General features: G+C 38.5%; 1 protein-coding gene and 2 pseudogenes across 9 annotated transcripts; 1 reads left to right on the forward strand and 2 right to left on the reverse strand.

Annotated features, from left to right (window-relative positions):
• Nucleotides 1-11886: 11886 nt before the first annotated feature.
• On the reverse strand, nt 11887-13600 carry LOC126606668 (transcription factor MUTE-like; annotated as a pseudogene).
• Nucleotides 13601-29265: 15665 nt separating this feature from the next.
• On the reverse strand, nt 29266-50886 carry LOC126608128 (dual specificity protein phosphatase 1-like). Of its 9 annotated transcripts, none has more exons than XM_050275921.1 (6): nt 50521-50886; nt 49403-49554; nt 49172-49307; nt 48603-48723; nt 30351-30496; nt 29266-29584 (listed from the first exon to the last, which is right to left on the reverse strand). In XM_050275921.1, the coding sequence occupies exons 2-6, from the start codon at nt 49508-49510 to the stop codon at nt 29562-29564; spliced, it is 534 nt and encodes a 177-aa protein (XP_050131878.1). In that variant the 5' UTR covers nt 49511-49554; nt 50521-50886; the 3' UTR covers nt 29266-29561. The 9 variants fall into 9 exon arrangements, with proteins under 9 accessions (XP_050131878.1, XP_050131880.1, XP_050131877.1 ...); XM_050275923.1 differs by having other exon boundaries at nt 49403-49569; XM_050275920.1 differs by lacking the exon at nt 50521-50886 and adding an exon at nt 50182-50491 and having other exon boundaries at nt 49403-49569.
• A 14172-nt stretch (nt 50887-65058) lies between these two features.
• Nucleotides 65059-66566, forward strand: LOC126609143 (probable aspartic proteinase GIP2; annotated as a pseudogene).
• Nucleotides 66567-72089: the final 5523 nt, after the last annotated feature.

The raw sequence follows: 72089 nt of genomic DNA on the forward strand, positions 1-72089 counted from the left end.
TTTTTGGGTTTCGGAAGCCGGTTTGGCGTGGACGTGGAGGCCTTATGCCCCATATTCCTATGTATTATTTTAGGGTTTAGGAATATGCTTTCTCTATTTTGCTTGCTTGATTTCCCAATAAGTAGTAAACTAGGCTCTCTTCTACATTTGTGCCACTGTCTCTTTCTAATTTCCGTAGGCTATAAGAATTTTAGGCCAATGAGGAAGAATTTCATGTGGGAAAACAATTCATACTTCATAAAGTTGCTTGCCCTAGTCTCCATGTTATGACTCATGATAGTGTCTTTTTCACATGTTGAGATGCTCAATTACAATTAAATTATATCTTAAAAAATATTGTTATCAGCACTCGGTGTTAAAATTCAAAGCAACTCACTATTATTCTCACTAATCACACTAACATTATCATCTACTCAAAGGGTTTCAGTATAATGAGAAGTATAAACATTTAATAGAAGTTGCAATTTATTTTGCAAGATGACCGATATGCGATTTTTCACATTATTCAACATTTAGGACATTTTCACTTACAACAAATGTAGTGCAAGGAATACGTATAATATATATTCATTTGTTTACTAACAACCAAATTAACATAAAATTAGGTGAGTCCGATTGAGTTTTAAAAGTAACTAAACGAGATAGTTTATCATGTCCGCATTCATTTTCATCTTTATACTGTTAAAAAACTGGTCATCATGCACTCTTCTTTCTTTTATTTTTTATTTTTTTTTATGTATGATTTGAATAACTATTTCAAAATGTAATATCAACTTGATGTCATAGTATATACTTTGAATTAAGCTCGCTTGACAAGTTTGTACCCTTTCTTTTGCTTTACGTTGTGGGGCTTTAGCTACTCAAAGAAGGACAAAATTGGGCGAGAAGTCCACCGCACTCACATGCCAAATCTAGATTGCACACATTGCATCCTTCATTTTAGCAGTGACATTTATGCAATATATGGTATATGTACCATCACTTTCTTTTGAGTTGAGCCTCGTACATAGAAGAAAGGTTAGGACTGCTTGTCCACTAGTATTAAATTTAGGATAGTGATATTCACATGCATTTTTACTTTCCCACATAATTGTTAGTTTTGATCATTGATTTTTTTTAAAGGAAAACTAATGAAAATGAATTGAAAACTTTGAATTTTAATGATAAAGACAAAATAAAAGGTAAAATGAATAGTACCAGGTTTGACTTTTTAGTGTAAAAATATAATTTTTCGTTAAAGTAAATAGTATCACGAATTTTTCTTTAAAACTTTATTTTATTAATTCATTCGACCAGACAATAAAAAATTATAAAAAATATACGTGAAGTAAAAATAAATATGTAAACATCAATACTCTAAATTTATAAAGTCACCATGGAATCACCAGTACTAACTACTAACTTATATAATTAGCAATTAGCACACAACTGTCGTATCTTATCGGTTCCAACGCCAAACCCTACTGAAACAGCTTTTGACTAAGAACACTCCCTAAATCCCTAGGTTTGTAGTCTTATTTATTCAACCAAGAGTTTACCTAATCAATAACCAGCAGATGAGCACACACTCTCTATGTGAACAACTATCTCTCTCCTCTCACATTTTCTTCAAGCACTACCATTTAAGTTCATTCAAACTATCTAAAAAACATTATGATTTCACTTACGTATATGAAAAAATGATGGTGGAATAATTTCTCTTAATAAGTGCATATTTTTTATTCTATGTAAATATTTCAATATAAAATTACTATTTTGCCATTCTTATGTAAATATTATGTATCAAAAGTGAGGGCAAAATAGGAAAAAAGGGAAAAAGTTCAAAATATATAAAATTACTATTTTACCTTCCTCATGTCAACATTGTGTATTAAAAAATGGGGGCAAAATTGAAAGAAAAATGGGCAAAAAGTTAATAAGGCCTCTTCTCTTAATATAATAGATTATGGAACTATAGTCCTAAATTTTGTAGTCTATTCATTAGCAAACCGTTCCAGCACTGAATACTATACCTAAAGCTGGACGGAACCATATATGTTGATAATTTAAACAGACTTGTGCTATATGAGATTTGATCACGTTTAGTGTTACTTTCAATTCTTTAATTTCTGAAGATATTTTATTATTCTTATAGGTGTGTGCTATCCATACATCCCATTTTACTTCTCACGCACTCTTGATAATTTCTGTCCGTTGATCTTTTTCAATTCATTTGATCCGACGGCTAAAAATTAAAAATGTGTGTGAGAAGTAAAATGGGATGTGTGGATATCACACTCCTTATATATCTAATTTTTGTCCTTGTTGGTGTGGAAGGAGTCTGGACTGGGTTCAACTACACCTATTTGCCTTGAGTCTTGCTTTTGGTCTCGACACCACGAGATGACTGGAGGGAGAGAGAGAGAGAGAGAGAAAGGCGTGCCACTGTTAGAGGCATCTAAAAAACAGTGTTTGTGTTCGATTGTGTGTGAAAGTTGCGTGTAGATTTGACTTCTTAACCAAATGATTGTGCGCCGGGTGTGACATGACACTGGTTTGGTTAAGTTCTTTTAAGACTCGAGTGAATGAGGAATTAAAATTTAATGTAACTTCTTGTATGCTTGCATAAAAAGTGAATGAAAGTGAAACAGAAATTAAAGTGAGAAACAAAATATAATCTTTTTATGATTGAATTAGGATAACAAACGTTTGTAGAAAGTAAAATCTAAGCCGATGGGCTGAGCTACATGATTTGAAATGTAAAATGACTGAAAATGTAAGAAAGCGGTAAAATAAAGAAAATGTAAAAATAAATGTAAGGCCATCTCCAACCAAGGGTTGGTCAGAGGACTCGTTTTAGCCCTCTGGCCCTCCAAGATATTAATATTTTATTGAATAGTACATGACCATATTTGCCTCTGTCTCCAACCGAGTGCCAAAGGGCCAGAAGGCTCGTTTTAGCTCTGTCACAAAAAACTGTCTCCAATCGAGGGCCAAACATAATTTATTATTTAAAAACTACAACTTAAATGTTGTTTAAGTTTCATGTTGTTAAATGTTTTTTTTTATGTTGTATAATTTTTATGTTGGTTAATGTTATTTAATGTTTCTAATTTAATTTAATGTTGTATAATGGCTTAGGAAGTTATAGGAAAAAAATAGAATTAAAAAAAATATGAAACAAATTCTGTGAAATAGAAGTTATAGGAAAAAAAATAGAATTTAAAATAAAATGAAACAAATTTTGTGAAATAGAAGTTGCAGGAAAAAATGGAATTAAAAAAAAATGAAACAAATTTTGTAAAATAAAAGTTATAGGAAAAAAGAATTTAAAAAAATATATGAAAAATAGAAGTTATAGGAAAAATTTGGTAAAAAAAAAAAAAAATAATAAAATTGTAAAAAAAAAAAATTCAAAGCATTCCTGTCGGTTATAACCGACAGGATTTCCATTAGCCCTGGGCTGGCTGGCTGCATGTAGCCAGCCCTCTAGCCCTTCAGCCATTTCCAATTCCATGGGGCCCTCTCAGATTCCATAGTCCTCTGGCCTAGCCTTCGGTTGGATACGGTTTTCGGACAATTTTCGGTCCTCTGGACCCTTCGGTTGGAGATAGCATAAGAACTCAAGTTTTGCCCGAATAATACTGAGGGACTTAGTCTGTAGTTCACCCATTCAAATAATAACACACTGACAAACATGTCTCATGAGGTTTACAATAGAATTCATAAAATTAAGATTACCAACTATAACGTTATTCTAAACGAATAACATTAGTTTTCCTAATGCGTTAACGTCTTGCAGAAACCAAGCTGAAAACCTGGATAACTTCTCTGCCCGTCAAGTTGAAATCCAAAGAAAAGGACTGAAGGAGCAGCTGGACAAATCTAACATCTAGATTCTAAATCTCATTAAAACAAGAGAATCTAAGCATCTTTGCTTAAACTTGTTTGCTGCTGTGCTGCCTCTATCGCTTCTCTGCACTCATCAAGGACTGATGCCCTACATCCAGCTAGCCCTAACCCTAGCTCCTCATCAACAACAACGCCATTGTAATTCTAAATCCAGTACATTTCACAGCTAGGGTTCTTAACCCTACACCCAGCAACGAGCATGGCATTTCCAAGTGGGCCCAACAGATTTTTGAAACTTGCAACCCAATACAAATATTTCGTAAGCTTGTACTGTACTGGCTGGCGATGTCTGGGCTGTTTCTGGTCACATAGCTATTAGCAAGTGCTTATTCACGAGAATACCCCTGGAAAAGACAAGGAAGATGGGTGCAGAGTAGGGGTGAACGGGTCGATTTGCAACTTTGGCATTGCAATTTACAGAGACTTGTTCAGGTAAAATATCTTAGGAAAGATATTCCCGCGTAACACAATGTGTACTGACCCACGTTCTGAATCTGCGACACACCGCACAGTAACGTCGGCACTCTCTCACACAAAATACAATCTTCTTGTCTTTTGATCCACTGCCTCCTGATGGGACAAGAGAGAATAGTATAAGAGTACACCTATAGATTAAAAATATAATATAAATAAATAAATGTATTAAGTAAGAAGAAATTAATTGATTTTCAATTATGTGCAATAATTTTCGTATCATATGAAAAGTGATTTGAGTGGTTTTTACTTACCAAAAAAATATGATTAGGTTTTATCTCTCTTTTTTTTCTATTTTATTTATTACAATTTTATTTTATTTTTTGTAATTTTCTTATCAAGGTTTTTAAGTTTTAATGACCATCATTATGTCAATTATAATATTTACAATTAAATTTATTTTTAAAATATTTAATTGATGTTAGAAACATTACATTTAATATTTATATTTATGAGTAAACTTTATATTATATATTTCTACTTTTAGTTTGTACCCAGTTGTGATTTGCATCCCTTTTTTTCTATTTTTAGTTTTAATTTGTACTCATATATTAATTTCTTATTGTGCTCATATTTTCTAAAATTTCATTTGTACTCATAATTGTTTTAATATTTTATTTGTACCCGTAAATTATTTATAACGTACCATTATTCCTTATCAATTGTACCATTTTGTTATATATGTAAAGTGTACTAATTTTTTAACACTATAGATAGATTCTTTTGCCATTTGTTGTTTTATATTGTTACATTGTTTCTATCCATTTAGTCAATCAAAATGTTTGAATTTTCTTTATTGTAGCCGTTTCTAGGGATTTTATATTTGAGATTTATATAACATCTATATATATATATATTAACAGAATTGGGGATTATAAATCTCACAAAATGTCAAATATATAGATATATACATACTAGTAGTAATGTAATGAGGTGTACAAAGTCAAGGGACTTGATCAAAATTTGAATATCATTAAGGTTTTAGTCGAAAAGTATTAGTGACTAGGGACTGAATTTAAAGTTTCCCATAAATAAATAACTAAATTTCTTGAACATTTTGTACCACTATCTAGCCACCGGCAACTTTCTTCTTTGATGGTAAAAGGAATGTGGGTAAATTTTACGTAAGTGTAAAATCACTTGAGTATTCTTGCAACCAAAGGAGGAGTAGGATATGTTAGGCGTTGTAACATTGGTGCGGTGTGTTCAAAGGGCTCTCTGATGCCTAAATTAAGGTTGGAGAATGAATGAGGACTCAAAAGCTTGAGTTTCTTGGTAAATGACTAGTTACTTTCATGATTGAAGGCCATATGCATGTCCTCGTATATCGGTATGGTTAAGCTTGAAGTCTATTAATTACGGTACCGTTTGGTACGCAGACGAGATAAAATGGGACAAAGTGAAACGGAACGGAGGTTCCATACTACGTTTGGTGTACGCTTAGGCCGTAATGGAGCGAAAGATTAAATGACAATCATACCCTTCACAAATTACCCATTACCGGTTTCCACCTCTTCCTCTTATTCCTCCACTCCCTCTCATAACTCTTGTCCTTTCACCGGTTTCCCCAATACCCTTATGTTCTTCTTGTTTGTTTCCCCAGAAAATTTCCTCTCTTTGTCTTCTCAGGAACCCTTTATCCGATATGGGTTTTCTTCATTTTGATGTTTTTCTTCTTTGAATATAGAAATCAAACGCAAAGAAAATTGCTTTTTGTTGGGTTTTTGTCAATCAGTTTCTCGGAAAATTTGAAGTGCGATCAAAGAAGCTTGACATCGCGAAAAAACAAGAGAACTCAGTTTTGTAGTTTATTTGTTGAGGTAAATTTCATATTTTAATGAATATTTTATGCTAATTGTGCATAAACGGAGAGATCTCTGGATTGTTGATTAATTTTCGAAGTGAAAATTATAATTTTGATTAATTGTGCATAAAAAGAGTAGGGGTATTGTTGTCCAAAAAGTTATAATTTTATGTTCCATGGGCTGGAACAAGTCGTTCCAAGGGGGAGGGTGGCACAAAAAATTGACTAAAATATGTTCCACGGGACAGCGCGTCCCAAGTAAATGGGCGCACCAAACGTGGTATGAGTGCATCATGTCCCACTATGTTCTGTCCAATCACACGTACCAAACAATACCTAAGATAGATGCGGTGTATTGTGATTGGTTGTTTGAAATTCATTATCTGTCTCATCAAGTCAATTAGTCATTTAACTCTTTTAACTGTGGATTGGAGACATAATTGTAAATATATGTATCTTGTCACGGATTCTTCAAGATCATCTCGTATCCGGAATCGGATCCACTCCGGACTTTAGTGCCCAAAGCCTAGGGATCAAATCATTTGGGCTGTTGATTGGTGTGTAAAAGAAATTAGAGCAATTGGTTTTGAGTAGTGGGCAAAAAAAATAAGTTAATGGGGACCGTTGGATTGAATTTATGCGACCCAGATGAATTGATCCCTAGGCTCGGAACACTAAAGTCTAGAGTGAATCCAATTCCCTTGTATCCAACCATGCTAGGCTAATCCCCTTCCTTGCTAGGTCTGAAGAGTAATTTGAGCTTTGTTAAGCCCTGAACCAGGATTCTCTCCTGAGCATTCCCTAGGGATCCTAGAGATCCCGCAATCATGTCCGTTCATCGTGTATCGTGCGGTCAGAAATCATTTAAAATTTAAATTTTAAAATTCAAATATGAATAGTACCTAACGAAAACTAACCGTACGATATAAAATGAACGGACAAGATTGCGGGATCCCTAGGATCCCTATGAAAATGCTCAGGAGAGAATCCTGGTTCTTAAGCCCTTACGATAATATGTGGATAGTGGCTAGAAAAATAAGACAAAAGAGTGGGAATCCTAATTTTAGGTGATTTCTTGCACACTTTTTAAACTCTTTTTCACCACTTTTATTGTATTTGTTCACTGATTTTCAAATCTAAAGTAAGGAGAAAAATGAATATAGAGGAAAAAACTAGTGTGAAATATTTTTTTATTAAGAAATATTTTTTTTGAGGTCATTACTAAGAAATCAATGTTGAATAAGAATTAAGAAAATGAAAAGGGGTAAAAGGTAAAATAAGAAAAACAAAAGTAGACAAAAGTGAAAAGGGGAGAAAAGAAGCATACTCGTTCAGAACTGTTTTTAAATAATTAAAATCATATTTAGAGAAAATATTTTTAAAAACAAATTTTTAGTTAAAATACAAGTTAATTTTGGAAAGGATTCCTTTTGGAAAATAACTTGATGGGTTTTTTTGGCAAAAAGTACATAATAAATGTTTCTTCAAGAATGCACTTTAAGTATGTTTAGGACTCAAAAATATTTTATCTACAAATGTTTTCAGCAATTTAAAAACACTTTTCAAACTAATTAGTATATTAGCAGGCTTGGTGAGAGTTGGAAGCCGAGCCAATAAGTGGAACTAGAAAATAAATTAAAGAAAGAAAGAAGGCAACGTAAAGGGCGGAAGATGACGGAAGCCAATTAACGGCAAAAATTGTCTGTTAGCCTGCAAAACGTGAAGGCAGGTTGGTTTCTGTGGCCCGTCGTGCCCTCACTTCACCAGAGAGTAAGGTATAAAATATCGATGATATCGAAAATATCGATAGTTTAAAAATACGAAAATTTAGATGGAAATATCAGGATATTATCGATATTAATAAAAATTAAATAAAAACCACATAAATTGTAAGAAAAACTTAGAAATTTTTATTGAAACTTTGAATGATGTTTATTTAGTCAATTATCTATTAGTTTATCACAAAAAATTGGAAGGAAATGCATTGCATGATAGATATAACTGATTTAAGTTGATTATATAGAGAGCTGGCAAACATTGTGATTGTAGAAAATATGTATTAATTAATACAAGAAGTTTAAACACACCATAATCATTTATATATAATGAATTAGTACAATATTTTACACTTTATACTTTGCTTGGTAAGATACATGAGTGAATTAGTAAGGTCTAAAATATCGATCATATCAGAAATATCGGTAGTCTAAAAAAATATCGATAGTTCAAACACATGAAAATTTCAATAAAAATATCCGAATATTATGGATATTTTAGACTATACCAGAGAGAGAGTGAGGGGGTTCTTGAGCCCCCTCCTTCCGAAGAGCCGCGGAGCTCTGTACGGTCCGGTTATAGCCACCCCTCACTCGCGCGGGTCCCACCCCCAGACACACGACACAGTACACACCACGCCCTCATCATTATTACACACACACACTCTCTCCCCTCTCGTGTCACAGACTCGGTAGTAGCAATTGTTTCTGTCTTCCTTTCTCTCTCCTCGCCGCGTCCGACTCACTCTTAACATCTGCAGCTGCATATGGATGGATGGATGGTGGGGTGGCTGGTTGGTTGTTATTATGACCGATGATGGCAGAGAAGATTAGTGATTCTGTTTCTGGCCGTACACGTGGCTCTGTGTACTTGTACTGTGGTATCGTTTTCTGTCAGGTGGTCAATTTACAGGGATTAGGGTTTTAGGGTTGGTTGTTGGTTGCATCATTTGCATGAATTCATTAAGTCAGAGGTTCCTCCTTTGACTTTACTAACTCCCTTTCAAAGCTTTGATTAGAGGTTAACTAATCCAAATTAATCCTTGGGGTTTGATTTATTTATTTTTTGTTTTTATTGTCGAAACAAAGATGTCGAGTGTATGAGTAAATATTATCAGAAAATATTCAAAAATATGTTTCAGTTACAGGTATCTTGTTATTTAAGTTGAATCGAACAAATATATGTCTTCACATTCTATGAGTTCTTAAACCCAAAACCCTAAATCCTACAACTTAATATTAAGAACAACAGTTGGATTTTAGGGTTTACAGCTTCATTGGGTGAGGAATATATTAATATAATATAACCCTCTAGGGTAAAGTTACATGGAGTAGGCTTAAATTAATAAGGTTAGAACAGTAAATTTGACCAGAGTGAGACAATGGAGTACCAAATACAACTGGTATATGCATATGGGTTCAACAAATTTTGGCTGCTATCGCAATAATTTGAGTGCAAATTTCAGAGCAGTTGGACCACCCTGTCCTGGGTTTGTTCACGGTTCATATGCTTGTTTTTTTCCCTTAAAATGTTAGGCCAACAATTAGGGGTTATTTGCAACGAGAGATTTTTGGCCTTTACCAGTCAGTCATAATCTTTGGGCTCGCAGGTGAAACTGTGAAAACTGAAATAAAAAGTAAATTCAATCAAAATGCAGTTGAGTTTTAAAAGCACTTGATATCTGATATGATAGAAAAAATGCTGCCTCCTGCAAGCAATTGCATCAAATCATTAAAATTACAGTTGAAGCTTTTCCATGTGGGAATCATCAACATTCCTTAATTAATGGGAATGTTTCTGGCCAATTTATAATTAATAATGAACACTGTTTGGAGTTTTCCTTAATTATTTGAAAAACAATATTGTATTTAGAAAGATATTTGTAAAACTGGTTAACCCACTCGTGACAAAATTACAATCATTACAATCCGGTTGATTAGAACTAGACATCAAGCTTATGTCAAAATGTATGTCATTGCCTTCATCTGAGCCGAATATAAAGCTTTTTTTTTCAACCGGAAAGGAGAAGACAACTTTATCCAACTAGTGAACACATGCTACGACTAAATCAAAGATTAGTTGGTCTCTAAGTCAATATATATATTTATCCAATGAGAATTTGAAGGGACAAAGCAGATCATAAACCTAGATTTGCTTTATTTTGAAACTTTGCTTGAAATTAATTTGTTCTTTCACATGGAATCATACTCGATTACTGAGAGAGAGTGGATTCTTGAGAGCTAATTGTTTGTTCCAATCATTGTGCAACAAAATAACCAGGCAATACAGAACACAAGGCAGCAGTTCACATGCCACACAGTAAACTAAACAGCAGTTACTTGTGAATTAGCAATCATGAAGTTGAATGATGAAGATCTTGATGCAATGCATTTTCACTTTCTTTCAAAAGCAATGGACCCAATTAAGCAGCAGCCAGAGTCTTAAGATATCAAATTAATAATTGGGATTTGTGGGATGAGGGTCCAGGACTCCAGGTGATTGGAAGAAATTAAGAAAGACACAGGCAGGTAATTAATCACGGATTTGTGGCTTTTGTGTTGCTTTCTGCTGCTAGTCGAAGACTTTCTCTGCAGTTTAAGCTTAATTGATTTTAATTTAATCATTCACACAAGTAACAATGCAAGTTGTAACATCAATAGCAATCATAGTATGCGCCAAAAGGCTACAGCTTACTTTCACTAATCGTTCATCAAAAGTATTTGGATGAACATTGACAGATTTGTCAAATGGTTAAAGAGTTAAGCACATGAGGAGTGGTCAAGTTTGATTTGGTTTGGGTCTGATTCTTGTTGAGGATTGGGCTGACCCACTGAAGCATGTCTAATATGTAGCCCATTCTTATAAGTTATTTTTGAGAATTTCTATCTAAATAGTGTTCATAAGGAAAACAATCACATTAGGAAAGATATCATATTTAGAAAGGAAAACTTGGTCAATACTCGTTCAAATTGGTGTAAAGATGGTCACGCGTAAACGAGTTATAAAAACACTTCATTCGGGATCGCCTTAGTAAGTATATTATGCTCAATGACTTAAAATATAACCATTCCTTGACCCTTTATAAGTTCTTAAAGAGACTTATGGTAATGCGCTGATTCTGTGATAGAGTAGGTTCCCCTCTAAACTTTTTGAAACCTAAAATATCAATGTAAACTCATGGCTTTCTTTGAATTAAAACCAATATCTTTCACTAAACTTTTCAACCAAAGTAACTCTCACGCACCATGAGACTTAACTCGATATGGAGCTTCAACAATAGATTTCGCAACTACCTTTTCTTTTAACTAGCGATCATATATCTGTTTAATAACAATTATTGGCATATAAAAAAAATCACGATTTGCCTAATATATTACGTTTTGCAATGGTTTTGACGAAAAAACAAATATGTTTTTCATTTTAAGAACCATACACTCTTCTTCTTCTTCTGTTTTTTTTTCTGGTTTCATAATTTTATAAATACCCAACTATTTGTTCATCACTTTCCCACCCAATTTTTCAATTAAATATTTAAGATTTGTTATGTGCCAAAATGAGTTTGTGTTAGAAGAAAGATGAAGAAGGTAGTATATTTAGGAAATTGTACCCCAAAAGCTGTAGGATTTTCTTCCTCCTATTCTCCCATATGCTTACTCATTCATGTGTATTAAAATCATTCCAACTTCTTGACATTTACTAATACATATGAAACAAAAACAGAATGTGACTCTCATAGTAAACACGTCATGTACTTCTCTCACATATTTTATTCGATTCATGATTTCTTCTATATTAAATAAGTAAACATGTGATTAACTCCACGTCCTAATCATGAGTTAGGTCCGTACTAGTTAATTCATGGGTTAAGAATGATGATCTAACCAAACCCTGTCCAAGTTACAAAATTAAGAGCACTGGTCAATCACAATAACAATCATACATCTAGAAACATGCTAGTATGCTACACCTAAAACTTTGTTTAATAGAATTAGTCTACTCTATTATTGAGTGTAACTCACCCATGAATATGACATACCTACGTGGCGTATCATGTAATAGAGTAAAATAATATATCAAACTATTAAGTTTTAGGTATAAAGCATTACTTATTATATATATGATTTGACATCTCAGGTGTACATTTCAAGTGAAACAAACGTTTATATCCTTTCTCATATGCCTATTATATATGACAAAAACACGAACTTAACTTCAGCACATGATCCACACTAAAGAACGTTATTGAATTTGTACGTCGACGCCTGCTTAATTTGTATCTGAGCGCAAACTTTGTTGAACTTCAAGTACTAGTTCTTCTACACTCAACTGACACTCCAGTCCTATCTGTGTAACAAAGAAATTCATCATCAAATAATCGATCGGAGCAATAATTTAGTCCACTCTTTTTCTCATTTTATACATCTCTCTTTATATGAATAAATTAAACAGAAACAAAGAACATGATTAAATATAATCGTACTGGGAGAGAAAAGAGTATAGTTATCCTTTTCCTTGCCAATTTTGCAAAACAATATCCATTCATGAGAGTATGCCTTCATTTTAATAAATTAACTAATGACGTGCCACTCCTGGAAGCTAGTCCATATTTTATACGCATGTGATCACATATATTACTTCAGTTCATTCTTCTGGTTCTAGATAAACAAGTTAAACATCAGTACTGTTAATTTATAGCTAGCTACTATTAGATAAATTTGGTGATTTGATTATAATTAGAAACTTATTTGCCCTAAGCAGCTCTCGTTGTCATGATCTGTAGTGAGCGCTTGAGGGTAACTAAAACCCTAACTTCCCAACAAAGTTTTGGTCGTAAGTTTCAACTGAGCACAATTAGGGGTGTTCGAAGAATGGGTTTCAAGAACTACATAATTAAAGAGGTTTAATGATACAACGTACGTACCTTGATTACAAAAGAGTATAAAACAGTGTCTTCCATGCTGCTGATGTTGAGATGAAGGACATCAAATGAAAGCTTCTCGAGCATACCAATGATCTTGGCAATTTGGCCAGGTATTCGCCGAGATATTATCTTCATCACCACGTTAGATCCCGAGATCTTTGCCTCGACGTCAGCCACCGGAGAGTTGCAACTTGCTCCTATAGCTAGTTCCTTATTGATCACATGGTGACGGTTTTCAGTCCCCAAATTAAAATTAAAGTCAGGGTTTTGATGAGGTTGTGGAGCGGTTGGATATTTCTGAGGCAGTACGACTGCTGGTCTTGGGCTTGGATTAGGGCTAGGGCTTATGCTTTTTCTTCTTTTGTTAGATTCCAGAGTCTGTAAAACTCGATGCAATTCCTTGATGAATTCTATCACACCTCCGATGATTGATGCTTAGTCTCCCTAGTACATGTTAAATAACTAGTTAATGAGAAAATAATTAACACCGACTTAAGCTGATCATATTTAGTATACAAACATGAGAGAGATATGCATCGAGTAATATATATAAGGTACCCTTTTGATGTAGAAACAAGGGGTCAAAGAGCGTAAGACTTTGAGATGCTCATTCATCTGTTTTCTCCTGTTTCTCTCCACAACTATGTGAGACATGGTTTTGATCTTGAAGCTTATCTTCTGTGGACTGTTTCCTTTCTTTCAACCACTTTCTTTTTCTTCCACATATATTCAACTCAAAAGCTATGCTATTTATATGATATACATTGAAAGAAACCCACATATCCAAAACACCTGTTGGGTTGAAATTAAATGCTATAGGTCGCATTCTCGTGAAGTTGTAATTTCTACTCTCTCTCTCTCTCTCTCCCTCTCTCCGTGCGAGTTAAAGAAGGAAGAGTTAGAGTTAAGCTTTATTTTTCCATGCACACATGTATCTACTATACTCTTTAACTCTCTTCATGCGCTTGACTTACTTACCTCGTTCAGAAGCTTTCTTGGGACTTAAAGATTCACCTTTGGAGTTCTTTGTTGGAAATTGCGTACTTTAATTATTCGAAGAAGTATCCTAACTCTTAACTCAGTATTGGTGGTTTGTTTGTTACATAAGCTTTTAATTGAGTATATCATGTTGCAAATTCCTCTTATATGCATTTGTAATAGTTCTTGAGTGCACTTCTCATCCTCTTTATCTAACATCTTGTAGTTTATTCGTTAATAACTTGGTCTTAATCCTTTGAGACTTGAACATTGCTATTCTTGCAAGGGTTTCAATTATACGTCGATTCACAATTAATTAAGGAACCTATTTGAGTATAACAGTAATTAAAAATAATTGACTTTAAAACAAAGTTAAGATTCAGTTGCGCATATTACCGCTATTTTCTCTTTCTTTTTTTCTCCAACATTTTTCTTTCTCTCACTACTACAAAAAAAACTTTGCGCGATGAAATTTTGGTCACGCTTGGTTCGTCTCGCAAAGCTTGTGACGATAGGGTTTGTGCGACGAAAATTAATCTTCATCGCGCAAAGTAGCTTTGGGCGATGAAATATTTTAAATTGTTTTAATTAAAATAAATTAATTTAATATTTTGTGCGACGAAATATTTTGTCGCGCAAGGTTTTTGACCTTTTGTTTATTATTTCTCTTATATTAATTGTTTATGCAACGAAATATTTGGTAGTGCAAGATTTTTTGAATTTTTACTTTTTAAATTTAATTTAATTGTATGATTTCATTTTTTTAATTACTTTAATTTAAATTGACATATTCAAAATAAAATTACATATGAAAAATAGTGATCAGATTATCCAATATATAAAATATATTCAAAATGTACACATAAATTAACAAAGTACAATAATAAAATCCTAATACAAGTCTATTGTGGTGGTAGTGGTGGGGGATATGTTTCGATAGCGTCCTAATCCTCAACTTTAGTCATCAAAGTCTTGACAATTCCCTACAAAAAAATATATATGGTCAAATAACAAAAAATTGGCATAATCTCCCAAAAAATTGGTATACCCCAAATCCGACCCCAAACTCCACTCCTCATCCTATACTAGACCCCAAAAACACATACTAATGAAAAAAATTAAAATTTGGGGAGAATATACCTTTTGACAAGATTGAGAGTGAGTGAGAATGAGAGGGAGGAGTGAGTGTGAGAGAATTAGAGGAGATAGTGAGAGAGAGAGATGAGAGAGTGAGTGAGAGTGAGAGATAGTGAAGAGAGAGAAGAGAGATTAAGTCAGAGGAGTGAGTGTGAGAGAGAGGGTCAGATTTGGGGAGAGGGAAAGAGAGGAGAGGTAAGAGTAGAGAAATACATTGAGAAAATTGTGGAGGAGTTATTTTGGTTTTAAAAATCGTATCACCTTGCGCGACGAAGGATACGAGTTTGTGCAATGAAATATTGGTCGCGCAAAGTCTTAAAAAAAATTTCCACATCCCATTTTTTTGCCCGACGAAGTATTGGTTGCGCAAAGTTTTGAGTGACGAAAAAATGGTCGCACAAAGTTTTGTGCGACCACTAAAATTTTTTTTTTAAAAATTCTCACAGCCCATTTTTGGTGCCTGCCCAAAATTTTAGAACTTTGCGCGACGAAGTGTTAGTCGTGCAAAGTGTTGTGTAACCACTTGAATAAAATTTTAAAATAAAATTCCTGTGTCCCATTTTTGGTCACGCAAAGTCTTAAATTTTTTTTAAAAAAAAAATCCCGCGTCCCATTTTTGGCTCCCGTCCAAATTTAAGCATTTTGCACAACGAATTATTGGTTCTTCACACAAAATTTATAAAAATAATTTTTATAAATAATAAAAAAGAAAATAATAAAATTTACTGAAAATGTGACTTTACATAAACCTCACAATAATATATTTTTCTAACAAAAACCTGATCCGCACTACAATAATAAATTTAAAGCTACTTAATAAATATATATACCATTCAATTTCTTAAGTGTTATACGTACAAAATAAATAAATTTAAAGCTACTTAATATATACACACACACACACAGACACACCATTCAACGATCCAACCATCAAATTTGTTTGTATATACTTCGAGATCATATACGCCAAAAATTGCAAAAAAATAATATTCAGAGATAAAGTAACGGGATAAAATATTTTAATGGTTATAAACAAAAAATCACTATTTAACGGTTATTTTAATTCCGATTTTGATGATTTTTCACAACTACACTCCTTGATCTTATATGAATACAATAACTGAATTCGATCTTCAATTTAAAATATTTACACTAGTGGATACCATAAAATCTTATGTTATACTTAATGAAAGTATAAATAAACTATAAGTGTTAGTGAATCTATTGTTTTGATGGGATACGCATTCTACGAAACTGGTTTCAACGATCCAATCGTCAAACTTGTTTGTATATATTTTGAGATCTTATACGCCAAAAATCGTAAAAAACAAACATTCAGAGATCAAGTAATGAGACAAATTTTTTCGATGGTTATAAACGAAAAATCACGATTTAACAGTTATTTTAAATCCGATTTTGATGATTTTTTACAGTTACACTCCTTGACCCTATATGAACATTGAATACAATGACTAAATTCGATCTTTAATTTAAAATATTTACACTAGTGGATACCACAAAATCTTATGTTATACTTAATGAAAATATAAATAAACTCTAAGTATTAGTGAATCTATTGTTTTGATGGGATACACATTCTACGAAACTAGTTTCAACGATCCAACCGTCAAACTTGTTTGTATATACTTCGAGATCATATACACCAAAAATCACAAAAAAAAAACATTCAAAGATCAAGTAACGGGACAAAACTTTTCGACCGTTATAAACGAAAAATCACGATTTAACGGTTATTTCAACTCCGATTTTGATGATTTTTTACAGCTACACTCCTTGACCCTATACGATTACAATGAACTAATTCGATCGTCAATTTAAAATATAATTTTCTAACAAAAATTCGATCTGAACTACAATAATATATTTTTCTAACAAAAACCCGATCCGAATTACAATAATAAATTTAAAGCTACTTAATAAATATATATATTGTTCAATTTCTTAAGTGTTATGTGTACAAAATAAAAAATGAAAATAAATTGGTTTAGGCGACGAAATATTTGAATTACGTCGCGCAATGATTTAGAATTTTTTATTTTATTTTATTTATTTTTGTAAAGACTTTGCGCGACGAAGTTAAATTTTCGTTATGCAAGACTTTGTGAAACGAAGCTTAGAATTTCGTCGCGCAAAGCGTGACGTTGTGTTTTTTGTCACGCAAAGTTTCGTCGCTCAAGGAATTTTTGTTTTTTACTAGTGTCTTTTGCTCTTTCACTAGTACGTATGCTCCTATACAAGTTGTTCGTCGCAGGAATCTCCTGGCGGACGAGCACACAGCTCCCCTGGGAGAATGGCGTCGGTTGAGGGTATCTGTCGTACTTCTGCTTTCTTCTCGGGCTCGCTCGGGCAAGCCTTTGTCGGGCAGATCTTGGTCGGGCAAGACACACTTCGGGCAAGGCTCGTCGGGCAGTTCTGAAAGAGAAGGACAAAGTTAATTTGAAAGGGTGCCTTTGTGGGGCCTTAGGTGTAGGCCTTAAGGCTCACAATCAAGATTAACTTTGTCGTGCTCAGGCGTGCCACTGCCATTTTCAGTATGGCAGATGTTGAATGGGTGTTAAGCTTTGATTGAATATGTATACGCCCGAGAAACCAAGTTAGATATAACAGGTGCCTTTGTGGGGCCTTAGGTATAGGCCTTGAGGCTTCCTGTCAAACTAAACCAGCGCTTGGGTGTATCATATTTGGTCTTTTATGGTTGCCAGAGTTTTATCACTATTATACCTTTGATTATCTGAATCCAAGAGGTAGGACGAACCCAAATGAGTGCCTTTGTAGGGCCTTAGGTATAGGCCTTGAGGCTTCCCATCAGAGTTAATCCTTATACTCGGACCAACTAGACCGCAACATGAAATGAAGCTAAATAGATGCCTTCGTGGGGCCTTAGGTGTAGGCCTTGAGGCTTTCTATCAGAATTCACTCCATGCTTAAGCCTTTTCTACGAATCAAGATATAATAGCAACAAAACGGAGAAATAGATTGATTACTTGCGCCCCAAGTAACTTCGGACTTCTCGCTTATCAAGGATTGTCGTGGATGGGTTGAGTCCACATAGAGTTCTTTTTTATGCCTTGAGGCCAAGGACTTTTAAACTGATCTTTAAATTACATGCCCGCCGGGCTTGAGACTTAGATCTGATTTGAACTCTGACGTGATTCAGATCGGATTCAAGTGCTGAAGACTCATTTTCATTATGACTTTGCTAGAAATAACATGTATATAACTGGGAATATATAACATGTTATTGTGCTTTTAAAAGAAAGAAAAGACAAAGACAGAGCAAAGATAGTCGGGTAAGTTTGAACCTTATTGGCCAAGGCTGAACTTCTTACAAAATCTATCTTTGTGGCTCTGTCAGAAGTCTGAAAGCTTTTAGAGGGGTTGACGGGGGAGAAGAGGATACAAAATGAATCGATACCACCATGAACAAGGTAGCAGAGCTATTACAGGGGTTTGGGAAGGTTTATCCCGAATGGGATGAAGGCTTGTGCTGACTACAGCTTCGTTGAAGGCAAATCTGGCTTGAGCAGAGTTTTGGCTTTTGTTTGTTTGTTTGAGTGTCCCTAATTCTGTCTTCTCTTCCTCCTTTTATAGACGACTTCAGCTTGGGTTCCTGTAGTAATAGCGGTGCCCGAATGCGGTTTGGTGATGACTCACTAGCTTTTTTACATGAATGCCACCAATAAAGTACTTTATTGGGCTGTGTAGTGACTGAATAGCCTACCCTCTGTGGTCTTTGAGCAGGTAAGCAGGTGGCCTTTGTAACTTGTGCCCAGCCGAAAGCCTCTTTCCTGCCTCCTAAGTTTTCCTCTGGGCCTTGGGTTTGGGCCGACTTTCTCTCTGGCCCAAAGTTCAGATTTTATCCCAAACAGTGCCCCCTTCAATTGATGTTAAGGTTGGGATCCCAAGCGCCAACATTAAATGAATAACAGCATGCGTGCCCTTTGAGCTTCTTGCGACCTTAAAACTGCCTTCTGGTTCTCTATAAATTCTGGCTTTGGAAACCCTTTTCAAATCATCACCTCTTCTTCATTTTGGTCTTCACCCTTCATCCACCTTGAATCCTTCCGTCTCCCCACTGAGAAATGGGTTCCTCAGGTTTTGAGTGGAGTTTCCTGAAACTCCCCTTTCGTGAGAGAAAAAAAAAAAAAGTTTTCACCTGATGATTGCTACCTCCAACACCTTTGGTCGATCACCCCTCTACCTCCAACACCCTTGGTCATGTGGTCTCCTCTTGATGACTGATCTTCCCACAACTTGTGGTGATAAGTCGGGCTTCATCATCATACATGGTGAAGATCTTGTGGGAGGGTCCTCTACCAAGCTCATGTTGGCCGCACAACCCGATCACCTGATTGGGTTTCAACCAAGAAGATAGCGGGAAACCAGTTGAAGACACCAACACTTTCAGAGAGGATCAAATGTAATACATAAGATTTGGTATCTTGTAATCTCATCAATTTGTCGACATGAAATAAGTATTTTTATCTATTTCTGCATCTCTGCCTTCTTTAAATGTTTGGATGAACAAAATACCGTATGTGAATTTCTAAGGTCCGTCTCACTCTGCTCCCTCTTCGATATAGCAATCCCTAACATCCCATAATGTAGGACAATATTTCTTCAAGAATTTTGCATTAATAGGGTGTTTCTGCTCATTGCCTTCGAGGTCTGCTAGATAATATCCTCCTTTGTTCAAAACCCGACTAATAATAAAAGGACCTTCCCATGTCGGGCTCCATTTCCCGAAGCCACGCAGCTGAGCGCCTAGCGGGAGGACCGTTTTCCACGCTAAATCTCCTTCCTTGAAAGACTTTAACTTCACCCTTTTGTTATAAGCTCGGGCAACAGCAATCTTTCCTTCTTGAATCTGGTTCAAGGCTTCAATTCGGGCTGCATCCAGATCTTCAATACCTTGACACATGGCTTCGATATATTCTGCACTATGCAACCCAAATTGGTTTTGAATTCTTACGGAACTGACGTTGATTTCCATAGGAAGCACTGCATCTTGCCCGAAAGTCAAGGCATAAGGAGTCGTGCCTGTCCCCGCTCTTTTAGAAGTCCGGTATGCCCACAATGTGTTCCCTAGCATCTCATGCCACCTTTCTGGACTATCAATCACCATCCTTTTAATAATGTTGACCAAGATCTTGTTGCTAGCCTCTGCTTGCCCATTTGACTGAGGGTAGTATGGACTGGATTGGATCATCTTTATTTTGTACTTGCTTGCAAACTCTTCAACCTCATTTGAAATAAAAGATGGCCCACGATCCGTTACTATAGTTTCAGGCACCCCATACCTGTGCAGGATCTTGGTCTCAATAAAATTCTTGACCACGGCTGAAGTTATGGATTTTACTGCCGATGCTTCTACCCATTTGGTGAAGTAATCCGTTGCCACAATTATGAAAGTATGTCCCTTACTAGAGGCCGGATAAATCTGCCTGATGAAGTCCATTGCCCATCCTCGGAACGGCCAAGGCTTGACCACTGGATTGAGAGGTACTGATGGTACGTGCTGGAGGGGTCCATGTCTCTGACATTCTTCACATCCGCGGGCATAGGACTTACAATCTTTTTCCATGTCGGGCCAGAAATAACCATACCTTCTGAGTAGCCATCTCATCTTTGTTCCCGCTTGATGTGCTCCACATATTCCCTCATGTACTTCGGCCATTACTCTCATGGATTCCTCTAGGCCTAAGCATTTTAATAGCAACCCATCTGGGGTTTTTCTCAACAGATTTTTTTACCACAAGACATACTTGGTTGCTTGCTGCCTGTTTTTCTTACTTGTGGGTGAAGAAGGATCTTTCAGATACTGAGTAATAGGTGTCCTCCAATCTTCCACCTCGGTCACTAGAACCATTACATCCAGACTGAACCTCCGATCTAAGATAGAGGGAAGGTTTCTTGTTTGGATCTCAACATCAACACCATACTTCCTTTCTTGCATTGGCACTCCTGAAGCTAGTTGCGCCATTTCATTGGCTGCCAAGTTAGATCCCCTAGGAATGTGATTGACTGATATCTCAGACTCCCACAAACTCAGCAGTTGTGTTGCTGCCATATAGTACCCTGCCATAGTGATATGTCTGCATTTGAACTCGCCATTCAGTTGATTTATTACTAACTCTGAATCACCAAAGATCTCTACTTCAGTTGCCCCCAAGTCCATCAGGATTTCCAGGCCGATAATCAATGCCTCATACTCCGCCCGATTATTGGTATTTTCTTGATAATCAAGTAGGAAGGAATAGTAATGATAAACTCCTTGAGGGTTTATAATCACAATTCCAGCTCCTGCTGCCTTCTGAGTGTAGGATCCATCGAAATATAGCTTCCAAGGTGTAATCCAAAGACCTGCTACTCTCCTTATCTCTTGCTGGATCCAATCTTCTTTGCCCGAAACATCACTTCTTGGTGGGATCCATACATTAGCAACTTCTAAACTTCCCGGGATATTGATTTCCTCGCTTTGAGACTCCTGATGTTCGGTCAGGAAGTCAGCAATTGCCTGGCCTTTGACTGCCCTCTGGGGTATGTACTGAAAACTGAATTCTGATAATGCTAGAATCCACTTCCCAATCCTCCCTGCTAGCATAGGTCTTGACAACATATACTTTATCACATCTGTTTTGGCGATAATGTGCACATGACAAGGTAGCATGTAATGCCTTAGCTTGCTGGTAGTAAAATATAGAGCCAAACACAGTTTTTCCACCGGAGAATATCTTGTTTCTACCTCGGTCAGAATTCTGCTGAGGTAATACACAGCCTGCTCTTTTCCTCCTTCATTATTCTGGGCTAGTAGACTCCCAATTGATCTTTCCGATGCAGAAATATATAGTTTCAATGGCTTTCCCCTTTGAGGTGGCACCAGCACTGGTGGGGAAGTTAAGTAAGCCTTGATGCTATCAAATGCCTGCTGGTGGGTTGGCCCCCACTCAAAATTCTCCCTATCCTTCAATCTCAGTAGCGGAGTTAGTGGCTGGATTTTGCCCGCCAAATTGGCAATGAATCTCCTTAAGAAGTTGATTTTACCTAGCAATCTCTGAAGCTGTACTTTGTTGGTAGGTGGAAGTGACTCTAATATTGCTCGAGACTTATTTTTGTCCACCTCCACACCTCTCTGATGCACCAAGAATCCCAAAAAATTGCCCGCTCTTACTCCAAAAGCGCATTTCTTTGGATTCATCTTCAACTTGTGGATCCGCATCCTCATCAATGCTTGCTTGAGGTCCACGAGATGCTGCTCTTCTGTCTTAGATTTCACCACAATGTCATCGATATACACCTCCATGCTTTGGCCAATTAAATCATGAAAAATGGCATTCATTGCCCTTTGATACGTGGCGCCTGCATTTTTGAGCCCGAATGGCATGACCAGATATTCATATGCCCCCACATGACCAGGACATCTAAAAGCTGTCTTATGAATATCCTCTGGCGCCATCTTTATTTGATTGTAACCGGCATTTCCATCCATAAACGATAAAACTTTATGCTTTGCTACAGCATCTATGGATAAGTCAGCCATGGGCATGGGATATTCATCCTTTGGTGTGGCGCTATTAATATTCCTATAATCAACACAACACCGTACTGCTTTTGTTATAGCTTTTAAAACGGGTACAATGTTGGCTAGCCACTCTACATATTTGGCTGGTCTAATAAAGCCAGCTTTCACCAGCCTTTCAATTTCTTCTTTGACTTTTTCTTCTATCTCCTTTGACATCCTTCGTGGTGCCTGCTTGACAGGTTTATATCCTTCCTTGATGGGCATTCTATGTTCCACCAAGGCTGGGTCTAATCCTGGCATCTCGGTGTAATGCCAAGCAAAACAATCTTTGAATTCTTGCAAAAGAGAGATAATCTTGGCCCGATCCTCAATCCTTAATAAACCGCTGATTTGAATTGGTCTCGGATCCTCTTCTGTGCCTAGATCAATAACTTCCAATGGATCCTGGACTTCTGGAGGTGGCTTATCAGGTTCTGCACACAAAAATTCAACTAACTCCGGGTTCTCGGGCAGACCGTCTGGCTCGTCTATATCGTAGACGCATTCGGCCATTTGAATGGCCTTATCTAACTCCTCTGTGCAAGATTCTTCCTCATTTTCCTGCTGGCTGGTAGAAACTTTCCCCTGCCACTCCTGCTCTTCTTTATCCAAGAGCTTTTCTTCCTGTCTTCTTCCCTTTCCATACACCAACAGTCTTTTAATCAGGGATCTGACTGCCATGACCTGATCTTTCTTCTTTTGTTCGATCATTGATGGTATAGAGAGTTTGGTATAAGACAGGGTCTCTCCCACTCCTCCTTGGTAAGGAGCATCCCTTGTTCTAGAAGCTTTCGGGCCGTCACCTTGGTAGGGCGGCCGTTCTCATCAGCTCCTAAACATTTCAAAATTCCTACGTTGGGATTGTAGAAATTTGCTTCTGCAACATTAGCTGAGGGGAGGAACGACCGTGATTCGGCCTCTATCAACTCCCAAAAACTTGATCCTTCAGTACTTGCCTCGTGGTATACAGCCACTTGTTGATGAAGAGTAGAAGGTATGGCTAAACTTTGATGAATCCAATCTCTTCCAAGTAGGGCCCCGTAAGTGGAAGTGCAGTCTACTACAAAGAACGCCAACATTATTTTCTTGGACCCCAGATCTACCTCCAAAGGTAATATCCCATGAGTCCTGGTGATGGCACCTGAAAAGCTCGAGACTGTAAGGTTTGTGGGAATAAGATCTTCAGTGCTTCTCCCCATCCTCTTCATCTGCTTGGCTGGCAATATGTTAACAGCCGCTCCTCCATCAATCAAAATTCTTTTGAAAGGTACATCTTCCAGATGAGCTGAAACGTATATAGGCTTCAGGTGGTTGGCCAACGAAATACTTGGGCGGCTGAACACCATTTTATCTGTGTAAATCCGTAGGGGACCACCTTTAGGTACTTTTGAGGATTCAACCTTGCCTGAGTCTTCCTCTGTAACTACCTCCACATTGACGTGAGCCATCATCGGCTCAGTTGTTAAATAATCACCTTCCATGGTAGCGGGCTGGTCAGGCCTGGCGCCAAACATGGCGGATAATACATACGTCATGTTGATGTGGAAGTTGCTGGGTTCGAGCAAGTCCTCCTTCTTGCTCCCAATGTGATCCATGAACTCGTCTAACCAGGCCATTGCATCGGCTAGTAGTAAGGGCTCTGGTATCCCTTCCTGTTGTGGTTGATTCATGTCTCCGTACAGCGCTTGCTTTGGAACTTCACCAAACGGATCCAAAGGCAAAAAGGTTGGTCTCCTCTCAGATGCAACAGTTTCCTCATGGGTGGGCCCTGGCCTCCAACCAGGTGTTGGCATCATAGTCAAATCTTCCTGAGCCCTTCTTAAGATCCTATACTTGCCAGGATGTTGGCTTTGTGGCACATGATTCCCCATACCCTCCGTCTTGCCGTTGGCCCTTTCTACTTCCTTCTTACTTCGCCAACGAAGCTGACTACTACTTCCAGATGTTGCCCTCTCTGGCTTTTGATTTTTTGAGGCTTCAGAGGTGATGGGGGTCATCAGGGAATTCATGTAGGCTTTGTGCTGCCTTTGAACCCTTCTGACCATGGATGCTCCCATTGGTCTGGTGGGCTGCCCATCTTTTCCAACTACATACCATTTCCGCCCACGATATGCAGGAGTTGCTTTTTTAACAGGATTAGCTATCCCATCAATTCTTCTGACCTCCCTCCCCTTTTGGCCATTTTGAAGCTGCTCTGTACTTCTTTGGAGTTTGGCTTCCATGTCCTCTGCCTCGTCAGAAACTTCATAGTTTCGAAACTCGTCAGAAACTTCATAGTTTCGAAATACTTCTGACAACGCCTTGGGTTGGGAATCACCTCCTAAACGTTGAAAAACGCTTCGGGAAGTATTTTTTCTTGTTGCCTGCTTAAGCCTTTCGCGGGCTTCTCTTTTAATTAACTCGTGATCAATAAGGACTCCAGCTGGGGGAATCTCGAGTTCACATTCACACTGGCATTTACTACACATAACCAGCCCTTTGATTATGGCAGCCTTTGGGTACTCGGATGGTTTGCCTATCCCTTCCGTAGGTCGTTTGGCTAGTTTCCCTTCTTCTTCTTCCCTTATAATTTTCCCTTTTCCTTTCTCTGCCAGGTCATGTTGAGCATGTTTACCGGGGCTTCAGAAAAGGGCAACACAGGGTTGACTATGACTACCTCATCTGGTTGGGTAGTCCTGTGTCTTTCTCCTTTGGGAGGAGCCACACCTGTCTCATTTCTAGAGCCTAGGGAGGCTTCATTCAGTCTCTGTAGCATTTGAAACATTGTATTATGTAAATCTTCTGGCATGTTTATCTTTATCTTCAGATCAGAGGATCCCACCGGGCGTGCCAAAACTATGTTCGTCGCAGGAATCTCCTGGCGGACGAGCACACAGCTCCCCTGGGAGAATGGCGTCGGTTGAGGGTATCTGTCGTACTTCTGCTTTCTTCTCGGGCTCGCTCGGGCAAGCCTTTGTTGGGCAGATCTTGGTCGGGCAAGACACACTTCGGGCAAGGCTCGTCGGGCAGTTTTGAAAGAGAAGGACATAGTTAATTTGAAAGGGTGCCTTTGTGGGGCCTTAGGTGTAGGCCTTAAGGCTCACAATCAAGATTAACTTTGTCGTGCTCAGGCGTGCCACTGCCATCTTCAGTATGGCAGATGTTGAATGGGTGTTAAGCTTTGATTGAATATGTATACGCCCGAGAAACCAAGTTAGATATAACAGGTGCCTTTGTGGGGCCTTAGGTATAGGCCTTGAGGCTTCCTGTCAAACTAAACCAGCGCTTGGGTGTATCATATTTGGTCTTTTATGGTTGCCAGAGTTTTATCACTATTATACCTTTGATTATCTGAATCCAAGAGGTAGGACGAACCCAAATGAGTGCCTTTGTAGGGCCTTAGGTATAGGCCTTGAGGCTTCCCATCAGAGTTAATCCTTATACTCGGACCAACTAGACCGCAACATGAAATGAAGCTAAATAGATGCCTTCGTGGGGCCTTAGGTGTAGGCCTTGAGGCTTTCTATCAGAATTCACTCCATGCTTAAGCCTTTTCTACGAATCAAGATATAATAGCAACAAAACGGAGAAATAGATTGATTACTTGCGCCCCAAGTAACTTCGGACTTCTCGCTTATCAAGGATTGTCGTGGATGGGTTGAGTCCACATAGAGTTCTTTTTTATGCCTTGAGGCCAAGGACTTTTAAACTGATCTTTAAATTACATGCCCGCCGGGCTTGAGACTTAGATCTGATTTGAACTCTGACGTGATTCAGATCGGATTCAAGTGCTGAAGACTCATTTTCATTATGACTTTGCTAGAAATAACTTGTATATAACTGGGAATATATAACATGTTATTGTGCTTTTAAAAGAAAGAAAAGACAAAGACAGAGCAAAGATAGTCGGGTAAGTTTGAACCTTATTGGCCAAGGCTGAACTTCTTACAAAATCTATCTTTGTGGCTCTGTCAGAGGTCTGAAAGCTTTTAGAGGGGTTGACGGGGGAGAAGAGGATACAAAATGAATCGATACCACCATGAACAAGGTAGCAGAGCTATTACAGGGGTTTGGGAAGGTTTATCCCGAATGGGATGAAGGCTTGTGCTGACTACAGCTTCGTTGAAGGCAAATCTGGCTTGAGCAGAGTTTTGGCTTTTGTTTGTTTGTTTGAGTGTCCCTAATTCTGTCTTCTCTTCCTCCTTTTATAGACGACTTCAGCTTGGGTTCCTGTAGTAATAGCGGTGCCCGAATGCGGTTTGGTGATGACTCACTAGCTTTTTTACATGAATGCCACCAATAAAGTACTTTATTGGGCTGTGTAGTGACTGAATAGCCTACCCTCTGTGGTCTTTGAGCAGGTAAGCAGGTGACCTTTGTAACTTGTGCCCAGCCGAAAGCCTCTTTCCTGCCTCCTAAGTTTTCCTCTAGGCCTTGGGTTTGGGCCGACTTTCTCTCTGGCCCAAAGTTCAGATTTTATCCCAAACACAAGTGTTTAATATTAAGATGTGATTGGTGGCAGAGGGCTGAAAAAGCTTATTAGTATCTCATTTCACTACAAAATGAAGAAAACATCGTGAAATCCCCTTAAGAAAAACTAATGAAAATAGTTTGAAAATTTTGAGTTTTAACGATAAGGATAAGATAAAGGGTAAAGTGAATAGTACCATGATTGACTTTTTAGTGTAAAAATATGGTTTTTCGTTAAAATGAACAGTATTTGGAGTTTTTCGTTAAAGATCCATCATTTTATGGTTACACCTATGTTTCTTAAGTACCTACATGCACTAAGTCTAGACACATATTTGACCATTATATTTGATTTAACTGTTATCGATCACTCAATTTTAAGCATTGAATTAAACTTACAGGTCAATATATCAGAATATTGAGGGCCAAATGAGCATATATAAATATTCAATAGGTATTATGTATTTATCAAATTCTTCCTGCTGGTCATCTGCTGAACTCCATTCTTTGTTTTGGTGGGAAAATACGTAGCTAGGCTAGCTATATCCTCTATATGTGTGTGTGTATAATAATAATAATAATAATAATAATAATAATAATAATAATAATAATAATAAGACGCCCCGGATGATACTGACTCTTGCGTTGGAGACTTTACGAGACAGAGAATGAACGTCCCATCATCGTCGCTGAACTACTACGTACATTCTCATCCCATTATATCAATTACTACTACGTGAATGGGCTCATGCCTAAAACCATTCAAAATTTAAGAGAGAGAGAGAGAGAGAGAGAGAGAGAGAGAGAGAGAGAGAGAGAGAGAGAGAGAGTGATCAGAGAGTGTCTAGAGCTATATTATCTGTCTCTTTAGTTTTTGGAGAGTCTCAGAAAGTTGCAAGGAGACTGGATTTGTAGCGTAATTGAAGTGTTGTAGCTAAGGAAGAAAAACATATGTTTTTATATCTCGATTGGAAAAGCCCTATGACAAATTATATATTCGCATTTCGATCCCGCCAAGGCTTCAAGCACTACACCTACAGCAAAATCTACGACCTGTAATCGATAGAGGCCACACAATATTTCAGTCTCAGTTATTAATTCAAAACAGACTGTTCTTGCAAGCGGTGATAAATAACTGGCACCAAAGAAAAGAAGAAAGAACTTTCATGGCAACTATATATAAAAACACGTACGAGAATCCATGACGAATTAATTGGCCTTGGCATGAACTTTGCTACTAGCTAGCTTTACATCTCCCGCCAATATCATTGACGACAAAAAACTTTTCCTGTGTTTGATAGTATTTATTGGATAGTAACGACTAGTGGGTTATGGCTAAGAAAGATGAAAGCTTATTTCAAGATACGTACGTAGGTTACTACGCTATTAGGCTTAACAAATTGGTCTTCACAACTTGTATGTAATCTTGTGGATATAATGCATCACTGACCTTGTGCCCTTTGTTTGTCATGTTTTGTACTCCTAAGATAAACTTGAAAAACACTAAAGATAACAAGAACACTCTAGTTTTAAGCCAAAAACATAAACTGCATAATTTTGTTCTTGGTGCTTTGGTTTTCAATGAAAAAAAAGGCAGAGAGGGAAAATATAAAATTTTCTTGTAGCACTTGTCTGTGACTCGTCAATAGAGGTTTAATACGTACGATGGTTCAACAATCATTCATAAACCATATAACACTTAGGTTGCACCGTTTCAATAAAGGGGCACAATTTCATGTGAAATGTCTCTTCATTTGAATTCAATCTCTAGCTTGTAGGACATGTTTCTGAAATGCTTTTGATACTATAACGGAGTATCAAAGTTTAAAGTTTAAAACCGACTAAACACCTCCCTACATTCAATGTGACATGAAGAATTTGAATTTCACGACGACATCCACCGGTCCTTCAACATGCCCCGAACGGTCGCTTTACAAGGTTTTATTGGTCCGACCGGTCGTTCCACATCAGTCCATCTGGTCGCTCCTGTTGCTTCTCCCAAATTTCAAAATCCTGCTTCAATCCAACTATCACTCTAATAATTCCGACCCATCACCTGTTTCATATCTTTTGTTTTGAAATTTCCAACAGTATTAGGTATTAGTCACAAAAGAAGTCGTGTTCTCATATTCTCCTTCCTTTCAATTCCCCTCCAGTCACTCTCATCCTTCCCTTTGATTGATAAATACATTTTGCCAACACAGCATTGTTTAGGGTTTATATTTGTTAATTGGTATTTATATACAAATTAGCATCCCTTCTAACATCACAACGGGACAGTACCAGTCTGCTGATCTATATATACCGCGACGATTTATACACACTTAGGGCAAATTTATGGGAACCTCTACATGTATTAAAAGCTTTATGCAATACGAGCTTTATTGCACTTCTTACAACCTAATCGTTCATAGTCAGCTTTAAATACAGAGCACATCATTTTCTTTTTTAACAACTGAAAGTTCTATCTGTACCACCAAATTTCATCTAACTTGGGTAACGTATATATTAAAGCGAGGTTCTTCAACGCAGGAGTCCGCCCACCTACATTATGTTGTCTTGTTCTCTTCATCTGCTCGAGCATATAAAGGAAAATCCAAAGCAAATCATAAACAAACCAACATCAGTACAAAATATATAAACATGGAACATAGATTATGTACATAAGAATACCTCCTTAAAGCGAAAAACCTACATCTTGATATCACATAGCTCAGCTGACAACTACGGATTTTGAAGGGCCAAACTTTTGCACAATAGTTTTATAGGAAAATTAATGAAAATGACTTGAAAACTTTGAGTTTTAATGATAAGGACAAAATAAAGGGTAAAGTGAATACTACCAAGTTTGACTTTTTAGTGTAAAAATGTGGTTTTTCGTTAAAGTGAACAGTACCGTGAGCTTTTCGTTAAAACTCCCGCCTAAAAACATGCTTAAGCATTATCCTACAGTTTTTTTCACGGCCGACTTATATGACAGCATATACTAACATGAGATCAGTTTTAGCTTTAAATCTTGCCACAAAATATGCGTGCCACACTCAACATGTGCACTGTCATCTTACCCTTTTGTGACACGCATTTCCAATAAAGTATAGTGAGAACTAGCCCCCTAAAATCACCAACAATGTTAATATTAATGCCAACACCAGTATCATTAGAACAAACCATATGCTTAAAATTCATGAGTTCGGGTCAGCAGGAAAATGTTATGTTATGGTTTGGCTAAGGAGGAGCTCTGTCAGTAAAATCAAAGACTATGCTACACAGGTTCGGCTACTTCAGGCGGTAATTCATAAACTTTAGTTTGGATTAAAAGTGTAACGATAATGACCCACCACTAAGAGACCTTTCAAGGCTCTGCAGTTGTGAAATGAAACCAGCATTAGGAGATGCCTGAGGTCGTCTGCTCTTCACATGTTCAAGAGCTTGAGATACGCTCATAGCATGCTTTTTCATCAGATATGCAACAATAATAGTCACACTGCAAGGAAAACAATTAAAAACTCCAAATTCAAATAATATTAGGAAGCAAAGTGTTTCAGTCAAGAGTATATTTTCTTCTATGCTGTACAAGTGTCCTGACTTAGTTTGAATATGGCTTACTAGAACTGATGAACATTGGACAGAGCTTGAATCTGATCTAGATTCAACCAAACTAGGCAAAACTACATAACTCTTGACCTTTATCTGGTTAAAAGTTAAGGTTCTAAAAGACGCTAGGCGCTAATCGGGCGGCAGACTAGGGTTTAGTGCCTCGGTGCTAGGCGAACTAGGTGAATTTAATTAAATTTATTATATAACATATAAATAAGTGCCTAATTACACTCTAAAAAATAAAAAAAATATACTTGTAGTGAGAATTTGGTAAAGTTAAAACTTAAGTCATCATAGCATTGTCATCATCACAGACTAATGGAATAAAAATAAGAAAAGCACAAAATCCAAAACCAAATTTGAAAATTCACTAATGCATAAACTAGGTTCTATTTTGTAGGTTACCCAGAAAACCCTTTTAAGTTAATTAAAAAACATTTAAAAACAATAGAACCGCCTAGATACCGCCTAGCCCCTACCTGAATTTTCTGCGAGTTTTCACTTAAATCGCATCGGTCCTCCACTGCCTAGCCTGCCTAGATACCGCCTTGGCCGATTTTTAAAACCAGCAATTGAAAACCAAATTTTTTTCTATTCTAATATTTAATAACAGTGTTTGGGCCCAAAATATTGGTTTGGGCTGAATTTAGAATTGTTCTCGGCTTAGAGGCCATGCTTAGGAGTCGCTGGGGGTCATCCGGCTTATAGGCCATATAGCCAAGGCCGGCTGTGCCCTATTAGGAGTCCATGGGTGGTTGAATTTTGATACGAGAAGGAGTTTCGACAGGATAAGGATGTAGAAATTTGAGATTGAAGGCGGCCTGATAAGGGGGTTGAGTTCAAAGTCCTAGTAGGAGTAAGAGTGGCTGAGATAAGGTTAGATCGGGGGAATGAGTTCTAATCCGAGTAGGGTTGTGATTCAATTGGAAGCAGGTTGACTACTATAAATAGAGGGATGAGGACATCATTAAAGTCTCTCCAATTTAACACACAAACTGCCCTGCGCAAATTCTCGTTCTACATGAAACCTCTTAACAACCTTGAGATTTTTATTTTCCTTTTTCGCCAACACACTTTCAGTTTGGATAAACAGCACTGTGAAGGCAACCAGCGAACATCTTCAGTTTGGATAAACAACAATGTTGCCGTCGAATCAGCCGACTATGAAGCACCTTTAGTTTGGATAAACAGCACTGTGACATGGTTGATTGGTTATCTATCCAAGTCTCGGTCGAGAATGATTTTCGAATCCTTATTAGCAGAGGTCATCTCATTAGCCTTCTCGACGTAGTGAGGTGTTACATGTTACTACATTTGGCACATTGAAAGCTGAATTTGATATTGAACTTCGCAGAACTAGCAACCTTGTCTTCAGGCTCTAGAACTTGAAGGCCGATAGTGTTTCTTCCTCGGTCGCAGTCGCAAGATCGAGAAGTCAACCGCGCGCTCAGCGCAACATAAACACATTTTACTCCTCGGCTGAGCTCTGCCGACGAGTTGGCACACCTCGCATCAATCGAATGCCGTAGTTAGCTCATTAGTTACTCGGCCTGCGCACCATGTAGGCTTGGTAGTTTTTAGGGTCAACATTTTGGCACGCCCAGTGGGACCCAGTGCTAAAACTACGAAGTTCATGACCATCGAGATACGATCAGTAAAAAAGAAAACAACCATGGGAAAATCAGCGATCGATCTGCCGGTTCAGAGTCCTGGACAAAAAGTGTCACATGCGCGAAATCCTCTCGTTGCTGTGACCCTTGAGGCTGCAAGTATGACACACCAAGAAAAGGAAGTTTGCCTCGATACCCAGCCTCGAAACACAGAAGTACTTAACCGAACTGCTGGCGTTTTCATTGAAGGAATAGTGGATGACTACGACGAAGATGGTGGTGAAGGCTCTGACCCTCCAACTAGGTCGTTTCTTCGAAGGCGGCTTGATGAGCAATCTCGACAAGTCGAACAGACAGTTGTTCAAAAAATGAACACTTTGCTCGAGGTAATACGAAGTAATGGTGAGACCCACACCAAATTGCTCAAGTTATTAGTTAGCAGAGTCTTCGAAGGAGGATCTGCTGATCAGGCTCGGCAACTTCCATTAAGAAGTAATCCGCTACAGGCCGAAGTAGTGTTTACTCGGCCCAAAACGATTGACTTAGAAAAAAAAGGGAGGATCAAGTAGTAGGTCAGATGGATCTGACCAGAGAATGGAAACGACATTTGTCGATATGACCGAGGTCAAACGAATGATCGATTCGGCCTTGAAAAAAGGGTCGAAGTTCCCAAAATTCATCCATCCATATCCAGTTTATGTGGAAAAGTTCGAATATCCTAAAGGTTTCAAGATTCCAGATTTCAACCTTTTTGTTGGAAAATCATCCTTATCCTCGTTAGAACATGTGGCCCGTTTTACTACGCAATGCGGAGATGTCAATAGTGATTTCTATAAACTATGGTTGTTCAACTTTTCGTTAATAGGCTCAGCATTCGCATGGTATATCAACCTCTCACCTAATTCTATCCAAAGCTGGGAGGAGTTGGTCGAGAAGTTTCACGAAAAATTCTATCGATCGGGGATGGAAATGTCAGTTTCTTCATTGGTTAGGATAACTTAAGCATCTGATGAGTCACCAATGGACTATCTTACAAGGTTTAAATTGGCCAAGAATTGGTGCCGAGTACCTCTTCCCGAAGTCGAATTTGTTAGGCTTGCTCTGAATGGGCTCGACGTGGAGTACAAAAAGAAATTTCTGGGGGCAAACTTCTGGGATATGTATGAGTTAGCCCAACACGTCGAGCAATATGATTATTTGCTCTGAGAAGAAAAGGCCTTAAAATCCCATCCCGAGGAACGATTTCCAAAAAATCCCATGGTCAGCTACGAATCGACCGAAGGCGAAGATTCCCAATACGTCAGTGTGGACGTGGCCGAGATAGTAATAGATAAACCATATGTCTGCAAGGCATTGACTCAAATTAATTCCAAGGATGCCAAAACCCGCTTGACCACTGAAGAGACGGCGAAAACATCGAAAGTTTACACTTTTGATATCACAAAGGCTGATGCAATTTCGACCAATTGTTGTTAGAAAAGATTATTAAACTTTGGCCAGGACATAACATTCCTAAGGCCGAAAAGCTTAAAGGGAAGATGTATTGGATGTATTGCAAGTACCATAACTCGACTAAGCATACCACGAACAATTGTGTCGTTTTCCGTGATGATATTCAAAGCTGGATTGACAAAGGCAAGCTAAAGTTTCTCGAAAAACGAATGACGGTTGATGCTGATCCATTCCCTTCGGCAACAGTTGGCATGGTAGACGCCCATTTGCCCAAGAGAAAATGGAAAAGGAAGGCCGAGTCTGTCCCATTACAACACGTCCCAAAGAAAAACTCCCAGCCACGACTCAAGATTGACCTATTTTCCAATGAACCACCTACCAAGTTTTCAGGACCAGCTGTAGTCGAATCTATGTCAGATTCCAGTGCATAAGAAATTGATGGGTCGATGGTTTTGTGTAGCAATTGTAGGGCACGCGTTGTATTAACCGAATCCAAGGAGAGATCAACACCACGACAACCATCCAAGTCCGCGACGACACCCCCAAAGGAACTTGGCGGAGGCCAACGCCAGAAAGTGTTTGGTAAGCTCGGCCTTCAGGAACAGACAAATGGTCTTACCTCGCCTAGATGACGCCTTGACTTCGACGCGCCGTTTTATAACAAGGATTATTACTCGCATAATTCCAGCAGCTCAAGTTTTTCGAAGAATAAAAAAACCTTCAAACCACCTAAGCCACGCGACCAACGTTGGTACATTTACAATTCCCCCACTGGTATGTATATTGCAATATCCAAATCTCAAAAATGTCGACGCCAACAGATAGATTGCATGGCTCGACGATAGGCAGCACATGCTATTCCAACTATTAAATGGTAGTTGAAAGAGGCAACAGGAAGCGACGATGACCGATGTACCCCGACCATCATGGCCGAATTACTTCAAGAGAAAAAGGCAGTTGATCGCGACTTTGAAACCACCATTGAAGAGTCCGAGAAACGCATCAAACTCATTCTTCGGCTCGGGGAGATGAAAGCTCGGTTCGAGCATTTTAGAAAAGAAGCCGAAAGCAAGCTTCCCTCGTTGCCTTTGCAAGTTCCATTAATAAAGGTCCGGCGAAACCTACACCCTTAATTCCTCGGCTAATCCTTGGAGTACATGCGCGAATTTCATAAAGAACATTATGCCAATGACTTGTATGGCCTGCCCAAGGCATGTCAAGAAGCCATCGACCTGGCACTAACTTACCTTGATGTTGAACAGATTATCTAGAAAACCACCGATCCAGCAATGAAAGCCAGGTTCCAGCACATATGAGAAGCCAGGGTCCTTAGCTTTGAGGTTGATCCATACACGGACATTGATATAGCCGAGCTTCCTTTTTCTTTTGACGACCTTCAACATTTACGACACCACTTCGAAGTCTTTTTGACCGTATCTCTCTTCGGTCTTACGACCGATGAAAAAGATCGGGTGGCGCGACTGGATGCCTACCTAGACACAAAAGACGCCCGGATCGCCTATGAGGAATGAGCTCGTAAGGCATTGCAGGGGCAAAATCAGACACCAATAACTAATGGGCTTGACGACAACAGTCAAAAGGAAGCAAGGTCGGGTTACATGGCACAAGAGCAAGTACGTGTTGAGACACATGATAATCAGGCCGAAGATGTTCTAACGACCGATGCTACAGTCCTCGATAACCCGGAAGACAACGACCAGGATCCGATGGGCCCTTTAGTCCTTGAGAACATGGAAATCAGCATGGTCCATGTTTTACCTGTTGAATTCCAGCCAACTACACACCAACCAAATTTCTTGGATGGTGATATAGTGGCTGAGGAAGCCACACAAGTTGATTTCATCACCAACACCGAAGATGAACAAGTAAATAACGACGCCAAACTTAAAACAGCCTTGGCCAAATTGTTTCCTTGCTCATCCTCAGCTAACCTTCAACATTTAAAGCCATTGTATGTCACGGCCCACATTGAAGGTTACCCAATCTCCAAAATTTTCATCGATTGCGGGGTGACGGTCAATATCATGCCCATATCTGTCATGAAAGCATTACGACGATCCAACGAAGAACTCATCCCATTAGGGATAACCATGAGCAGCTTTGTCGGTGATAAGTCTCAAACTAAATGAGTGCTCCCTTTAGAGGTAAACATTGCAGGTCGCAATCACATTATCGTATTTTTTATCGTCGACTCCAAGACCGAATATAATGCTTTGCTCGGTCAGGATTGGATTCATCAAACGAATTGCATTCCCTCTTCCTTATACCAAGTTCTCATTTTTTGGGACGGCAAATCGGTTGTGGTCCATCTAGCCAATAATCAGCCATTCGAAACCAACATGATTCAGGCCCGCTATTATGACAATCACGTTGGCTACATTACCCTACAGGGTTTTAATGAGGATGGACGACCGACTTGGATCTTAGTTCAGAAAGCCATCGAAGTAGGCGCCGAGACTGTACCCCAGGATTCGGCAAGACTTGGCTTGGGCGACTTAATTACCTACACGGATGAATGATGCCACAAGAGAAAGGCATCATGCCACGGTTTCATCTACGATGGAACGTCTCCTGGCTCATTGGTATGTTATTTCTAAGCATCCACGATTGGGCATCAACTTAATCAAATTTTTGGCCGAGGAAGATAACGGCCCAGTACTATCGTTAGATAAAGATCAGGCTGCACCGGCCGAACTCGAAGACAGTCGACCCCAAGTTAAGGACCCCTTAGAAGAAATAAATGTTGGAACGACCAATGCCCTTCGACCGTTATTTATTAGTGCATTGTTACCCGATTCCATGAAAGTCGAACTTTGTTAATTACTCAACGAGTTTAAAGATTGTTTTGCTTGGAGTTATCATAAGATGCCGGGCCTTGATTGGACCCTTGTTGAACATGAATTACGCATGAAAGCTGGTTGTAAGCCTTTCGGCCAGCCCTTCGCCGATTCTCGATCAAAGTACAGCTCGACATAAAAGACGAACTAGTTTGACTTTAAAAAGCTGGGTTTATTCGGACCGCTCAATACGTCGAGTGGTTGGCCAATATCGTCCCGGTGCTAAAGAAAAATGGCGCCCTACGCATCTGTATCGATTTTTGTAATTTGAACTTGGCAACGCTCAAAGATGAATACCCGATGCCGATCTCCGACTTGTTAATTGACGCCATAACACATCACGAGATCTTATCCTTTATGGATGGGCATGCTGGTTATAATTAGATTTTCATCGCCAAAGCTGATGTCCATAAGATTGTTTTTCGTTGCCCCGGGGAACTTGGCACATACGATTGGGTCGTCATGCCCTTCGGCCTCAAGAACATAAGTGCTACGTACCAACTAGCTATGAACACTATTTTCCATGATTTAATTGGTACCATCATCGAAGTCTACATCGACGATGTGGTCATCAAATCAGCACGTCGGCAGACGCATTTGGATGACCTCTGTTAGGCGTTCCTGTGCATGCACCGACACAATCTTAAGATGAATCCCGCGAAATGTGCTTTCAGCGTATCAGCTGGAAATTTTTTAGGCTTCCTCGTACATCACCGTGGTATTGAGGTGGATGACAACAAGGCTCGTGCAATCATTAATGCTCCACCCCCGACGACTAAGAAACAATTACAATCGTTGCTCGACAAGATCAACTTTCTCCGACGATTTATTGCTAATTCAGCCGGGAAAATGAAAGCCTTCTCTATGCTTTTAAAACTTAAGGACTCCGACACCTTCGAATGGCGTGTTGAGCACCAATAGGCATTTACGTAGATCAAGGTCTTTTTAACGACTCCACCAGTCCTCGTCCCACCACGACGAGGCCAACCTCTTAAGCTATATATCTCGGCGGTTGAAGAATCCATTGGATTCCTTCTTGGACAAGACAATGATGCTGGGCGATAACAGACCATTTTTTACCTTAGCCGAAGCCTCAACCCATCAGAGATTAATTACTTCGCTGTCGAAAAGCTTTGTCTCGCCTTATTTTTCGCCGCGTCAAAACTCAGACATTACATGCTCCCGTCAATCACTCAGGTCATCGCTAGACCGATGTCATTCGTTACATGCTCACTCGGTCGGATCGGCAAGTGGACGATGACCCTTTCTTAGTTCAGCTTGCAATATGTGCCACAGAAAGCTGTCAAAGGTTAAGTTCTGGCCGATTTTTTGGCCCAACACCCTTCCCCGTATGAGTTCGGGGGTAATGACATTGACATCGGCTTGGTACAAACACGTGATAATTACTGGACGATGTACTTTGATGGTTCCAATACTTCAATCTTGGCTGGTGTTGGGATAGTTATTTAATCCCCCTCATAATCGTTGGTATTTTTCTCTCAAGCTCGATTTCGATTGTACAAATAATGAGGTCGAATACGAAGCCTTTGTTATCGGCCTCGGCGTGCTACACGATTTGCGGGCAACTCGTGTCCTTGATCTTGGTGACTTTGAACTTGTCATTAATCAACTCAACGAGACTTTTCGTTGCATGAGTTGTACTCTGGCGCTTTACCACATGGTTGCTAACTATTTGGCCGAACCTTTCGACGGTGTTACTTTCAAACACATTTCACGAGTTCATAACACTAACGCCGACGAATTAGCTCAAATAGCCTTCGGAGCACAACTCATGTGGGGCAAATTAGGCCGAGAAATACCTGTGTCACGACAAGCACATTCGGCTTTGATTAATCAGCAAGTTCTCCAACGTGATTGCATAATCCGTACACGGGTCATGTCTTTGCCTTCGTTGTTAGAACGGAGGGACAATATTGAGGTTTGTGCCGTCGAGGCATTACCAGACGATTGGAGAAGGACAATTATGCGATATATTGATAACCCCAACGAAAAACACGACTGACGGACAAGGGTTCATGCCACAAACTACGTATTATACCAGAATGAGTTGTGTCGAAAAGGTGAGGATGGGTTATTGTTGCTATGCCGCGGCCCGTAGGAAGTTGCTCGAGCAATGGTAGAAGTACACGAAGGAATTTGCAGAGCCCACCAATCTGGATGAAAAATGCGTTGGCTACTTTGGCGGCACGGTTATTTCTGGCCGAGTATTCTGAAAGATTGTATTGAATATGCAAAGGGTTGTGTACAATGTCAAATCCATGGGCCAATACAGAGAGTACCGACCGAATCATTACATTCGGTCACCAAACCATGGCCGTTCCAAGGATAGGCCATGGATGTTATCAGTAAAATCACACCATCAGCCAAACATGCATGGATACTCGTTACAATAGACTACTTCACCAAATGGGTCGAAGCCAAGTCATATGCTGAGCTAACGTTTAAAGAAGTTTGTAATTTCGTTAAAGAAAACATTGTGACTAGATTCGGCATGTCAGAAACAATCATAACAGATAATGGTACGATTTTTACATTTGACAGATTTAAGGAATATACGGCAAATCTAAAGATTCGACTTGAGCAATCTATGCCGTATTATCCACAGGCGAATAGACATGCCGAAGCGAGTAATAAGGTTCTAATTGGTATTCTTGAAAATATGATAAAAGAAAGGCCGGGTATGTGGCATTTAAAGATAAATGAAGCGTTGTGGGCTTATCGAACTTCTCTACTTACAGCCACTGGAACGACTTCTTACGCGTTGACTTACGGACACGACACAATGTTGCCAGTAGAGCTAAGTATAAACTCGTTGCGAGTAATTGAACAAAGTAGTTTGTTTAGCGCCGAGTACGATTGGGCCATGAGGCAAGAATTAGAAGAGTTAGAAGAAGCTCAGCTCGATGCTTATAACTTATTAGTGGCAAGAAGAAGCTTGGCAAACCGTACTACCCGTAGGAATTAAAGACCCCAGGTTCGGCAAGTGGTTGCCGAATTGGGAGGGGCCATTCGTTATTCATAAAGTTCTCGGCAAGGGAACATATCGTCTTAGGGATCGAACTGGTATAGTTCATAAGTTGCCAATCAACGAGAGGTTTTTAAAGAACTATTATCCAGTCACATGGGAAATGCGGGAATAAAAGTTCATTTCATTAAATTTGCAAAAAGTGTACAAATGGAATGAGTCGATCAATTACAATCAAATAATTCTAGGGTGATGAAGGTAGGAGAGACTCAAGAACGACCTTCAACACTAGCCACCGCACCTCGCCCATCGTGACCTCAGCTTGTCGATTCCTCTTGTCCATCTTTAGCTGCTCGACTAGCCTCACACTAGCCATGTATTCAGTTAAGTAAGATTTACCGCTCGACTCAAAATCCTTTGCAAGCTTGGAAGCAATTGCCGACCTTTGATTTTGGAGTTCGGCAATTTGACGGTCGGTTAGGGCCTCATTTTCGCATTTAAAACTTCAACTTTTGGATGAAGAGTATCTTGAGCGATTGTTGCAGCTTTCAAGTCGTCTTTAGCCCGAAGGATTTTCTCGAAAATACCGAAATATTCTCGGGTCCGTTCCAAGGAAGAAGACGCTTGAGTGATAGCCTCGGTGTTCAATTGACCATCAGCTGCAAGATTGTTCAGACATGCACCAACTGAATCAAGGCCTTGACATTTAAGAACTTGTAAAGCTGAGAGAGACGAGCTCCTACAACCTAACAAGAACAGTTGATTTGGCCGGCCCGATTGTAACTGTTGAATGGCCAGTCGCTTCCGACGTACTCGATAAGAGAGCATCGAATTCGACTTCCCATGAAGGCTGCGCACAAAAAGGGTTTAGATGCAAGGAAAATCATAGAAGAATGTAGTAGAGAGAATTTGTTTTAGACCTGCCAAGAAGAGACTTCGGCCATGTCTCCGGGTTCATTGCTCGAACCTAGAGAGCTTAATGGCTGAGCCTAGTGTATTAGATTGCTTTTTAATTCACGCGACCGATGAAGGTTATGTTGTACTTTTATGCACAAATGGAAGCGAATTATAACAAAGTACCAAATATCAACGTCGCAGGTGAAAGCTAAAACAAACAATCTCAAACTGACACAAGAGATTTACGTGGTTCGGCGTAAAACCTACTCCACGAGCGAAGCACGGCAAAGAATTTCACTACAGCAAAGAATTTCACTAAACAAACGGAGATTACAAAAGAGTTTAAACTCTCACAACCCAAATCCCACAAATTACAAACCCTAGACCAAACGAGTAGAGAACCCAAACCTAACAGAGAAGATTCTCCCAAATTGCTCTCTAACTCACAAATTGACTCTTACCAAATTGTCACATGAATGAGCCACACTAAATACACTAACCCTAAGGTCCTATTTATAGTGCATAGGACTTAGGTTATAATAGGAATCCTAATAGGAAATAAATCCAAATCCTAATCAAATAAGTAATTAACAAAATCTCTCCACCAAAGAAACTAACTAAGAAGTCAAAACCAAACCCAAATAGGACACTAAAACCAAATAGGTAACATAAACCTAATTTATTGCATCATCCTAATTTTGAGCCAAAAACCCAACAATATCCACCTCGGCAAGAATTAGCAAACTTCCAAATTTGGGATACCAAAATACAAATGCAAACGTGCACCAAATTGTTTCGAAACTGATCTCCACCTAGACTCAAAAAATCCAAAAGTCTTCAAACTTGAAATTTCCTCCAACGCCTTCTCCAACAAATTCCATTACGGAAACTAAAAAAAAATACGAAACAAAATCCAAGCAAAAACTTGAACATACGAACAAAAAGTGCGAATTGCACTCCACCCAAAGAGCTTGAGTACCAAGCTCCACCTCTTCACATAACCTTTAGAGGAGTTCAGAACAACGATCTTCTGCAATGTTTGCATCAACAATAGCAAAAGACTTATCAAACAACTTCTTTTTGCCCTTGATTTAGGGCAATCTACTTTCCAATGACCTTCCTTATAACAATAGCTACAAGTGTTTTTTCCAAGTTTGCTCCTTTCCTTATTCCTTCCTTGAACTACCAAAACTCCATCTTGTGTGTCAGACACTTTATTCTTCAACTCTTTAGAATTCAAAACGACTTTAAAATCTTCCAAACTAAGACTTTCTCTACCAAATAGCATGGTATCGACAAAGTGTTCATACGAAGGAGATAAAGAACACAACAAAGTGATCGCATAATCCTCATCACTAATTTGGTTGTCCACACTTTTCAAATCTATCATAAGTTTATTGAATTCATCAACATGCTTATGAATTGACGTACCTTCATCCATACGAAGAGTATGCAAACTTTTCATCAAATACAATCGTTTAGCAAGGGATTTGGTCATATACAAGCTCTCCAATTTTATCCACAACTCTGGTGCAGATTTGATGCTACCAACTTCACGCAAGACTTCATTCGATAAAATCAGCAGGATTGCTCCAAGTGCCCGCTCCATAACGTCTTCTTTTTCTTCATCAGTCCACGAATCCGGCAAAGCCTTCACACCCTTTAGCGTTTTCAAAAGCTCTTGTTGAACTAACAAAGCACGCATATTCAATTGCCAAATACCAAAGTCATTGCCGTCGAACTTTTCAATATCAACTTTCACCGACGACACAGAAGGCTTCATAATGACTGCCAAACAAAGCCCAAGCCGAAACCTGGGCTCTGATACCACTTGTTGTACTTTTATGCGCAAACGGAAGCGAATTATAACAAAGTACCAAATATCAACGTCGTAGGTGAAAGCTAAAACAAACAATCTCAAACTGACACAAGAGATTTACATGGTTCAATGTAAAGCCTACTCCACGGGTGAAGCACGGCAAAGAATTTCACTAAACAAACGGAGATTACAAAAGAGTGTTTAAATTCTCACAACCAAAATCCCACAAATTACAAACCCTAAAAATCACCAAATTCTCACACGAATGAGCCACACTAAATACACTAACACTAAGGTCCTATTTATAGTGCATAGGACTTAGGTTACAATAGGAATCCTAATAGGAAATAAATCCAAATCCTAATCAAATAGGTAATTAACAAAATCTCTCCACCAAAGAAACTAACTAAGAAGTCAAAACCAAACCCAAATAGGACACAAAAACCAAATAGGTAACACAAACTTAATTTATTGCATCATCCTAATTTTGAGCCAAAAACCCAACAATCTCCACCTCGGCGAGAAATTAGCAAACTTCCAAATTTGGGATACCAAAATACAAATGCAAACGTGCACCAAATTGTTTCGAAACTGATCTCCACCTAGACTCAAAAAATCCAAAAGTCTTCAAACTTGAAATTTCCTCCTGGCCTTCTCCAACAAATTCTATTACGGAAACTTAAAAAAAATACGAAACAAAATTCAAGCAAAAACTTGAACATACGAACAAAAAGTGCGAATTGAACTCCACCCAAAGAGTTTGAGTACCAAGCTCCATCTCTTCACATAACCTTTAGAGGAGTTCAGAACAACGATCTTCTGCAATGTTTGCATCAACACTAGCAAAAGACTTATCAAACAACTTCTTTTTGCCCTTGAGTTTAGGGTAATCTACTTTCCAATGACATTTCTTATAACAATAGCTACAAGTGTTTTTTTCCAAGTTTGCTCCTTTCCTTATTCCTTCCTTGAACTACCAAAGCTCCATCTTGTGTGTCAGACCCTTTATTCTTCAGCCCTTTAGAATTCAAAGCGACTTTAAAATCTTCCAAACTAAGACTTTCTCTACTAAATAGCATGGTATCGACAAAGTGTTCATACGAAGGAGATAAAGAACATAACAAAGTTATCGCATAATCCTCATCACTAATTTGGTTGTCCACACTTTTCAAATCTATCATAAGTTTATTGAATTCATCAACATGCTTATGAATTGACGTACCTTCATCCATACGAAGAGTATGCAAACTTTTCTTCAAATACAATCGTTTAGCAAGGGATTTGGTCATATACAAGCTCTCCAATTTTATCCACAACTCTGGTGCAGATTTGATGCTACCAACTTCACGCAAGACTTCATTCGATAAAGTCAGTAGGATTGCTCCAAGTGCCTGTTCCATAACGTCTTCTTTTTCTTCATCAGTCCACGAATCCGATAAAGCCTTCACACCCTTTAGCGTTTTCAAAAGCTCTTGTTGAAATAACAAAGCATGCATCTTCAATTGCCAAATACCAAAGTCATTACCGTCGAACTTTTCAATATCAACTTTCACCGACGACGCAGAAGGCTTCATAGTGACTGCCAAACAAAGCCCAAGCCGAAACCTGGGCTCTGATACCACTTGTTGTACTTTTATGCGCAAACGGAAGCGAATTATAACAAAGTACCAAATATCAACGTCGTAGGTGAAAGCTAAAACAAACAATCTCAAACTGACACAAGAGATTTACGTGGTTCGGCGTAAAGCCTACTCCACGGGTGAAGCACGACAAGGAATTTCACTAAACAAACGGAGATTACAAAAGAGTTTTTAAACTCTCACAACCAAAATCCCACAAATTTCAAACCCTAAACCAAACAAGTAGAGAACCCAAACCTAACAGAGAAGATTCTCCCAAATTGCTCTCTAACTCACAAATTGACTATCACCAAATTGTCACACGAATGAGCCACACTAAATACACTAACCCTAAGGTCCTATTTATAGTGCATATGACTTAGATTACAATAGGAATCCTAATAGGAAATAAATCCAAATCCTAATCAAATAGGTAATTAACAAAATCTCTCCACCAAGGAAACTAACTAAGAAGTCAAAACCAAACCCAAATAGGACACCAAAACCAAATAGGTAACACAAACCTAATTTATTGCATCATCCTAATTTTGAGCCAAAAACCCAACAGGTTATCTACGTTCGATGGCCACTGAGGTGGCCAAGAAATATAGATAACACCCTTCGGCGCATAGAATTTTCGATGAAATGAATAACTGGGCACTTGACATTTAATATTTTTCTTGGTTCAGACTTGTTATAACAAAATTGACAAGAGAAAGTAATCGAGCCTTACAAAAGCTGATGTCGCTTCTTGAGAGGGGATAATGAGGTCTTGGTCCTGTGGGTGAATTGGAGTTTCTGACGTCGCTTCAGGTTCAATGATAGGCCTTTTTCCACGATCGGCTACAAGAGGATCAACCTGGTCGGTCACCTCAACCACAGGGGGAGGATCAATGGAAGGAGTTACGGTTGGTTGAGAGCAACTTACCGGCAGAATCTCGTCACTCTCGTCATCCTGAAACAAAAGAGTTGTTAATACTTTTGAATTTAATGAGTGAAGAGAGTTGCCAGCATAATCATACCTCTTCTAAGATGATCGCTGATTGTTTTAGATTCTTGGGGAGATTCTTCCCGATCAAAGGGGTTGCCTCCCCCAGAATGGGTGCTAAAGTCGGCCTCAGAGCTGCAGACGTTTCGACCAGCGGTATAACAACTGGTTCGACTGCGACCTCGGGGACCTCAGGGGCCGGGTGAGCTTGGGTTGCTGGGTTGGTTGAAGATGGTTGTTTCTTCGCTGAGGCCTGAACAACAGGAACAAGAGGAGAGGCATTTGGAGTGATTGTTCCGGTGGTGTGGCTGGAGATAACGTGAATCTCTCGTGCTCCATTCTTCGCCAATTTCTTGACGCGTTTTGTGGGACGAGTGGCTTCACCTGCCGTCTCGGCATCCGAGTGAGGCTGTTTGCTTAATGTGTTTTGCGCGTCAGTTTTAGATTTCTTGGAGGAATGGGTTAATTTTTTCTTGGCCATAGCCGGGGCGACCACGTCTGCCTGTTTCAATACCCGATCGCCTGAGAAAGCGAAATCTCATTAGTAAAATCGTTTAAGTGTTTGAAGAATAAAGGTAGAGATAGTCGTGTACCTTGGGGCGTCTCTTTAGATTGAGGGGCATAAGTTTTTTTGGGTCGATCACAAATTTTTTTGTTACTACGTCCTCGACCGAAGCGCCAAAAAAGTCGTGAGTATTTTCTTCCCACCAGTCGTCGAAGATGTTGGTGCCGAAAGATTCAGGAACAGTTGGTCGAAGGTGAAATTTCTTACACCGTTCCTGAAACTCCTCGGTGTCTTTGCACTCCCTTTCTGAGGAACCAAAAAGGTGTCCTCGGCTTAGAAGGGAGCGAGAAAAAAGTAGGGGCACCGGGCAACCTTGGAGGTAGCCAAGCTGTCGGGCAGCAAAATGGGGGTGGTAGACTTCCTAACTTGCTCGGCGAGCATCACAACCGAGGGGAAGGTCGCGAGTTAACACGAACGACCCCCAGTTTTGACGAAAACCAGCATCTTCGCTTTCACTCCAGATTGATGTGGGAAGTTTACCGAAATGAGGGTATTCCTGACGACGACATATCAAAAATTCGTTGTTGAAAAGGACGTCTAGGTCGAAGAAGTGTTTGAAGACCTCTTTAGCTAGGTGAGGAGGCACTGGGCGAGAGCTAACTAAAGGTCGATTGCTACAGTGGATTGGAGGTTGGAGATTTCTGGCCGAAGTATGGAGAAATAAACCTGCAGCCAGAGTTGGAACACCCAGAGAGGTCCATTCTGATACAGGTCAATCTTATTGATGGTCGTTTCTGCCAGGCAGCGCAAAAGGTTGACAAGGATAGCGGGATTGAGCGCCAGAGAATGACCACTAGCCAGGGCTTCCGCCACCGGTGGCATATTTTAGACCAATCACTTATTCGACTTAGTACAACAGAAAATAGGAAGGCCTCGTGTTCTCCCTTCCGTAGAATCGCCTCCCCTCGACCAGCAAAATGGAGGATAAGGGTGTTGTAGTTAAGGAAATTCTTATGCAACTTCTGAACTTCCTCTTTTGAAGGCTCTTGACCTTTTTGGCTCAACGTCTAGACGGCTTGTTCGTCGAACAACACCTTGAGGTCGAGATTTAATGAGCATCCAATAAGGGTGTCGTCTATTGGAATGCCAGAAGGAGAAGTCCCGAGAATAGCCGAGATGTCGATGATGGTGGGGGTTATAAGGCCGAACGGAATGACCATGGTGTTGGTAGCCAAGCACCAGAGGCTTAGAGTTGCCATAATGAGTTCTTTATCCATGGTAATCTCCATGGTCGAGAGTTTAATGGCGTCGTGGATGCCGAGAGCTTCCCACTCTTTACTAAAGAATTTTTCCATTCGTACGACCCATGCCGCCCAATTTGCATTGGTCAAAGGCCAGGCTCCTTGAGGCTTTGTCAAACACCACTTTGACCAATCAAATCCTTGCAACAAATGTGCCAAGCAGATTGGTGATGAACGATGGCACTGTGTCCTTAAAGAGTGGGCATAGGATTTGGTGAGTGGTGTTTAGGTCACTCTCGAAACGCAGGGTCTTGATGGCGTTCCGATCGATGAAGTCTTTGCACTTGTTGAACTCGTTGGAGAGTTGGGAAATGAAGGGGGCCATTGATGAAGGCTTAAAGATATCTGAGATGAAAGCTTGGGATTTTCTGGTATTGAAAGTTTTGAAAGCAAAGTGGTGAGAAAATTTCAAGGGTTTTGGAAAGCATAAGGTACGCGTGGAAGAGATTCGAGTATTTATAGGCATTTGGGAAGGAAGGCTAAACGTTTGATTTTCAAAATTAAGGATATAATCGAGCGGGAAAGTTGCTAATCATTGTAGATGTTCAGGAAATCTAGGCAAAAAGGTTGAGGTTTTCACGGTTTAAGGATGCACGATTGCGTGTTGCGGCAGGTTTAGTGCAAGAGAGACGTTTTTGCGATCGTATGTTTTCGAGGGTCATGATTGTGGATTGCTAGGTTAACCAGGGGACTGACATGTGGCAGGACGGTTGGGAAATCAAGATCGTGGGGTTATGTCTCATAAATGTGCATGGTAGTATTTCTCAAGAGGATTCAATGATTGTCTTTAGGTCGGTTTCACTTCTTCAAGGTCAAGGGTCGAACCAAGGAATGTAGGTTGACGACCTCAGAAGCAAGGGGGTAATGCTTGGTTTGGGCCAAGTTTATAATTGTTCTCGGCCCAAAGGCCATGTTTAGGAGTCGTTGTGGGTCATTCGGCTTATGGGCCATATAGCCAAGGCTGGCCGTGCCCTATTAGGAGTCCATGGGTGGTTGAATCTTGATACGAGAAGGAGTTTTGACAGGATAAGGATGTAGAAGTTTAGGATTGAATGCGGCCTGATAAGGGGGTTGAGTTCAAAGTCTTAGTAGGAGTAGGAGTGGCCGAGATAAGGTTAGATCGGGGGAAGGAGTTCTAATCCGAGTAGGGTTGTGATTCGATTGGGAGCAGGTTGACTACTATAAATAGAGGGATGAGTACATCATTAAAGTCTCTCCAATTCAACACACAAATTGCCCTGTGCAAATTCTCGCTCTACGCGAAACCTCTCAACAATCTTGAGATTTTTATTTTCCTTTTTTGCCAACACACCTTCAGGTTGGATAAACAACACTGTGAAGGCAATCGGCGAACATCTTCAGTTTGGATAAACAACATTGTTGCCGTAGAATCATCCGACCGTGAAGCACCTTCAGTTTGGATAAACAGCACTGCGACATGAGGTCATCTTATCAGCATTTTCGGCGAAGTGAGGTGTTACAGGTTACTACATTCGGCACATTGAAAGCCGAATTTGATATTGAACTTTGAGAACTAGCAGCCTTGTCTTCAGGCTCTAAAACCCGAAGGCCGAGAGTGTTCCTTCCTCGGCCGCAGTCGCAAGATCGAGAAGTCAGCCGCGCGCTCAGCGCAACATCAACACATTTTACTCCTTGGCCGAGCTCGGCCAACGAGTTGGCACGAATTGTATCAACCAAATGACGTAGTTACCTGATTAGTTACTCGGCTTGCGCGCCACGGAGGCTTGATAGTTTTTAGGGTCAACAAACAGATATGCAAATTCTAAAGTACATTTATCCTAAAACATTAGTTCGTTATCCATGATGTATCAAAGAGATCAACAGAACCATATTTCTAGGATTCACTTCACATGGGAATGATTAACAGTATGAGTTAAATTAAGATAGCGAAGAAGACAACCCGAAAGCAATAACCTATACTGGGAGAGAAAAATCACCTTCTGGATCTTCCCACAAAGCAATGAACCAACACACCACCACCCGATCTTTTAGCTTCATCAATATATTCGATGCATTCATCGAAGTGTTGTTTTAAATCTGTGCAGACTCTGTCCGCAACTATCTCAATTTTAAAAGAGCACCAAAAGATAAACATGACGTCAATTCTACAATCTCACACCTTGCCTTGAAACAACAAATATGATCACAATTATGTTAAACACTTGTAGACCAAGGCATTAGATACTTGATAAGGTGGGGTCTTGGGGTATAGAATATACTGCAGTGGAATGTTATCTAGAAGAATGGAGACCACCAACAATGTACATATTTACTTATGCATTTCATATATATGCTAAATCATTTGAAAACCACTTATGATCGACTAAACAATCATCTCAGCTACACAAAACAAAGGGTTAAATGCAAGTTGAAGACTGTGTAAGAAACAATCAACTCAGAGACAAAAAATTAAAGTACAATTATCCCTAAAAAGTAGAGGGTAGCTTTAAAATCAAATTGACATGAGAAAACGAATTGCACTGGATCAGAGGAACGACATTCATACCATTTATAACCTTATACACAAAATCATTTGGATATGCAGGTGCCAAAGAATTAGCCACGGTCAAAATGTGTGTGATGTTTAAGTTTTTCAGTTCCTCCTTGTTATTTGCAGCTCCAATAGAACCCAAGAACAGACCCTGGAAAATGAAAATAATAAACTGCGGAAAGCAGGGCGGTAGAAACAATGAACAGTGAATGGCAAAAAACAGATCTTAATATAAAATCTAGTGACCTCTTCAATTTGGCACGGAACATTGTCCTCTTTAGACAATCTTGTCACATGTATAACTCTCAACAATGCTGCAATTTGTTTCTTAAGGGATTCATCAATCTGATCCATTGCTAATCACAGGAACTTTTTTTCACTCTTGTAGACTAAATCCGCTGCAAGGAACACATCTGAATGATAAGCCGAGCAAATTCATCAATCGGGTCCATTGCATCATATACTCAAACGAAAAGAAAACCCCGGGAGCAACAACTAACTGACAGAAGAACCGATATAAAATAGTACGTACAGCAAATACGAGATTCAGACCAGAGCCCATCACAATGCATAACACAGAATCTAGATCTCAAAACATGAACTTTGACTAATTTCTGAAATACCATCTTAACAAAAAGCAAATCAAGTGGCAAAATTCAGATCAAGTTTTCTTGAGAAAATAGACATAGACACATCAGTCGAGTTTTTCAACATGGGATTGTAAACCCGGATGTAACCCTTTGGAGATTAGAGAATAACCAATTAAACAAGCCCGTGGGAGCAAATCAAACTATTAAATTACCATAAACAATTTTACCCATATGAATTCAGCTCATCCTAAGAAAATAAATAAAAGTATGAATTTAGCTTTCCCCGATCATTGGTTTGTTCAACAACCCCAGAAGTGCAAAATTCAGATCAAATTGGACGAACAAACATCTAGAGATCAGGTGCGCGTGAGAATAAAAATAAAATTAATTGACAAAGATTGAAGAATTGGAAAGAAAATAGAAGAAAAGACTCACTGAAGAAGCTGCGAGTATCAGAAGGAGTGCGTCTGTTTGTCGCGCGTATTTGATCGTTGTGTTTCTCTTCGCTCTCCGATATATAAAAGTTGGGTTAATTACACTAACATTTAACACTAAACATCGAGTTTTCACAAAATTTCTTCATATTTGGGACATTACACGAACATCCTTATTTTAATTCACTTTCACATAATCTTTCTAGTCAAGATCCTACTAATAAATTAACAACTTTACCATTACAACTAATTAATTAAATAACAAAGAGATATATTAGGAAAAGGAAAATATAAAAAATAAATTAATTAAAAACTTAAAAATAATTAAATCAATGCAAACCTTTATAAAGGTACTGTTAAGTATAATTGCCAGATTGGCATTGCGGGAGGGTCTTCAGTTATAAACAAAAAATGCCTCGTCAAGCAGATTGTTCCGGCAATAAGCCGCGAGCAAGGCTGTGTAAATTTCAAGAGGACTTTCACAGCACTTTTCGACCATTGTAAATTTCAAGAGTTGGTTCACTGTCCGCGAGCAAAGCAGTGGAGTTTTTTTTGGGAGAGGATGAGGATGCGGGAGGAGAGAGGAAGAGAAGGAGAGAGAGATTAAAGAAGCCATGGATGGCTTTGGCCTGCAAAATTGTTAGAGCAGTGACGGGGTAATGAGTAGTAAGGGTGGGGCGGGGGGAAGGTGGCAATGGTGGAATTGGGGAAGGTTTAGAGTTTTCTCTTTTTTCCTTTTTCATTTTTTAAGTTTTTAATTTATTTTTTAATGTTTAATTTATTTATTTATTGTTAGTGAAAAATTGGCAATTCTTGACAAAATGTTCGAGTATGTAATATCTTAAATTTGTTACATATTTTCAATTGTAATTGTTTAAGTTTAAGAATGTCTCTCACACTTTCGATCGCAAAGATATTACGTAAACGAGATACTTATTCAGGTACATTTGCACGCACGCATCCAACTACATTCATCAGATACCTCATGTTATTGTATTTGGGATAAGACTCTTACCCATCATGTGTTTTATCTCTTTAAGATGAGTTATCCTTTCTACATTTATTATTAAAACACATCTTTTTTTGTGGGATTTATCTGATTGCATGCTTTCAAAATAAACTTATTGTTTATCTGGATGTTGAAATGGTTTGCGTTCTCATCTTGTTTTAATCGGTGCGGTGATTTTTGTCTATATATGAGATGTTAGGTCTTTGGAGAAAGTTCACATGAATATTGGTCTTTTGACAAAATAATCGAAAGGTAGCATGTCACATCCCGGCCCGAGCCCCCACCACATCCCGGGCTCGACTCCGCCGTAGTACGATATTGTCCGCTTTAGGCCCCAACCACACCATCACGGTTTTGTTTCTGGGAACTCACATGAGAACTTCCCAGTGGGTCACCCATCATGGGAATGCTCTCGCCCGAACTCGCTTAACTTCGGAGTTCTTACGGAATCCGAAGCCAGTGAGCTCCCAAAAGACCTCATACTAGGTAGAGATGAGAATATATATATAAGGCTTACATGATCAATTTCCCTAAGCGATGTGGGATGTTACATAGCAGCTTTGTGTTTTGAGTAAGAAAAATAATTTTTATACTACTGCTATCTTGTGTTTTCAACAACATGTGTTTTTAAGAGAAAATATTATTTTTCATGCTGCTTTCATTTGAGTTTTTAATTGAATGTCAATTATGAAACTGTGCCTTGTGATTTTCGTAATTGATTGTTTTTTAACAAACACTTCATCATATATATATTCTGCATGATCAAGTTAGTATCTTGCAAAGTTCGAGGGAAAGGTGATTGACGACCGCATTAGTGTTGTGCCACTTCAGCTCGAAGACTGAAGAAAGATCGAGTAGCAAAGTGCGAAGACAAAGCTGCCAGCTAGAATGGGTGTCTAATTGATGAGTTTTTGTAAGTCTTTATGTGTTTATACCATATTTAGGGCCTCGTATTTAGACCTCGTATAAATACTCGAGGGACTTAAATATAATTATGTAATAAAGAAATTGGCAAATATGTAATAAGTGAGGAGTCCTTATTCTATAAAAGGACCCCTCACCCTCACAATTAGGAGAGGCCATTTCTGGAGGTCGATTCCTAAGGCTCCTCACCCTCTCAACGCTCTCACTCTCAGATCTCTCTCTCTTCCTCACTTCTCAGAGAAATACAATACAATCAGTGTGGACGTAGCCCAAACCTTGGGGTGAACCACGATACATCTTGTGTTATTTACATTTCATGCAGATTCACGGTCAGATTTACATTGTACCAAGACTTCCGGTTTTGTGCATCAACATTTGGCGCCATCTGTGGGAAACAACACAGAAAACTATGTCAGTTCTCTTTCATTTTTTCACCTTCACCGTGAATCTGCAAAATCACAAAAACCTAAAACAAAGAGAAACAAATGCTTCCAGATCCAAATTCCAGATTATGATATCACTCACTCCCATTCTCTCTCTCGTCCATCGCACAAGCTCCCCTGTCGTCTTCCTCTGCCCGATCCCAAACCCGACAAGGGTGCACCCATCAGTAGCACCAGCCCCTTCAGGACCCGATGTTCATCGGCTGGCTCGGGCTTGCAGGAGGCACCCAAGTCCTCCGAGGAGAGGAAGCTGAGTTCTGATCTCTACTCGTCGGTGCCAAAATTATTCGACAAAAAAAAAGGCATGCGTTGCGGCGTTGGAACGGCGTCGTATATGAATTTGGGGTCTGTTGGTGATGGGCGATGAGAAGTCGTCATCATCGATCGTAATGGTGAGCAGAGACAGAGAACCGCAAGATTGTGAGCTTCTCATTCCCGTGGCAGACTCCGACGACGAGGGTGCATCGCCCAAACCTTCTCCTCACGCACAGACGCGCATACCAGCGCTGCCGCCTGCCATCTCATTCAGAAGCATATTCCATCATAATGGTCAGATAGGTAGGAAACGGCTTTGTCAACGCTGCGGAAGCTGACGCCCAGCCACTCACATCCAAAACCACTTTTGCCCCAATTACAGTGCCCGAGTCTGACCCAACAACAAACAACAATCCGGATAAAATCCAGAACCCGAATTTGGTCCCAATTCGGACACCGGGGCTGCCACTACCCCAACGAATGTTAGCAACGATTCCACCTCAATAGCTGATAAGCGATGGCTGAGTTGGCCCAGGGACTGCGGGTTTTGGCTAATTATGCCGGTTCTGAAGGTCGGTAGCATTATTGGCCGCAAAGGCAAGCTCATGAAGAAAATGTGCGAGGAGACCCGAGCTCACATTCGGGTCCTGGACGACACTGTTGGAAATCCTGATCCCATCGTGCTGATCTCTGCAAGGGAAGAGCCAGAGGTACCTCTGTCCCCTGCAATGGAGGCTGTAATAAGAATATTCAAATGCGTCTCTGGATTATCATCTCACTGGTTCCCGACTTTCTCTTTCACTGAATCTCAAATGGCGACAATCATCCACCTCTCTGTAACCCACCTTTCTGTGAAGATCGACCCTGCCCTTCGCCGTAAATATGTAGACTGGAGAAATGCAAACTGCAACCTTCGAAAGAGAAAGAGCTGCCATGGGTAAGCCTCTGAGCAACGGCGGCCCTGCCTTCTACTTCGTCCAGTCTAAGATTCCAATGGTTTGCTGTGGTTGGAATTGAGATGGGGACAAGGTCCTAGCAGAAACCAGGCCGAAAGAGAAAGGCAGTGGCAGACAAAGCAAAAGGAAAAGAGAAAGAAAAAGGAAAGTATAAGCAAAAGCAAGTGAGTGTGTCTGGAGGTGGAGAGATCAAAGAAAGGAACAGAAAAGAAAAAAGATCATGTCGTTGGGAGAATATTTCAGAAAGCAGAAAAGAGGAAAGCAAAAGAGATGCACATGGGGACACTGCAAAAGCAAGGAATAAACACCCTACTAGAGTGATGTAATTTATTTTCCTTATCTTTCGGAAACATCTGTATAAACCCCATCAGAGGGTGTAAAAAAAAAAGAAAAGAAGGCAAAGCCCAAAATAAATGGGCTGGAATGTTGTGTGGAGGGTGAAGTCCTATAAGCCTAAAATACAACCAACCAGGTGATCAATAGTACGCCCAGTACTCCACAATTATTCGACAATCTGTCGCTATTAGCACTAACCAGGTAATTAAAAGTACGCCAAGTACTTCAAAATTATACATAAGCACTACTCATGTCAATCATACATAAACATACATGAGCACTACTCATGTCGATCATACATAAACATTCATAAACATCACTCATATCAATCATACATAAATATTCATGAGCATCACTCATGTCAACATCCATGAGCATCACTCATGTCAATCAACATAAACATTCATGAGCATCACTCATGTGAAGCAGCTTCAAAAGCTTCATTTACAGAGCTCCAGCTTCAAAAGCTTCATTTACAAGAGCTCTAGCTTCAAAAGCTTCATCTACAGAGCTCTAGCTTCAAAAGCTTTATTTACAAAAGCTCTAGCTTCAAAAGCTTCATTTACAGAGCTCCAGTTTTAAAGCTTCAATTGCAAAGCTTCACCTACAAAGCTTCAGTGCAGGGTATACAAATACCGTCTCCGAACAACCGCCACTTCGGCCCATACATGGATTCAATTTAACGTCTCCAGCCAACATACTCTATTGACCGAAGACTTGGGGAACTACATTATGTACCATATATTGGGCCTTATGGAAAATTCTTAGGGGACTTAGTCCGTTCTATGTACTGAGGAGCGAGCCCTTATTCTATAAAAGGGACTCCCTCACCGTCATTAGAGCAGCATCAACTCTAGTCCATTATTCATGTATTGAGGAGCGAGCCCTTATTCTATAAAAAGGACTCCCTCACTATCATTAGAGAGCATCGCTGCCAGCTGAGCAACCGCCTTGCCGCGAGCATCACTCATAAACCATTATTCATGTATTGAGGAGCGAGCCCTTATTCTATAAATAGGGACTCCCTCACCTTCAAACGCCACAAGCCGAGCCAACCAAGGCAACATAAGCCACGAGTCGAGCAGCCTCGCAGCATGTGCTACTTCTAGTTGAGCATCATTTCAGATTGAGCATTGCCTCATATTGAGCATCAGTTCAAGACAACATTTAGTTACTTCGGCCCACACATGGACTGAATTTCAAGTCTCCAGCCAAAAGACTTTCTTGACTGAAGACTTGGGGGACTACTATTTATACCATATTTAGGGCCTCGTATTTAGACCTCATATAAATACTCGAGGGACTTAAATGTAATTATGTAATAAAGGAAGGGGCAAATATGTAATAAGTGAGGAGTCCTTATTCTATAAAAGGATCCCTCACCCTCACAATTAGGAGAGGCCATTTCTGGAGGCCAATTCCTAAGGCTCCTCACCCTCTCAACGCTCTCACTCTCAGAGCTCTCTCTCTCCCTCACTTCTCAGAGAAATACAATACAATCAGTGTGGACGTAGCCCAAACCTTGGGGTGAACCACGATACATTATGTAATCTTTCTTTCTTAGTGCTTCCTAGCTTGGTAGCCCAAGAATTTTTCTAGTGGTGGGTTTTGCCTCGTTAAATCTTACATCATGCACACACTCTTTATATTTATGTTGAATATTTGTGTAGGATTTAGTTTGCATAACTGGTTAATTTAAATCATAATTTGAATTAGTTTTAAGTTGGAGCTTATTTATACCTCTAGGTTAAATTAGTACTTATCCTAGGACTTTCATTTATAATATTTTTTTCCTAATATGTATCTTTATTATTTAATTAACGGGTAAAGTTGTCAATTTATTAGTAGAATTTTGACTAAAGGTGTTATGTGAAAGTGAATTAAAACGTGAGGAGGTGTTAGTGTAATGTCTTAAATGTGAGGGAGTTTTGCCTCGTTAAATCCTACATCATGCACACACTCTTTATATTTATGCTGAATATTTGTGTAGGATTTAGTTTGCATAACTGGTTAATTTAAATCATAATTTGAATTAGTTTTAAGTTGGAACCTATTTATACCTCTAGGTTAAATTAGTACTCATTCTAGAACTTTCATTTATAATATTTTTATCCTCATATAGATCTTTATTATTTAATTAATTAGTTAGACGGGTAAAGTTGTCAATTTATTAGTAGAATTTTGACTAAAGGTGTTATGTGAAAGTGAATTAAAACATGAGGAGGTGTTAGTGTAATGTCTTAAATGTGAGGGTGTTTTGTGAAAACTCGATAAACCTTAGGGGGTGTTGGTGTAATTAACCCTATAAAAGTTTTCATCTTTTCATTTTTTTTTATTTTCGGAGAATTTGTTTTCCAAGTTTTTGTTTCTGAAATGATTAATTTTTTAATATGTCGTATGTATGATTGTTGTTTTTTCTATGCACGATTTATTTTTGAGAACTTTCATGAAAAGGGTTTAGGCTAAATTTATTTTAATAAAAAATCATTATATAACTTTATTTAATTAAAAAGACTTAAATTTTAATGAAAAATCCTTAAATTTTAATAAAAACAAAAAGAACTTAAATTTTAATGAAAAAGACATAATTTTAATATTAAAAGACATCACTTTTCTTTCACCCTAAAGAAGACAAATAGTTTTATTCTCTCAAACCAAAGGGACTTTATGGAGTGGGGTTGAACTTAAAGACTTTGTGTAGAGATAATATGTTAAACTCACTTGAACTGCAAGCTTCTTGCAAAAAATAAAATAAAATAAACAAATGAAAAAGAAAAAACTACACAAACAAACGAACTGTATGTTTGGTTGAGGGACTTTCAAATTCCAAAAGATTGAGTCTAAGTTAGTAAAGAATAAACCATAAAGTTGTAGATAGCAATTCTCTCCATAAACGTTGAGGCATGTAAGAGAGATTTACAAATGACATCTTCCGAGTAGAGATTTCATACATTGTCTAATGAATATTTTGTATACATTGTCTAATGAAAAAATATAAAAAGACTTGAAAGAATAGTGTATATTCGGTTGGTATACAACATTTATTAGTCTAACAAGCAAATGCCAAAACTGCATATTTATAAATTTAAAATGTTTGTATATATACACAGTTCTCTTCCGTTGAGGGATTCCTCAAATAAGATTATTTTGAAATGCTTTCTTGTGGTTTTCATTTCGTAATTTTTTTTTTCAAAAATCACTAAAATAACTAGCATTTGTAGGATCGGAAAATACATATTTTTAGGCACATTATTTTAAGGCCACTCTATAATATATTTCAAAAATCCAACTGTTTATGCTTTAAACTTTTACTAACATCTTTTCTAACAAAAATCATCTAAGTCTAAAATTATATGACAGTTAAATTAAAAATGATAGTCACAATATTTTGGAATGTTTACATTTTAGTAAGTCCAACGCTCCAATATTTATAAATTCAATAAACAAGGACGTAAGAAATTGACTTAATTTAATTATGATATACTTTGGATGCGGTCCCTAGTCCCTATCACTGTTGGACTAAAAGCTTAATGATATTCAAAGTTTGATCAAAATCCTTTGACTTTGTACACCTCATTATATTACTATTAATATTTGTATTTCTATAGTTTTGACATTAATTGTTTGATATTTAAGAGATTTATAATCCTATAAATTAAAAATCTCATTATAATACTATTAGAAACGGTTACAATAAAAAAAAACAAATATTTTGATTGACTAAATGGATAAAAACTATGTAACAATATGAAATAATAAATGGCAAAAGAATGTATCCATAGTGTTAAAAAATTGGTACATTTTACATATAAAATTTCACAACAAACAATTGGTACATTTTACATATAACAAAGTGTTAAATTAATAAAGAAGAATGAGTACATTATAAATAAATTAAGGTACAAATAAAAGATTAAAAAATTATGAGTACAAATGAAATTTAAAAAAATATGGGCACAAAAAGAAATTAATACATGGTACAAATTAAAACTAAAAAAAAAAAAATAGTACAGACTAAAAAAAAGGGTTGCAAATTTAAAGTGGGTACAAACTAAAAATATAAATATATGAGACAAAGTTTAGCCATAAAATATAAATATATCATATTGTTGCAGTTCTATTAGATTAGGAATGTGATTGTGTATCCTAACATATCTAGGATATTCTTATGAGATTCTACCATATCTCTTAGACTATATATTATAGTATTAGAGTTGTAATCCTATTAGGGTAATGAATTAACCTTCCATACTACTATAAGTAAAGGCACAATAGGGTGGAATAGAACACACATCACAATTACACATCTCTCTCTTTCTCTTTATTGTGCTGCCCCTCTCTCTGTCCTTTATATGATTTAGTAAATTAGGCCTACAACACGTTATCAGCACGTTCTTCACGCTGTGCTAAAGAGAGTTTGATCTTCAATCAGAGGAGTATTACGTTTTTATCATTCTTTTTATGATTAATTTATTATTTTATTGAATTGATCTACATTTTATTGATTCAATTTAATTTTTCTGTGTTGAACGTGATACAACGCATTGGAGATGCAATTCCGGCTTTCAGAGAATGATCTTGTACAAATTCAAAGGCTCAGTTGTTTTCTACCAATTAGGTTCTTTTAAAATAAATTAAGATATTTGAAACGATCATGAAGCATGAAAACATTCCCCATGATGCATGAACCCCCTATATTTATATTTTCCTTCAATTATATATATTGCATATGTGTTCATCTATTTCTTCAATATATATATTTGTTCATACAATACGCAATTATGCTATGTGGAATTTGTGAGTCAAAGCATCGAAATTAATTTAGAAGCACTTAGGGGTCTTTAACCCTAGAATTCGAAAAAAGGGAATTAATGTGGCATAAGTTGCAGCTCATCGTCACGCCACTGTTGGCATCACCACCGATGAGCCCCGCCGCTCGCCTGCAGCTCAGCCGCGTGGAGCACCTTGGGACGACTGCATTTGACTTTTGGACCACACGTCAGCAACCCTTTGGGCTTTGTTGCACATGCATGACACCTAGGCCCTTGGCCTGGTTAGGGTTTTGAAACGGGCCTGCAACTTTAGCTTACTTTAGCAAGCTTGTAGCTTTGCTAGGCTCGCTCTTGCGCCCTTAGCCTATCATGAGCAAGCCTGATACTTGCTGGGCTAGTCCATCTCACCACATGCAGCAAGCCTGCTTGCTTACTAGGTCCTCGTGCCTTGGCCTGCGATCCAAAGACAACCTTTTGGCTGGCTTCTCGTACCCAAGCCCAAACCGAAGCTAGCTTTTGTTGGGCTTCGCATGCACCCATACCCAGGCCAGCTCTCTGTGCTGGTCCTATGCTTCCTGTGCCAATTTTGAGGCCCAAAATCAGCAACTTAGCTGCTGGGCCTATCCCAGACCTCGACCCATAGCTTGCAGCCATGATTGGGCTACATTGTAGCCAATCCGTGGCCCATTAAGCCTTTTTAGGGCCTTGCCCTGTACAAGGCACCCAAGCCCACCGAGATTAGGCTATAATTTTTTGAACCCAATGCCCCGTTTTTGGCATTCCCGCTTCATAACCATACTCCTATAATTTTTAGGATGTTATTGGTTAACGTTTATCAAGCTGTAATTTTATTATCGCTTTGCCCGAAGCAAAAAATTCAAGCTAATATTAACCCGAATGTTATTATTTTTCTTCTACGATTAAACCTGGATGGTTACGATCTATTGAATTAATTAAAGTGACCAGCAGTCCATTAATCTAACAATGAATCCAAAATTATTGGCCTGCAGTCCACTTTTTGGCAATTAACAATTCAATAAATTATTTCTTTTCTTTGAACCTTTTGACTACCTTTCGTAGTCCCAAAACTCTCAGACTTGAGTTCCTGAAGCAACCCAAATCCACTACACTTAGTTGTATATTGTATTATGTGTTCTTACAGGTACCTCATTTTATGAATCGGAAGTTCATAACTAAACCCGAACCTGTAGTTTTGAAGTTAGTGCCTTTGAAACCCAAAGTTTTCATAAAACAATACACCCATGAGAAACTGATTTTTCCATGTAAACCATGTCTTAGAACCCGAATGTTCTAACTTTGATGTTTATGGATATCTTATTTCCATATCACCAATCACAATCTTGTTCCCTCAATTCAGTCGATTTTCGAACTATAACAAGTTTGATTTCACTGATTTGGATGTTTCTTGACCAAAACCACTTTATGTTGGTCGTGAATCTTCACTTGACTATTAAGAAACTAAGAAACTATTGAAGCCAACAATGACATGGAAGAGCTAAATAAGCCTCCACCATGATCTTCACTCGAAGACTTATGCCCGAAGCAGTACAAACGGAAGTACCTCTCGAACGAGGATTTCATGGCTCTTTGGCTCGCTCATACGGATCGTCTAATCATGAAATATATTGCCTGAATCACACCATGATTATGTCCATGAATGAGTACGATTATGAAGTTTATAAATCCGATAGAATTTGACTCGAGAATATTTTTTGTTGTCATTCCATGTTTCTAACTCGCTCATGAAGCAGTAGTGTAGAGAACAAAAGGTTACCAAATTCTCGAATTTGATTACTACCATAAGTGTGAGAAAACGATATAGACTCAGCTTTGGTTGAAGTCTACCGAATAGTGGTTCCCTGCTTCGGCAAGAATGCACCGAAGGGTATGCTCTGCTTCGACAGAGGTGCACCAAATGGTATTACTCTGTTTCGGCAGAGGTCTACGGAACAGACCCCTCCAGCTTTGGCTGGAGCCTACCGAACCCAAGTATGGGTTTATTTTTCTCACGATCCAATTTCGAGTTTGTTTTTACAACCTATGGTAGAATCAAGGCCTGCCAAGGTGTGGCATCATGCCCGAAGTGTGATCCTTGGCACCTAAGACCTAAAACTTCAAGAATAAGGGATATTGTTCACGAACCTTAATCTTGCAGAATTTACTTCCATCTCGATGGAATAGATCATTGGTTATGCACCTGTTCGTGCCTCTGGCAACATCATTGAGGAGTACCATTCTTGTAGTCAGTGAGACTAATTTTGCTCCACCAAATACCGTTGGAAGAACAGAATTTTGATATGGATGGCCTTGTTGGCCGAATCCCCTTAGTAAACCATTTACTTTGTGAATATTTCTTTGAGTTCTTGGATTCACATTTGGTGTTTGTTTTAGTTATGGATAATCTGATCGATATTGTCCTTGAATATGAGTTAATTGAATCATGTTTCTTGTATACATGTGACCGAATTGAATTAAATACATGATTAGGTGCGAATATGGGAAAATTAGTTGTCTGGATGAATGTGATACTATGCACACTAACTTTATACTTAAATCACATCTCTAGCAACGACTTCAGGTCTTCCAACCTGATTAAGAGCATTGGCACGCTTCTCATTGTATGAATGGTACTAAATTACTATTTTAGAGACCTTATATTCTCTCAATTCCTGAAGAACGTCGTTGAATTTTAAGTATATTTGAAATGATAATAATCATGAATGAAACCACTGATGGAATATAAAGTGAAATATCTTTGCACCACCTCCAAAAATGAGCCTGAAGCTTTGCTTTGGGGCTAATGGGCTGTCTCCCAACTGGGAACACACCACATGTGGTCGGCCTGGAGCCTAGTGATTGAGCAGTTTACTTGCCCTAGCACGACCATTTGGGACACTTAGGTCGAACAATGATGCTACGATGTATCTCCTTATTCGATGTAAGAATCTTGGTGATCATAAAGCGTAATTTCAATGATTGCCCAGACTTTGGTGAACGCACAAAGTTTTTTATTTCTGCTTAGGGTTATGCAATCTTGTACACATCTATGTTGGTTCGCCTTGAGGCCCATTGCTACCTAACCTATTCGACGTTATAATTGGTTACTAGGTATAAACCTGACGCTTCGTATTTACGCGTTTTGGATGTGCATTCCATGTGCCAAGTTGTGCCACCGCAACGTACCAATATGGGTCCTCACAGAAGGTTGTGAATATTTGTCGATTACGATTCTCCTTCACACTAGCTCTCTTAGAGCCATTGCACACGATATCTTTACCGTTCATTTACGGATTATCACTTCAATGAGACAGTCTCCTCGCTATTATGGGGAGATAAGAACGTCAATGTTCTTATAGAACGACTCAAATTTACGTGGATGTTGCCCACTATGTCTCATCTCGATCCCCGTACCACACAAGTGTGATAAGCAAATGCGATGAATTCTAGCTTTTCAGAATGTTGCTCCAGATGCATTCCTCTGATCTAGTTAAAGTGACGAGATCATATACCAGTTGCAAACATGCCTACAATGATATACATACTTAACAGACATCGAATCAACATCCCCAAAAGGTGTGCCGCCCCTGTTTAATGGTTCGGTACACCGACAGATAGCCAATCAATCTGTATTGGCTTAAAGCACTATAGATCACTCAGATCATAGGATTTACTTCCCTAAGGAATATCACGGCACAACATGAATCCATACTCGATCGCTGTCTTAAATCATTTCCATCTCAAGAGATGAATCCAGATTACACCCAAGACTTAAGGTTCTTGGTCCAGTATACTAGTTTGGATGAGTTAATGGAATTGGAATGAGATTATCATTGATGATGTTTTCACTTATATGGTAGCTACCGACATAAATGAAAAGCAACGATCTCAAACCGTGTTTCGTTGATTAGTGACAACGTAAAACTAATTGGACAATTGAAATCACAATCCAGGTTAAATTCCTTACCAAAGTGTGTTTAGACCTATAGTTCATACACTGCCAAAGGTAACCCTGTTATGTTACAAGTAGGAAAGGAAGTGTAATGAGATGAAATAAATAGTGCGATATGATACACGCCTTACAGCGTAAGGTTTCTCTCAAATGCCCTGTGATTGACAGCAACATTATGAAATATGGTTAGTGTTTCTCCATGGGGTTATTGATACGGAGATTTACATGTACGTTCTCGAAGATTACATAGACTGGTTCAAATAGTTCCAAACCATGGAAAACCTTTTAAACTCGTTTGAGGCATTCATTTAAGGATTGAAGCAATCTAGCGGATGTGGTATACCCATCTAAGTGATTATTTGATCAGTTAGGGATATGAATGAATGCCCTTGCGTGCTAAACTATGAAGTCTTATTCCGAATTGCTAGAGTTACAGTTTATGTTCATGACATGAATCTTACTAAGATTCTGGAAGAGCTTGAGAAAACTGCCTTGCACCTGAAGATGGAATTTGAGATGTAGGATCTTGGGAAACTCGTTTACGCCTTAAGCTAAAGTTCAAGCATTGTTCTAATAGTACTTTGGTCTACCAGTCAAATTACACTGTGAAGATATTACCTTTGAGTATACCTATGATCTTCCATACGTTATATGCAAATGAGACCCTTGAAGAGGTTATGGAATCTGAAATTCCATATCTAAGTTCAACTTTGCACATTGTTGTACTTAGCTCATTGCGTTGGATAAAACATCTTCTTTGCTGTTAATCTATTGGTAAAGATGTAGCACTGTGCCTACAGGCAACCATTGAATTGGTATTAAAGACGTTTTTTCGTTACCCTGAAAGGTACTACGGATTTGGGCTAATCTCAACGCACCTCGAGCAGATCCGACCCCTCTGATCCTTAGAATGATGCTTGTGTTGTTGTTATGCTGACGCTGGTTACTTATCAAACCCACACAAGGGAAATCCCCGAATGGTTATGTCTTTACTGTTAGGGATATCACAATATCTTGGAGGTCCACGATATGACCTTAGTTGCGAAACCTTTGAATCATTCCAAGACTCACCTCACTTCACTATGCCACACGTGAGACATGGTTAAGAGTTCTTGTTGAGCGTAATCGAAGTACTTGCTATTTTCATCCATCGTTGAGTCCCAACGATGATCCATGAAAACTATGCAACATATATCAACCTGACTAAGAGCATTTTTCCTTACAATCATGAAAACTCTGCTGAAGTATACTCACTTGATCTTAATGTACTATTTTCCCTTACAATCAGGAGCATTTTTCCCACTGGGTTTTTGCTACCTAACTAGGTTTTGATGAGGCACCTATCTTGGGCTAATCATACCCTTGTGAGCTCTTCTACTTGTGTCTAGAAGATGTATAGTTTTGACTTAATGCAACTTCCCACTTTTCTCCTTAGTCTATGGGTTTTTATCCCACCTTGGGTTTTACCATAGCAAGGTTTTGTGACTTTTACCTTTTATGCATTCTTCCGTTGATCTGAGACTCGCATTCGCTCATTGTGTCGATGACTTTATCAGCTGTACTTACTTCATCGCCTAAGACATGATACGCCATTTGTTTGAGTATTTACACACTCAATGGGGAATGTTGCAGTCTTATTAGATTATGAATGTGATTGTGTAAATCCTAACATATCTAGGATATCCTTATGGGATTCTACCATATCTCTTAGGCTAGATATTATCCTATTAGAGTCATAATCCTATTAGGGTAATGAATTAACCTTCCCTACTACTATAGATAAAGACACAATGCGGTGGAATAGAACACACCTCACAATTACACATCTCTCTCTTTCTCTCTACTGTGCTGCACCCTTTCTCTCTGTCCTTTACATGATTCAGTAAATTAGGCTTACAACACATATGTAATTTTTCAAACACTAAATGAATATTTTAGAAATTTAATGTAATTATGTTGTATATTGAAATAATGACTTTCATTAAAACCTAAGGACCTTGATAAAAAAAAAATTATAAATAAATAAAGTTTTAATCAATGAAATAGAAGAAAGAAGGATGAGAACCTAATTTCTCTTTTAATTATATTATAAATATTCCAGGTCCAAACTGAATGATTGTAGTTCATAAAGTTCTACATAAACATGAAGAAATAACTAGTAATAACTAATAACAAGACAAATAACATAATATTGAAATTTACAAGAGAGTCGCATGGATGAAGGCGGTTTAGCTGGCAAGGAATATCCGAAGTTGCCATTTTTGACGAACCAGGGTTCTAGTTTTGGATCAATATTAAAAAACTATTGTTTTTTTGGACTTTCAAATCCTATAAAATGGTGGCAATGCCCTCCCACTTCTTCAACCATCTTTATCAATTACCAGCAATTTAACAATGGCTTCCTCTTAATTTCATTGCTTATCTTTTGCTCACTACTCTTCCACATCATCATCACCCCCTCACTTGCCAAAACTGCATCTTCCAGACCAAAAACCCTTATTCTTCCAGTGGAAAAAGATCCCCTACCCTTCAATACCTCACTACCATCAGCCTCATTGTCCCCATAAAACTCAGTCAATCTTGGTGGTCAACACCTTTAGGTGGACTGAAAACGACTACATTTCCTCCACCTACGTACAAGACGGCTCGTTGCAACTCTGCCCAATGCTCACTCTCGAACTCCAAGGCTTGTACCATAGTGTGTTACTCTTCCCATAAGCCAGGTTGCAACAACAACACATGTGGTATCTTCCCCGGTAACACCGTCACCCGCACCTCCATAAGCGGCGACCTTGGTCAAGACATTGTGTTCCTCCAATCCACAGATAGGTCTAATCTAGGTAGGCTGGTCTTTGTCCTCAACCTACTATTCACTTGTGGAGCCACATCTATGTTGAAAGGCTTAGCCAGTGGTGTCAAGGGCATGGTTGGCCTCGGCAGGGCTAAAGTTAGGCTTCATTTTCAATTTACTTCCACATTTAGCTTCCGTCGAAAATTTGCAATTTGTTTGAGCTCTTCATTGAGTTCTAGCGGTGTTGTAATCTGGGGACTGGCCTTATACTCTCCTTCCCAATATTGAGGTGTCCAAGTCACTTACGTTCACCCCATTGATCGTCAACCCTGTTAGCATAGCCGATGCTTATTTTGATGGCAAGCCTTCAGCGGAGTACTTCATCAATGTGAAGTCAATTAAGATCAACAAAATAATTGTTGTTTTCAATACTTGATTGTTGTCCATTGACAATGAAGGGTATGTCAACACGAATATTAGCACGGTGAATCCTTACACGATTTTGAAAACCTCACTATACAACGCCATGGTGAATGCATTTGTAAAAGAAGTTGCTAAAATCCCAAGAGTGAAAGCAGTAGCACCTTTCGGAGCCTGCTTCAATTCGAAGAACATTGGTAGTACAAGGGTTGGGCCTGTTGTGCCTTACATTGATCTTGTGTTGCAAAGCGAAAGTGTTTACTAGAGGATGTTCGGAGTAAATTCAATGGTGCGGGTGAGCAGTGATGTCTTATGTTTAAGGTTTGTGGATGGAGGTGAGAGGCTAAGTATTTCTAATGTGATTGAAGGGTACCAATTGGAAGACAATCTTCTGCAGTTTGATCTGGCTACTTCTAGGCTTGAGTTTAGCTCATCACTTTTGTTCAAAAGAACAACTTGTGGAACTTCAACTTCACTTCTAATGCTCAAGTGTTAGAGGGCGATATTTAGTTGATGATTTAATAATTGTTATATGGTATTAAGTTTTGTAATTTGCCTGATGAATAAAAAATGGTTGTGTTTCATTAATGGTTATGTCGACTTCACTTAGTGACATAAACTTTTGTTGTTGTTGTTGATGCAAAATTCTGCCGTCTTCAGTCTTGACGAAAATGCACCTGCAAAACAGTCAATACATTTGATCAGAGACGTAAGCCTCAAGCGCCCACGAGGTGGGGGGGGGGGTTAGGTCAATGGATCTTCGATGCCTAAGTTGGTTTCTCTGAGAGAGTAAAATGTTTAGGGCCTTTTAGGGTTGCAAAAAGCTCTAAAAATTTGGTAGAATATGGGGTATTTATAGGGCTAGGGCCGGCCATATAGTGTTTAATGGAGAGATATTCTCTAAATATTCCCAAGATATTTAATAGGAGATAATATCTTGAGATAATGAGGTAATTATCCCTAATTGATTTAAATTAGGATTACTTACTTGATTGGAGTCAATCTTCAATTAGGAATGTATTAAAGATAGGTTTTGGGTAATTAATCCTTATCTTTAATTCCTTGCCAAGGGCAGGTGAGCTGTGGGCAGGTGAGCTGTGGGCAGTCGTATTCAGCTGTTGAGACCTCCAGGGGTGTGAGTTGCGCATGGGAGCATCTGAGAAGCCTACCTATTTATTGAGGGCAATCTTATCTTTCTTGAATAAAAGTTCACGTGTCGCCTCTATAATATTTTATGCTCCACAGTTGTTGTTTTCATTAATAGTTTTGATATAACCTTTTCACTAATGATATTTTATCAGAAAACTTCTCAGAGTTTTTCAATTCACTTGCTATTCATCCCAACTCATTTTGCCAAACTATGGCACCATCATGTTGAGCCCTACCCAATCCATACAATTAGTCACCCCCAAACAAACAAAGAAAAGAAGAAAAAGATTAGTAAAAATGATTGTCATTTGCACTTCAAAAATCTCATTGTGCACTTCTAATTTTTTTTATTCAATAAAAAATTAGTCTTATGAGGAGTTTTGAATGCCAATACTAGCATCCAAATGATCAAAATTCAATTTTAATTGACAGATCAAAATTAAGAGACTGACAATAATACGTGCATGATGGTTAGATAATGACTATATTTAATAAAGGCATGTAATGTAATCAAGTCACAAAAATAAATATTGACTAATATCGATTGTATATAAACAAAACAACAATCATGTGTACGACATATTGAAAACTTAATCATTTAAGGAACTGAGATTTAAAAGATAGTCCTTTTGATCAATTTTGTCTAACAAAAATATATCCAATTCTTTTTTTATTATTTTTTTGAGGAAAACCAAATAGCATTAAGAGAGGGAAAAGCCCCGGGAACATCCAAGACCCCTATAATCAAACAATAAAGCATCAGAAGCAACTGGGGGACCACAACCCACCCAAACATGAAGATTCTCTAAACCATGACCATAAGAAGTATATATCCAATTCTTGGAAAACAACAATATGCAGAGGGAATATAAAAGAGAGAGTAAAAAGGGAGACTATGAAGGTGGGAAAGACTTTCCTAAAATAGAGAACTTGGAAAACAAACTTATTCTCTGAAAAAAAAAAATGAAAGATGAAAACAAAACTTTTATTTATATGGGAGGGCGAAGATCAACAAAATGATGAAATGCGCGTGACTAAGAGACGCACTCCTTCTCAGACTCGCAGCTTCTTCAGTGAGTCTTTTATTCTATTCACCTTTTAACTCTCTCGTTTCTTTCCAATTCTTCAATCCTTGTCAAGTAATTTTATTTTTGTTCCCACACCACACTTGATCTAGATGTTTGTTCGTCCAGTTTGATCTCAATTTTGCACTTCTACGGTTGTTGAACAAATCAAAGATCAGGCAAAGCTGAATTCATAGTCATATTTATTTAGTTATTTCATAGGAGAAGATGAATTCATATGGTAATTTACTAGTTAGGAAAACTAATGAAAATGACTTGAAAAGTTTTAGTTTTAATAAAAAACCATGTTATAAGTTTTGTTTAACAATTAGTACAAGACCCATAACAAAGTAGTCCAACTAAAAATGGCCCAAGTATAATAAATTATGATTTGTCGATTTTACCCCTAACTTTTTCAGGTTGAGTTCTAGATTTTCGTCGTTAATGGAGTTCATCGTTGTTTTGCAGACCTTTTCTTCTTTTTCTTTGAAACAAAAATATAGATCATCATGCTATTTAATTTATATTTTGTATTATTTCGTTGAACTGTGATCATCGTTATTATTCATAGTATTCAACGTACTGTTTTTCAATTTTTTTTTGTCAATGTTATTTCTTCAGAAAATAAATTTGAGATCTGCATGCTATTCAATAATAACGATGGGTCACTGTTTCTGGACTGTAAAAATAAACTGTTTCTGGATTTTAAGTAACACTGTTTCTGGAATCTAAGTTACTGTTTCTGGAATCTAAGTCACTGTTTCTGGATCCAAATGAAATAGACACACTGTTTCTTAAATGTAAGCTAGAAAAGAAATAGTGAAATTCACTATATTTGTATTCAAAGAAAAATAAACACACTGTTTATTAAATATAATCAACCGATGCATGAAAGAAATGAAACTGTCAAAGGTTAAAACATAGACTGTTTCTAGAATCTAAGTTACTGTTTTTGAAATTTTAGTCACTTTTTTTGGATTTTGGTTATTTTCTTTCCAGATACAGTGTTTGTTTGTGCATAGACAAAACAAACACTGTATCTAATTTTTTTTCCAGAAACAGTGTTATGTTTTGGGTTCTCCAGAAATAGCTTTATGTTTTGGTTCTTTTTTTTTAGACACTTTTTCATTGGTTTCTGCCATTAAACTTCTTTGAACTTGTTTCAACGGCTTTGTTCCGATGAATGCTTCCTTTTTCAACTTTGATTTTAACTTTGATTTGGTTGTTTTTGAAATGGGGGAATTCGATTTGATAGGAAGACATGGAGTTATTATGGTGGTTTCGTGCTGGGTTGAGGTTGGTGAAGAGTCAAGACAATATCGAATCATTTAGGGGTATTTACGAAAGTGTAGATTTGTAGCGGGTTTGGCTTGTAAGTTTGACCCGTGAACAATAGTTTTGGATGGTTTTTTATTAAATTTTGAGCCCTTTTGGTTAAATAACATTTTAGTATGATTTTTGGTTAAATATTTGTTGGCCCAAGCCCTTTTTATTAAAGCTCCCATTTACTAGTTTGGTTTGCTCCCACGAGTTTGTTTAATTGGTTATTCTCTAATCTCCAAAGGTTCACATCCGGGTTTACAATCCAATGTTGAAAAACTTAATTGATGTCTCGATGTCTATTTTCTCAAGAAAACTTGATCTCAATTTTGGCACTTGATTTGCTTTTTTTGTTAAGATGGTATTTCAGAAATTAGTCAAAGTTCATGTTTTGGTATCTACATTCTGTGTTATGTCATTGTGATCGGCTCTAGTCTAAGTCTCATATTTGCTATGCGATTTTTTTATCTGTTCTATCATTTAGTTGTTGCTCATTCGATTTCTTTTCGCTTGAGTATGATGCAATGTAAAGTGCAAACTGGGGAATCTATAATTTTATTCACAATTGAATTTGCTCAGCTTATCATTTGGATATGTTCCTTGCAGGGGATTTAGTGTACAAGAGTGAACATTTTCGGTGACTAGCAATCCGATTGATGAATCCCTTAAGAAACAAATTGCAGCGTTTTTGAGAGTTATACATGTGACAATATGCTCTACAGAGGACAATGTTCCATGCCAAATTGATGAGGTCACTAGATTTTAATTTTACAATCAATTTTTTGTGTGTTTGTACCCAAAATATTGCACTTGGGCCAAGTGTGACTTTTGTTCGCCCATATTGGTTTCTAGGACTAAGTCCAGCCCAAGGTGGGATAGCTGAACCTTAATCGGTGTAGGACTCTTGGGATTCAGGTTAGATTCGTTCGAGTCCTAACATAGTTGAAATTGTTTAAGGATCTGAATGAACATTGATAAGATTCGTAATATTCCAAGAATCAATGTTCATAATTGATCAAGACCAAGAATGAATTGAATAACAAGAAGTATACTAGATTTAGAGTTTGAAGTTTGGTAGGAGTGGCCGGGCCCGGTCTAGAGATCAGGATGAGTTGATATTGGATCAAGGGATGCTGAAGGGGTACAATCCAGATAGGACTTTACTTCGGCGTAAGGTGATCAGCACGAAAACCACTTTTACAAATAGAAGAGTTTATTTAACATTTAGAGGACCTTTAACATAACACATAAATCTGCCCTGTGTAATTTCTCGCTCTACACGAAATCCTCTCATCTTTGAGAAAAACCCTAAGCTTCCTAACTTTGACAAGCACATCTTCCAGTTTGTAGAAACAACATTGTGATTGGCAACTGGCGACATCTTACAATTTGTATAAACAACACTGGAGCCATAGAATCAAGCAATCAAGGAGTACCTTCTAGTTTGTAGAAACAACACTACTTCAAGCTTGGTTGACTAACTGTCTAAGTCTCTGCTAACAAGAAGTCTTTGAGTCCTTGTTGAAAGAGGTCATCTCATTAGCATTCTCGGCGAAGTGAGGTGTTCCTGGTTGGTGTTTGGCATATTGAAAGCCGAACCTCATTTGAACTTTGAAATAACTAGCAACATTGTCTTCAAACTCTAGAACCTATAGGCTGAGACAAGTTCCTTCCTCGGCCATAATCACCCAAATACATAAGTCAATAGCGCGTTTGACACCATCACTACATTCATTTGCTCACCGAGCTTAGTCGAAGAGTTGGACGCCTCGTATTCAACCGAATGACGTAGTTAGCTCATTAGCTATCCGGCCTGCGCGCCACATAGGCTAAAAAGTTTTTAGGGTCAACACATTCACTATGCATTGTTTTTACCGCCTTGCTTTCCGCAGTTTATTGTTTCTGTTCATGTCTCGTCCTATTCAAAGGTACTCTGGCTTATAGTATTTGGTCATCGATTACTTCATGGTTATTCAGATATGAATTAGGTTGTGACACAACCCAACTTGGAATGTCCATTAGGACTCTGAATCGAGCTCTACTGGCCGACACCTAGAAGGTGATGAAGCCATAAAGTATAGTGATGTGGAACATGTGAATAAATTTAAATCTAAAAGTACCTAAATACCATAGTGTGCTGTGAATGGGAATGAACCCATTTCACACGCGAGATCAGAGCATAAGTAAAGTACAATAGTATAGGTAAGGATCATACGCTCATTGGTAGCCACATATACTGAGATTTTCCATGAATCCTCGTTGATACGAACTTTCAACAGCTAAAACCTGGAGGGGTGCAAAACAAGGGTGAGTGGGCCTGAAAATAAAGTTTTTAATAAAAACCTTTTGAAAACGTTATAACCCCTCACCGTAAAACCCGTCTAATTTCCCAGAAAATAGTAATACATATGTATATAGAATCATGCTTGAGAGTAATGAAAACTAAATATATGCCATGTCAAGTATCTCAACAATGAAATATGTAAGCTAGGTGAAATAA

This window comes from Malus sylvestris, chromosome 16 (assembly GCF_916048215.2).
Source record: "Malus sylvestris chromosome 16, drMalSylv7.2, whole genome shotgun sequence".
Taxonomy (NCBI): Eukaryota; Viridiplantae; Streptophyta; class Magnoliopsida; order Rosales; family Rosaceae; genus Malus; species Malus sylvestris.

Coding starts and splice junctions, on each gene's coding strand:
- LOC126608128 (XM_050275915.1), bottom strand. CDS start 48,684: ATGAATGCATCGAATATATTGATGAAGCTAAAAGATCGGGTGGTGGTG. Junction 45,361..48,602: donor TTTGTGGGAAGATCCAGAAG/GTGATTTTTCTC, acceptor TCGCTTTCTCAG/GCGATCGGGTATTGAAACAG. Junction 29,585..44,583: donor AAGAAGCGACATCAGCTTTT/GTAAGGCTCGAT, acceptor ATGCTCGAGCAG/ATGAAGAGAACAAGACAACA.